The sequence below is a fragment of the Amblyomma maculatum genome, chromosome 1 (genome assembly GCF_055883805.1).
Source record: "Amblyomma maculatum isolate TAMU_Amacu chromosome 1, ASM5588380v1, whole genome shotgun sequence".
NCBI lineage: Eukaryota > Metazoa > Arthropoda > Arachnida > Ixodida > Ixodidae > Amblyomma > Amblyomma maculatum.
In genome coordinates this window covers 262,560,413-262,632,501 of record NC_139344.1, presented here as the reverse complement: position 1 = coordinate 262,632,501, position 72,089 = coordinate 262,560,413, and the positions used below count along the sequence as shown (strand labels likewise).

Genomic DNA, 72,089 nt, shown 5'->3' with positions numbered 1-72,089 from the left:
TCGTTCTCTGAACTCGGCCCATTTAGTAATGGGGTAGAGCTTTTCCCTTCTCCGACCGCTCAAGAGGGGTTAAGGAAAATGGGAAAATGATCCGAGAACAAAGAATCAGATACTCTGGCCCACGAGTAGTGGCAGAGAGAAGAAAAGAGCAAAGTCGGAGAGAAGAGCAAAGTCGATGAAAGAAGACCGTCCTGGCCAAATGAAGGTAAGGGAGCTGGGCTGTAGGAAGCGCAGACCAGCAGCATTGATTGCATCCAGGAGCTTTTTGCCCCGGATGGTGGTGGACTGGTCGCCCCATGCCCTGTGGTGAAAATTGAAGTCACCGCAGATAAGAACATTCTTAACGAGTCGGGAATGGAGGGCAATTAGGCAGGAGGGGTCCCAGGGAACTCCTGAAGGGAAATATACTGAAACGACAGTAGTGTCCGTGTCACTCACTCGAACGCGCACGGCACAGATCTCCAGTTTTCCTAGGTCGGGTTGGGCGACGTCCATCAGTGTGTGGGGTATATCACTCTTCACATAGATGGCTGTGCGGGGCCTATATTGTGGATGGGAAGGGTCCAGGAAGAGGGCGTCATTGTAGTCCTGGTTGGAACAGCATGAGCGGCCAGAGTACGCGGTGAATCCTGCAAGACGGAAGTTCTCCGTTGGGACCTGGGTTTCCTGTAAGGCAAAGACATCAAACTCCAGTGTATTCTGGAGGATTATATCTTTGAGGTCCGCGTGTCGTAATCGCAGGGAATTGGTATTCCACTGCAAGACGCGTGCCCTCCTGGGAAAGGGTTACGTCTGTTCCTACGCCTGGCCATGATGGCGAGCAGTAGGGCTCCGAGAGATGAGAGCAGCAGTTTCACTCAATCGACAAGCGCCAGAGTTGGGTGGAAGCTGAGTCATGAGCGCTTGAACAGCAAGTCGTAGCGCTTCGGTAACAGACGTGAGTGTGGCGCAGAAGTCCACTGGCACAGGTTGCTGAGGGGTCTCCCGAGCTGGTTGGCTGGGAGGCTTGGGGCTCCGTGACTGGAGGGCCTTTGAGTAGGAGCCGGACTGGGCAGCAGGGCGCTGAGAACCAGTGGGCTGAAGTGGGCGGAGCTCGTTGAGCACTTGCCTCTGGTCTTCTGGGGTTGTGGTCTTGCGGAGTGCCGTGGTCAGCTGCTGTTCGTGCCTCCACTTCGGACACGAGGAATCAGCAGCCCGATGGCGCCCTCCACAATGGAAACACTTGGGAGTGCGATAAGTGCACTCCCGAGTGAGGTGGGATCCGCCACAGGTGGCGCGGCGGTCAGGCCTAGTGCAAGCGGCGGCAACATGGTTGAAGGCTCCGCAACGGATGCACTGGAGGGGACGTGCCTTGAGTGGGCGGACAAAGAACTTCATCCCGTTGATGAAGACGTGGTCCGGTGGAGGAGCAGCAAAGCGGACGGAGACAGCACGGCCTCGTTGGCACACTCCGAGAATCTCGACGTCCGCCTCAATGCTCTCTGCGATGTCTTGTTCTCGAAACTCCCGATCGACGCCGTAGATGGTACCCACACAGTAATCCATGCTGGAGGCCTCGAACGCTCGAACGGGAATGGAGAGGAGGAAATCCAAGGGGAGGAGGTGGTCTCGGGCCTCCTGAGAAGAAACATCTGCAGAAATGATGTTTCGCATATGGTTCAGTCGGACCTCGATAACTCCTGGATGGCCATATAGGAAGACACTCATGTGTTCCTTGATCGTCTCCCTTAGAGAAGTGTTCTTGCCTCGAGGAGTGAAGAGGACCGTGGACGCACGAGTCACCTTAGAGCGCTTGGTGCGATGCGTAACGTAACGGTAGTCCAACCATCGGTATCCTTATAGTCATCAGGAGCCGCATGGTCAGAGTCAGTAGAGGGAGGGGTGTTGGCGTGGACCGAAGGAGTGTCCTCAGAAGGTGAACCCGAGGGCGGCAGGGGTGGGCATTTTGGAATCCTGATGTTCGGGGTCATCTGCTAAGGGGGCAAAAGAGTTGTGTAGTGGTACCTCACCTTGGGTATTGAGCAGGGTGCTCGCAGGATGGGAGGGGTACTCCTGCAGTGGCCCGGAGGGTCGAGACTGACGAAGACGGTTCGCAGTTGCGAGCACATCATCGACAGCCTTCAGCTGGGTTGCGAGGACTTCTCCTACTGGGAAGAAGATAGAAGATGCGTTGTTGCTCTTACCTGTTATGATGACTTCAAGGGCCTGGCGAGACTCCTCTGGATGGCCGGTGGAGAGCAACATGGAGGGTGCCCAGCTGGAGTCGGACGACTGGGCAACCGCAGAGGCATCCTCGGTGACCTTGCGCTGCTTGCGCTTGGCCTTTCCCTTGCACTGAGGCTTGGGAGGTGGGTTCGGTTCGGCAGCATCCTTAAGGAATCGCGCCGCTCGGAACCGGGTCACAGCGGGAGATGGGCTGCGGCTGCCAGGCGGGGGCTTAGGTGAAGAAGCCAGGGGCGGAGGAGACCCTGAGGCAGGAGGGGGAAGGGGTAGGGTTGCGACTGGATTCCACGATAGAAAGGGTTGTCAGCAACCAGAGGCTGTCATAAAAGGACTCGAGATTGCACAGGTGTATCGAGTCGAGTGCACTCTTGCAGTATAGTTTAGTTCTCGCGCATTCGAATGTGAACACTCATGTAACTATATTTTTGGATCAGCATCAGCACAAGTGATAGAATACAGCTTGTGCATATATAAAAATACAAAACGTTTGTACCAGTGTTTTAAAATGCAGTTGCTTTTGGATAGCCATGAGCAAACAATACAAAGGCTGTCAAATGTTGTCATTACACATACAGGCATGCATACCTCGACAAAATCCGGAGTGCTCACTCAGGCTCTCTTGCATAATTTTGGTCAATAACCTCCGGGCTCACTCAGACTCACACACGCTCGGGCTCACTGAACTCGTGAACTCAAACTCATTCGGACTCGCTGCGACTCGCGACTCGTCCAGAGCCAGCCACTTGTTGCAACTCTCCTGGGCTCACCCATTTCGACTGAACACTCACCTGCGAGTCCCTCACTTCTACTCATTACTGAGTCACGACTCGTTTGTGTGCACTCATTTCGGCTCACGATTCGTCCAGACTCATTATTTTGACTCGGGAGTCATTTGGACTCACTCACTGGGCTTAGCAATTTCTTTCGCCGAACTGGCCTTGACCAAGTCGATTATAGCTTTTGATAGGAGGCTTTGCTTTTTGTGCTTTGGATTGTGTTGTATCCCGCACAAGTTTCGGTTTCACTTCCATACACCAGTGCTATCATCATCAGCACTTTTCTCTCTCACTTCTCTCGAGCTCACACTCTCTGTCGTAAATAAAGAGTCTACCCTGAGCTGAGGTCCGCGCCTGTTCGTTCCCTCTGTCCGGATACCGGACATCACAGAATGGCAACGAGGACAGCATAGTTTTCCGTTCGGAAAACTCTACTTTCACCATCATGTCGGGCGGATCCTTCTCGGCACCCCCACCGTTCCTGCCTACGCCAGGCGAACCTGCAGTACCTTAGCAACAGTGGAAGCTGGTCTTCCTGAACTTCCTGGAAGCGGTGGGAGGTGACGAGCTACAGCCCAGCTTCGTAAGATACTTCTGAACTCTCTCAGAATAGAAGGCCAACGTGTGTACCACAGCCTCGCAGAAACAAGGAGCACCGCAGATCCTTGGGCAAGTGTCACGCCAAGTGCTGACGAGGACCCCTTCAATGCTGATGTCGCAAAGCTGGATGCTCACTTCGCAACAGCGACCAACGACCTGGTGGAACATCACCGGTTCCGTCAGCGCAAGCAACTACCCGGTGAGAATTTTCAAGCCTACGTAAACGGTTTGCGAGAACTTTCCGCTACGTGCAATTTCGGAACTGCAAATGACAGCATGATCCGTGATCAATTACTTGAGGAAACAGCTTCACAAAAGATACGAGAGCGCTTACTTTACGAAGGATCGTCTCTCACTCTTCAATGCGCAGTTGACATTGGAAAGCATCGCGCAAGCAGAAAGGCAATTAGAAGAATTCAACGTCAGCGCTTCTATGAACCGCGTTCGAGGAACAAAAACGGACTCATTCAACCCCTAGCATGGCACCTGCTGCAGTTGTGGTTCAACTTCGCATCTCTCAAATTTATCTTCATGCTCAGCAAAAGCCAGACACTGCTGCAACTGTGGAAAGATTGGACATTTTGCAAGCGTCTGCAGGTCAAAGAAAAAGAAAAGTGCTAAAGGAAGAGCGCCGTGACTGAAAGCAGAGACAGTCAACGCCAACAATCTTAAACGTCGATAAGGATGGCCCACCGAAAGAAATTCGTGCCACAGTTGCGAGTCTTGGACTAAACATCGTCGGTTCAACTTTGACCTGCCGCAGTGTCGCGCACGCAGACTCTCCCCACTCGCTCCCCGCCGAGCTGCAGGATCAATTTTCGCACCTCTTCACGACGGGCCTCGGACTCGTAAAGAACTTCGTGCACCACATCCAGCGTCGCTCGTCTAGCGTCGTCCGTGCCTCCGGTTTCTGCAAAACTGCGGCGCCTGCTCTTAATTCTACGAGAGCAAGTTTCAGAGGAGCTACGCCGTCTGCAGTCGCAGGGGGTGATAAAACCCGTGTCTGCGTCGGAATGGGTCTCCCCCATAGTCGTCGTGCGAAAGATGGCTCGCTTCGGTTGTGTGTGGACCTCCGCGAGGCTAACAAAGCTGTAATCGCCGACGCCTTTCCTCTCCCGCACACGGAAGAACTTCTGCATCAACTAGCAGGTGGGACGTGTTTTTCGAAGCTTGACTTGGCGTCTGCGTACCACCAAGTTGAACTTAGACCGGAGAGTCACGACCTAACAATTTTTATCATGCATGATGGGTTATTTCGATTCAAAAGAGTATGTTTTGATCTGGCCTCTGCTCCTGCGGCTTTCCAAATAATGATGCAGCTGTTGTTGAAAGACTGCAAGGGTGTGCTCTGTTACATTGACGACATAATCGTCTGGAGAAGGACACGCCAGGAGCATAATGAAAATTTGAAACAGGTATAAGTGCTTCAGAATTGAAGCTAAATGATAAATGTCTTTTCAGTGTTCCTGAGCTGCACTTTTTGGAACATATCGTTAGTGAGAGATTTGTGCCCAATGCCTTCCAAAGTAGATGCTGCTGTGAAAGCGCCTGCTCATCATGATCTCTCAACATTGCGTTCTTTCTCAACATAGTTTTGATCTCGTCAAAAGCTCCTTATCAGCTAATCCCGTCATACAGATGTTCAACCGAGAGTTAGATGTAATCGTCACCACAGATGCTCCGGAAAAGGGCTTGGGTGCTGTGCTTCAGCAAAGCGATGGTGAAGAAATGCACACCGTTGCATTTGCATCGAGAACCTTGACCGCGGCGGAACGAAGATATTCCTTGGGTGAACGAGAGGCTTTGGCATGTCTGTTTGCATGCGAGCATTGGCATGTCTATCATTGGGGAAGAAGATTTGTGTTGCGCACAAACCATCAAGCTTTGGTAACTTTGCTTTCGTCAGCTGGCGCAGGACGTCGGCCTCTTCGATTATCCAGATGGCCTGCTCGCTTACTGTACTACAACTTTTCGATCGAATATCAGAAAGGGTCTCAAAACGTCATTGCAGATGCACTTTCACGGCTGCTATTGAAAGTTCTTCAAATCAAACCGTAGACAAAGGAATAGTATCGGTCGTGTCTCGTGTCATCATCCCTGACAAAAGAGCACAGCTTGCTACTGCTGCAGACGAGCTATTGCAAAAAGTTTTGGGGTTTGTCACAAAAGAGTGGCCGCAGAAAAAGTCCGTGGCACCTGCTGTATTTCCTTACTTTGATGTGCGAGAGGAACTGTCTCAGGTGGATGGCTTGTTGCTCCGAGGAGAAAAAATTGTAATCGCCGATGTGCTGAAGGCTACGCTTGTCAGCTTAGCACACGAAAACCACCCTGGCATAGTAAGAACCAAGCAAAGGCTGCGTGACCTCTATTGTTGGTGGCCCCGAATGTACAAACAAGTTGAGGAAGTTATAAGTCACTGTCACATTTGTCAGACACTCGATAAGTCTGCTGAACCATCTTACGCGCCCTTGCAACCTGTGACATTCCCAGACAAACCATGGCGAAAGCTAACGATGGACATTGTAGGTCCTCTTGAATGGGCATTTTCCAACTGTCGATACATATAATAACCCTGATTGATTACCACTCGAAATGGCCTGAAGTTGCATTTGCACCGACAGTAACTGCTGTCGTGTTCCTGCCAGGAGTATTCAGCCGCGAGGGTTTCCCGGACGAAATTGTAACTGACAACGGACCGCAGTTCAAGTCTCAAATGTTCGAGGAATTCTTGCGCGAGAGGAGCATTATACATCGTTGCTCTTCAGTGTACTACCCTCAGGGAAACGGTGCAATAGAAAGATTCAACAGGGTGCTCAAAGATTGGATACAAATTGCGAGATTGGAAAAACGCCCGTTGAAAATTTCCTTGGTTGACTACCTCGGTATATATAGATCGACTCCGCACGCGACGACTGGCTTGTCACCTGCGAAGCTCCTAAACGGTCGTCAACCCAGAACACGGCTCAGTATTGCTGGAATGCCCTCTGGGAGCGGCGTACACTCTAATGCTGTATTGAAGCCAGTTCGCGAGAGGGTGCAAGCTAAGCAGTCGTATACCCAACAGTATACGGATAGAAGACGCGGTGCTAGGGCCCCAACATTTCGAAACGATGACCTCGTTCGAGTAAGGATTCCCAAGGCTGGAGGCAAGGCATCGCTTTCATGCATGGGTCCATTTAATGTAGTCAGAAATAGAGGCCGGAATTCATTTATCCTAAGTGACGGTCGCATCTGGAATGCATCTAAATTAGCTCGCGTACCAGAAAACAGCTCTGACTCTATACACCACCCTGGGCACTGCTTCCAGACTGCGAGCCAACTACTACTGGAGATCGCGCGGAACCAGCACCAGCTGAAACGACATCTGAACCGCAGTCTACTTCTTCAGAGGTTCAAGCAAGTTCAACTCCTCCGCAAAGCAACGACACAGGACAAACGCTGCGTCGAAGTGCAAGAGACCGTCGCCCACCTGACAGACTTCAATACTGGCTTTACTGTTTCTGCCCTTGTGCATACTGTGCTTTTATTTGTGTTTCGTGTGTTTTTAAGTGGGAGGTGATGTTGTATCCCGCACAAGTTTCGGTTTTTTAACTCCCACCTTCCTCCCTTCCCTTACGGAGCGGTTCAGGTGTCCACAGACACAAGTGTGACAGATACCGCGCCTTTCCCTTCCTGTGAACCAATTATTATTATTATTATTCCATACACCAGTGCTATCATCATCAGCACTTTTCTCTCTCACTTCTCTCGAGCTCACACGCTCACACTCTCTGTCGTAAAGAGTCTACCCTGAGCGGCGGTCTGCGCCTGTTCGTTCCCTCCGTCCTGATACCGGACACCACAGATTGGTCGGTTGTTTTTCATGTCGGTGAAGCGCGTGTGATTTTTACTTTGTTATGAAAACGTATACACCTTGTGTGCCAAATGCGCAAAGTGCGCCAGGATACGCATGGACGAAGGCGTTCCACAAAATTCTGAGGCCACCGCGCCTGCAAGTGCCCTTTGTCGCGGCAATAAATCTTCCTATTAGTTTCACCGCGCTAACACATTGAACGACAGAAAAGACAAACACCACCGAGCGCGAACTAACAACTGGTTTTAATGGATGAAACGGAAGTCATTTTATACACAAAACGTGATCGTCATCAAACAAACATAGCACCGAGGAAACATGAGGACACAATCATCGCAGGGAACAAAGGCATACAGCTAGACACACTCATCGCGATAATCTAAGCCAATCAACTTCTTTCGCAGACGACAGTGATACGTTGCTGATACACATATCGGCCCTGACGGATTTTATTTCAAACGCTTCTGTGATCTCTCTTTCGGTTTTATTATCAGAATGCGAAATAACAGCGGGTTTTTTTTTTTTTTTTTTTCAAATTGAGGCTTACATTTGCAGTGCTGGCAATGCGTAGCCAGCTTCCCTGGATGCGCGATTGATTTGCAATTGTTAGCATGCTCATTTAGCCTTTTGTTTATGCACCGACCCGTTTGGCCGACATACTTCAATCCGCATGAGAGGGGGATGGAATAAACCACGCCTGTATCGCATTCGACGTGTTTCCTCTCATAGTTGGTGGTGCAACGTAGTTTGGGTGTTTCATCGAGTCTGTTTATTTTTGCGCACAACCCTGATAGCTTTTTGGGTGCCGTGAACACCACAGGAACTTCGTGCCTGCCTGCAATCTTTTTTAGACCATGCGATACTCCGTGTACATACGGGATGACAATCGGACGCGTGATCTTCTTGGAACCTTCAGGGTCATTTTTTTCTTTATTTTTTGCGGTCAATGTTTTTAGGATTTTTTCTGAAATCGAGGCCAGGAGAATATCAGGGTACCCGCTATCTTTTAACCTTGCAACCTGTTGGATAATTCCTTGCTCTACCTTATGCACGCATGACTTCCTGATGCTCTGAATTATACATGTATTAGCGATGGACCGTTTGATTAATTTTGAGTGTCCGGTGAAACCAATATGAATAACCAACTAAGCCCAATTCTCGCCATTTTAGCAATAAATCTTCCCTCTCTGGGGGAATGAAGCACACACCGTCGTCACGAAAACACATGATCCGAGTCTGAATTCGCGTCTGGACTCATAACTCGGATCATGAGCGCAATGTGAGTCCGGATCTCACAACTAAGATGTTCGGCCATTTTTTTTTTTTTACCTACACTAGTGCAGCAAAACCATTGGAGGTATAGGAGATTTGATACACTAGTGTAGCATGTGTAAGTTAAAACAAATGGCCCTATCATCTGAACGCGAGTCTGGACTCACGACTCAGATCATGATCCGAATGTGAGCGTGAATGAGCTCGAGTGAGTTGGCCTGTGTGTGATTCCGCCGGCCTGTGCAGGCATATGCCTGTTACAAACAGTAAACTATGCAGTTATCTGTACTTGTATGCAAGATGTTTGTAGTCAAGAGAGATGCAGCTCATAGACAACAGTGCTTTGCACAGGACAGACACGACTATCCAGAACTTACTTTTTTCCCCTTGTACTACTCTAGGTGCTCATTCCAGAGAAGCTGCATTAATATTTGAATCTAAATAAAATGAGGTACAGGGTTCATATATAGTTCTTGAAATCCTGCCTTGATTTCTAAAATGCCGTTTTTTTTTTCTTAGGTTTTTTATACTAATACCGGCAGCTTTACGCTCGTAACAGTGGGGAGTAGTTTAAGCTGTAGCTAGGCTACAGTTGAAAGGTAATATAAGGCTCATCGCCAAATCTGCTTTGAAAGCATGAAATAAATTTCTGAAGTCGCGAAGAATTGTGTGTGTTGCTGTAAAGAAAGCTAGCGGCGTCTTTAAAATGACAATTGCGAAGGGCCTATGCACCCGTGCGGACAAAAGTAGCACGCTATTTGTTTCTAAAAATTTTCATGCGTTGCATAGTTAAAACTAGCAGTCGTGGCATGTGCGAACCGTTAGTAGACGCTCTAGAGCACTATATAGACGCCAGTACCCTTTTACATGAACAATTATTGTTGTTCTTTTATTTACAGTGCAGAATGCGTGATTTTAATTTGAACGAAAAAGCGTGCTCCGTTTACTTATGTCCGCACCTGTACATCTGTTTCAACTGCAATATGAGACACCGTTGCCAAGTATATCTGGTCGAACAAAAGAAACCTGAAGCGGTCAAGGCAACCAAAGAAAAAGCCTATTGAATATGAAATTGAGCAGTTATACGTATGCGCTCAGTTATACCGCACACAGCAGTTATACGTGCGAGCAGTTATACGAAATTGAATTATACGTGCGGGATTTTTGCCATGCGTGTGTTAAGTCTGGTTCGCACGCAAGCAAGCGAAAACGCTAGTAATATTTGTCGCGGCTGTTTGCAGCTGCCGCGGCGGCTCGCGCGGCGGGAGCGACGCAGTTCCAACACATTGGAAATTGTTCGCTCTTCGCTCTCTGAGTTCGCTCAATCGATTTCATGCGAACCGGCCTTTAGCGGACACTGATTGATAAGGAATAAAACTGGTTTATTTAGTAGGTCTCTGGAATTCAGTGGGAAATGTCGGTACATAACGAATAACACGCCTCTGCGTACGGCTGCGTTCGTTCGCCCTTGCCTCCACTCGTCGCCGGCGCTCATTTCCGTCTCTTCCTTCTGGGGGAGGAGGAAGAAAGCTGGCTGTATCCCGAGGAGGCTATATTTATATATAACCTCCTTTCCGTATCCCCTCTTCCATCCGTGCGCTGCGGATGCGGAAGGCATCGACGGTGTCTTTTTCGTCCGAGAGAAGTTGGTGGTCTTGAAGCGCCTACGGCCGCGGACGGAGGCCTCGCCTTCGTCCCCGCAGGCGTGAAGGTTGTGGGAGGGCCGTGGAGCTGCTGTTTTCCCATCGTCTGTGCGCTGTGTCCGCAGAACGAAGAAAGAAGGAACTCACACATTATGCCTAGAAGCTTACCGGTATCACTCGAGGAAATTGTATAACAGTTGCATCCTGCCGATACTCACCTATGGGGCTGAAACATAAGGGTTAACGAAAAGGGTTCTACTGAAGTTGAGGACAACGCAGAGGGTCATGGAGCGGAAAATGGTATTTGTAACGTTAAGAGGTAGGAAGCGTGCAGAGTGGGTCAGAGAAATAACTCAAGTTACTGATATTCTAGTCGAAATTAAGAAAAAGAAATGGGCATGCATGGGCAGCACATGTAGTTCGAAGAGAGGATAACCGATAGTCTCTAAGAGTAACCAATTGGATTCGAAAGGAAAGAAAGCGTAGCAGGGGGCGGCAGAAAATTAGGTGGGTGGATGAGATTAAGAAATTCGCAGGGGTCAAGTGGATGCAGCTAGCACTGGAGTTAATTGGAGGAAAATGGGAGAGGCCTTCGCTCTGCAGTGGGTATAGTCCGGCTGATGATGATGACGTCCGACGGATCCGACCGCTGTGTTTTGATGCTGCTTCTAAAGATACGTCGGACGGAATCTCTCCCTGGGTAAGTCAGTTTTCGAAGTTCGACATATCACGCGAGGCATTCGCATAGGTTCGGCACTACAGGTACAACGGTGTGTTTAGATCTAACTGCTAGAGAAAATCCAATTAAACTGTACAAGTGTGAGTCGCGCGGTGGTAGCTTTAGCCACTGTTTCCCGTGTTAACACACTGCTCGAAATGGTCGATTGACATAAGACTGACACAGTTCGTGCTGCTACGTAGTACGTGCTTGAAAAGCAGCATGCCTTTCGGTTGCACACTCCTTGGCACAAGTCGGTAAGCAGTTGCGTTGAACCGCAAATTTACTTCTGGCTACTTCCATGCAAACATCTGATTTTTTACCTTGTAGCGAAGTCCGGCGCCGCACATCTTCCGCTCGTAGGTGACGACGGCTTTGCGCGGGCAGTACTATCGGCTCACACCTCGGACCTACGTGGGTATGCGGGTGAACTCAATGTATGCGAAATTTAACGAGATGTAAAAGCTTCAGGCTGAGCACGTAATTGCAGTCCTCCACTAAATACCCCCAAAGAACATCGCTATTCGTACGGAAGCAGATCATTCGGGCTTCTGGCTTTCCGGTTGTACATTGGTGTGTTGCGGTGCTGAGCGTCTTCGCCAGGGGCCTGCTGGTCGATCATCGCCCCTGTACCAGCGTAGGGCTCCAGTAGATTCGGCATGCCATGTCTGTGAGGTAGAATCGAAAGGAGGTATTTATTGGGAAGCATCATATTCCCTTCGTCTGCATGCAAAGAAGAACGCATATCATTTCATACTGATATTCTAGCTGGGTGATTCCACGAGATAACAAACTTCCCAGTTATTTGGTATTTTTCTTTTCTTTGACTTGCATGTATACTGTGCGTGTGGTATTCAATAGATCAACAGTGACATCATTTTTGTCCTAACAACAATCATCACCATCATCATCATCAGCCTGACTATACCCACTTCAGGGCGAAGACATCTCCCATATTTCTCCAATTAACCCGGTTCTGTGCTAGCTGCATCCACTTGACCCCTGCGGACTTCTTAACTTCATCCGCCCACATAACTTTCTGCCGCCCCCTGCTACGCTTTCCTTCCCTTGGAATCCAGTTTGTTACCTTAAGCGACCATCGGTTATCCTCTCTTCGCACTACATGTCCTGCCCATGCCCAGTTCTTCTTGATTTCCACTAGAATGTCGGTAACTTGAGTTATTTCTCTGACCCACTCTGCACGCTTCCTATCTCTTAATGTTACCCCTACCATTTTTCGTTCCATAGCCATCTGGGTTGCCCTCAACTTAAGTTTAACTCTCTTGGTTAGCCTCCACGTTTCAGCCCCATAGGTGAGTACAGGTAAGATGCAACTGTTGTATACTTTCCTCTTGAGCGATACCGGTAAGCTGCTAGTCATAATCTGCGAGTGCTTGCCAAATGCGCTCCATCCCAATCTTATTCTTCTAGCAATATTTCCGGGTAAAAAAAAAAAAACATGAACGATGTCACGGCGCAGGCCACATTTTCGTGCGTAGCGCTTTGTCTCGTTTTCCCAATGACGTCCCAGTGGATTTATGCAAGTCGCTGAGAATATATTTTGCACGGTTATTGTACAGATGGTAAGGAGTCGTGGTCCATAGGGTCACGAAGAGTCGGACACGACTGAACGACAGAACTGAACTAAACTGAAGGAGTAAACTATGCTTGTTTCCGGAATTCTGAGCAAAGTTAGTGTTTTCTGCAAAACATTTTGAAAAACAGCTTTAATACGAAATTAGGCTATATTTTGGATGTATTTTTTTTTCTCTCAACTTGAACTCGCAACACTTTTAAATCGGTATAATAAGTACCCACGTAATAAACAACCGTACTGATTTTCATTGCTATCGAGTGAAGGCAAGAATAAAAAATATAAAAAATTTTGCATTTTAACTAGACGACGTATTTCAAAAATAAAATATAAAAAGCACCAGCACTGATTCTCAAATTTTTACAGAAAGTGCTCAGAGGGTATGGCGGAAAGAATATACAAGAAAACATGTTGCATTATTTTGTTTCTCATCAAGTTATGATAGCTCAAACTTTTCGCTTTTCAAGAGTCGACAAAAGAATCTAAACGACGGTCACTAGGCAGATATTACGCCGTCCGCTGCGTTAAATTTTGCCCCGAATGCCATGACAGACATGTTTGCTCTCTAGAGAGTATACTGCAATATTGTTATAGGGCAACATTTATCTTTGACAAGATGGGATGGTGCTGCTTTCGCCAAGTGAACAGCCTTCGACAAGTGTCGTTGGAATGCACACAGACAAAATTTTAGGTGCACTTCTCTGGCAGTCTTTACCGAATAAAAGCCTGGGACATCAAAATACTTTGAGCAGTTTAAAACGCCAATATTTCGAAAATGCCCACTACGTGCTCCGCGCACATTTGAGCAAACTTTGACAGTGTGCTGTTCTTACTCGGCATTCAATAAATAGTGACAACCATTGACGAGCTTAAGGACAAGTGTTTTAGGATCATCGCTAAGCGTCTGCTGTTGCAAAGGAGAACACATATAAATTATTACAACATATTTGCGCACCAGTCCGATTCCCATACGCACTGACAGAGCTCGGCATTACTTCAAATCAGAATTGTGTCTCGTGCCGCTTCTTCCTCTACATTTCCGCGTTGATATAGTCACACAAACTCGGCTCCCTTAAGGTATCGGCTTAGTGGGCAGACTGCACACCGTATCAGATCACATCGCCAGTGCATTCGGTCAATTCCTGTGACAGCAAGCGCCACCTATAAGTTTTATTGCGTGATGACTGGTCCAACCAGCCACTATCCGGAGCAAAGTACTTTTACAGGCGCTGTTTTCATGAGTATAATACAAATAAAGTGTCTCAAGGAAAAGCACTTGTCGTATTTCTATACAATTTTCACTCTTGCAAACATACAGGCAGCATACGCGTATGCTTTCAATGCAGACGATACCTTCATTCGCAGACGTCCGCCTATTTTAAAGGCGACGCATATCGATGCAGACGAGTGTGAGAAGAGAACCACCACAAATTTCTTGCGAGTCCATTATGCATGACCGCACAAAGGCGCTTTGAATGCTGTGTTTTTAAGCAGTCAAGTAAGTCCCATGCCTTCGCAATACAGTGGTGACAGAGTTGTTTGCGCGGACTGTCTTAACATACATAAACTGAAAATTCCATTCAAGAGGAATTTTCGCTCAGTGCAAGATATTAACACGAGTTCCTTACGAAAGATTTTAGCACCAGCTATGGGTCTAATCGGATAATGACCATCTGTGGCATAACTATTTTAAACGATTCAGAGAAATGCTGCCCACTGCTGAAGCAACGGAGGAATGCATTTCTGAAGGGGAAGAGTACTACTGGCATGGACAATTTTCTGATACCTATCTCTCATGGATCTGCGGCACAGAAAATGTTCTGCAAAGAACGCATAGTACAACATATGAAAAGGTTGCTTCCAAAGGAAACCCTGCTTTCAGTACACCCACTGCCAACAGAGTGGATGCGAAGCGTTAGAAGACGAGTGCGTAGATTGCACCGAACGGCTCAAAAACTTGAAACATAAGCCTACGATTCAACCTCGTCTTATCAGGAGCGTCTCCGCCTCTTGACTCTGTTGCCGATAAATCTCGAGCCGAGAAAGATCCAAGCAGCCTTTCTCAATTTGACCAAGTACAGGCTTCACAAGTCTCGAAAGTGGCGCGAAAAGCACGGGGTGTGGTGCGCTCCGGATCCGTACGAAAGACACCGATTGAGCCCAGGCAAAGTATAGGCTGCTGAGGACTGCTATAGGGGGTATTCACTGACGCGCTGTGCGCGGTGCATTGCGGGTAATTGTGGCGCAGTCGGCCATTTTTGTGTCCACCGAAAGAACAGGGCGAACGTACGTATCAAATGCTGTCGTTCCACAAGAAGTGGCATCCGTAGATATATGGGTTATTGCGCTCTCGTAGACTGCAATAGCCGTATGCAGAGTAAGCAGCAGAAGAAGCTGAAGAGCTGCGTGAAGGACGTCGGCCTTTTTAAAGTTCTGAAAGCACACACGAATGACTCCGGCCGAACGAAGACTCTCCGAGATACGACGTCAAGTATGGGTGGCACGGCTCCACCGCGCGGGTGTCACTGAAGATGGGAAATCTATGTCAACAATGGGCTGGACTGAAATCTTCCGGATGTGTCCTGGCATCCAGCTGTTGCCACGATCTGTGGACGACTGTTCTTCATGCATTTGCACGCCGTATTCCAGGTAAATGAGCAGCGCGCAACATACGTGACAATATGCTTCACCGTTTCCAGCCATGCACATGCAGTGCGCCGCCAACACCTTCCCGTCGCGTTTTGCGGCAATCTATAAGTCTTCAAAGGAAGGCTCGACAAACACTGATGGTGTCTGATTGCGTGTGAAATAAAGTTAATTGGCAGGGGCTTTCACAAGTAACGTGTGTTGTGCTTCTTTCAGTATAACAGCTGAATCCTTGTAGTTCAAATTTCGCGCAGAAATGGCATCTGCTAGTCGAAATTTTTTTCACGCCAAATTTGTTTTAGGGTACTTGCTTCATTCTATCAGAAGACGTCGGACGTTCGCATCGTTTGTGCCGGCTGCAAAGCAAAGCAGTCCACTGTCTCAGCGATGGCATCTGTGGCGCCATCTCATGCTGTTTACAAGAACGAGAACATACAGATTCGGCGAAGAAACGTAGACGGCAGACATGGCAGTAATTGAATTACAGTAATGAAATTACTGTTTTTAATTACTTTTTGCGGTAATTTGTAATGTAATGAATTACGTTTTCGTGTTGGTAAATTAGTAATGTACTGAATTACGTTTGGTGTAATTTCACAGCAACAGTAATTAATTCCTTTCGAAATTACTTTTACTAAAGTGCGCGACTACTCCTTCAATAGACAACTAAGTAGTGCCGCGAAAGCAGGAACAACGTGCGGCAAGCCGAAGTCAGCGTAACGGAGACAGCAAAGGAGACAGAGTTGAGCAGAACAGCTCGTCTGAGACCTCGTGTGTAGCAGGATCACTTAGTGCGGCTATCCCATGATAACCATTCTCCAAGCAGCAGGATACAAGGCGTCAAGGGAACGTCGAAGGGAGAGATGGTGCAAGAAGGCTGGAGTTGAAAACTAGTTGGGAGCGCGGCGCAGTGGCACTTCCTGTTGCGTCGGCTAGGGCACAGCGGTGCCTGGCTACACTAGTCACCGCGGGGCGAGGGAGGCTTGGGGTGGGTGGAGATAGCAAGAAGGGTCCATGGCGTGAGCCGCCGTGGCTTCAGCATTACTGAGCAGTGAGTACGAAGTGCCGACGTCGATTCTTGGGACTGCGGAAGCAATAAATAAGATAGCTTCTTCGGCCCCTTGAAATGGCGAATACAGCTCCGGGCCGGCAAGACGCTGGGTTCGCCGGTCATTTCACGACCGTCGGATCCTGCTCCTGCTTTTTTTTTTCTTTTTTTTTTTGCGGTTGTCTTGTTCTGGTAATGGCAAGTGCTTTAGGAAAGAGGGCAGGAATATGGAATAGATCTCTGGGAGGGAATTTGGCGGGAAGACAAAAGAATGTGTGTGCTTCGCGTCTGGAGAACAAGTTGTTTTGTTCACTAGCTTTACTTAGTTTTTGTATAGATGGCAACTAGAACGTAATTTAAAAGCAATTGAATTACTCAGTAGAAGTAATCGTAATGTAATTTCATTACTTTTCGGAAGCAATAATGAGTAATGTAATTTAATTCCTTGTGAAAAGTAATTTTGCCATGTATGGGACGGGCAGTGTTGTTTTTGTAAGGTTTGAAGAGCTTTATAAAAGTGCTTATCACCTATAACAAGCGAAACATATTTTGGTCAAAACTGCACTAAACTTGAAGAGTTTTGTTTGTTCATCGCAAAAAAAAAATATGAGCCCGCAAAGCAACAAGGTGGCGACACCGGGGTTGTCGATGTTAGAGTTACTAGTAACTCTAGTCGATGTAACAGCGGCTTATTTTGCTTCGTTGCCGCCACAGACGATGCAAACATCCGGCTTCTTCTGAACGAATCAGGCAAGCACCCCAAGCACGTTTGGTATACAGAATCGAAATGCCATTTCTATACGAAATTTGAGCTGCAAGAATTCATCAGTATCACTGGGAGAAGCATTTTATGGCACGCAAGTAATTGTGCAACGCGCGGGTTCGTCTGCTTCATGCAAAGGATCTTTAAAACAGCCTCTTGTAATGAGCTGTGTCCTTAGAGTGATCTCCCGGCTTTCAGTTGGTTTTTTTGTGACGAAGCCAACCCGGAGCACAGGGAACGCATGAATGTCGCACATATTTATGCATTTATGCGCAGGCGACCACAAGTCGACACTTACCGTGCAGTTTGCGCACATCGACTGCAAACGCGGGTCGGTGCCACACAGTTTCATTTTTTTTTTGTGCACCGGTCTCTGTCCGCATAGCACAGACGTTTCAGATAGTTCGAACTCTCACTCATGATTGCGATTTGGTTTTCATTACATCAGTGCTCTCATGAGGTTGAGTGGCAGAGAAAACGGACGCACAAGAGCAGCCGACCGCACCAACCAGAACAGGACGCAAAGATGGCGTCGGCTGCGCACTGACATCAGCTTTGGCGTCACGTGAATACCCCCTATACAAAAGGTCAGTACGGCTGCTCTCGACAGAGCCCGAGCAAAAAAGACGTTATATATGTCCTTGCTGGCGAAATCAAAGAATACATGCCCAAGGGTTTATGACACGTTCAGTCCGAGAAGCATAACAAGTATTCAAAAAAGCTGACACGGGACTTTCGAAGTTTTATTCCCTTCGGCCGCGGTGGGTTTTGCTTTTGCCTCAGCAAGAAGTGTGCTTGTGCGTTTACTGCGCCAATTATCTTCTATTTACCATTCTGCATTGCAAAGAATAACAGAGGATGCCTAACACTTGACGAATTGAAAGACATGTCTATGCAGCTCACCGTCGGAGAAATGCTGGTTGGGTGATTGTGACACGTGTCCGAAGAAAAACAGGCGACTTAACTGTACCAACATTAAGAGTACTTGAAGAAATCGATGTCACGTATGCCTCCTGAAAAAGACGGCACAGTCGAGTGCATTTGTGCGAGAGTTTTCTACGTGAATTAGCTATTCGATTCCACATGAATACATCAGTAAGACTCAAGCTCGAGCTATACATGACGCAAACCAATGTGAAAAGCGGGGATCTGTGGTGTTGCACTTTGACTTTACAGAAAACTGGGCTGTAGACGTACCCAACAAGGTACCTTGGACCAAAAAGCAGGTCTCTCTTTACCAGCTGTCACCACTTAAAAATGGTCAGTGACGACATGACGCATGCCGTAGCACATGTCTGCTTCGCACTAGGCAAATGTCATGACTGGCCCAACAACGAACATCTTCGAAATCATGTCACATACGTGAGCGACGGGGCTGCAAGCCATTTCAAGAACAAATATCAACTGTATGAATTGTGTTAAAAGGACTAAGTCTCCAAAAAGTGGCTGTTCTCTGCCACAGGAGATGGGGAAAATGCCTGCAACGGCGATGGCGGATTAGTGAAACACCAGGCAGACAGCCCCACTGTGATCAAATCTGCGTCTGAAATAGTCTCTAGCTTATCAGGAAGGCTGAAGAAAGTGCGACTGGTCCTTTCGCCTGCAGAAAAACGTAATGTTGTGAGCACAGAAAAGATGAGTGGAAAATCTTGCCACCTGTGACAGGAATACGGTGATGACACATGTTTTAGATGTGGCCCGAACGGTTGCAAACCACATGAAAGGAGTAAAATTATCTTTAAATGGTGGTTAGAGCGCCCGTCTCAGCTGCGGGAGGTGGTTAGTTCGAAACCCACCGGCCACCGGTAAAGATGGGTGCAAGCGTCCCCCGGCCTGGCGCTCGGCTTTTCTAGGGGTGCACGCTTGGGAGAAGCTCCGCAAACCCCGCTGCGCCCCTCCTCCGCGGTGGGCCCAAACCCACTTTCGAACCTCGCAGCCTGCAAAGGTGATTCAGTTTGTCTTGCAAAGGTACTTCCTTTGAGCCTCACCTGAAGTGCTCCCTTTGAGCCTCAGCTGCAGCAGTTTTGTTGTTTTTTTTTTTTGTTTTTAAGACTGCTGCAGCTGCAATGTATGAAGTGGATGACGCTCTCCCTGGTATACGTGTCAACTACGGGAACACTTGCAGGTAACCCAAGGAGATGCCGCCTCCCGTCCAGAAGGTGCAATCGCTCACTGTTTAGCTGCGCACAAAGCGCCAAGGGAGATACTCAAGGACAACCGCGGGTATTGCTGTTCAAATAGGAAGGAACGGTCCTCCAAGGCATCAAGGGTCCCAGCAGAAGCTTTCGAAAAACCAGAGACTCTTATCTTGTGCTCAAAGTTGTCGGTTCGTGCGCCGAATCATGCTCCAGATGAATAGAGCTAGAAGCATTGTGAAACATCGGCCTTGCTCTCTGCGAAGAGGGCCAACAGTGACGGTTTTCGTCCGCGAACAAGGTGAAATGTAATCAAGATGCGCTTTCTTCAGTGACGAGCGTAGCGAGCTCTGTTGGGCGTTGAAGCAGTCACAGGTCCTGGGAACCCGTCGCAAGCTGTGCCAGCAGCGTGACGCTCATTGAAGGCACTCGTGCTGAGTGGTGCGCGTTTGTGGAGCGAGGTTTTTTACTTTTTTTTCACCCTTTTTGTTGTCCGATATCGAGCTGAATTGTACCATTTACCGTATTTACTCGATTTTAAGCCCCCCCCCCCCCCTTTTTTTTTCCCGATCGCAATGCCGAAAGTGAGGGGGGAAGGGGCTTAGATCCGAAAATTCTGATACCTCCCCCCCCCCCCCCCCTTTTATTCCAGCGGCGATACTTTGAGAGACGGGCGCGAAATATAACATTTCATTTGGCGAACATCTTCGGCAAACGCGATTACAGTTGGCTTGAACTTAAAACTATGGCAGCTATCTTCAAATTCATTCCGAAATCCGTTACGCCATCGAAACCTACCAAGCTCCGCCGAATGGCTGCCGATTCCAGTCAGCCTGACAAGCTGATAGAATTATCGGGGTCGCTTTCGGCCGGCTTATTTTCATTCGCTAAAATTTGTGAAATTTCTCTCCACAATCACCAGACTCGCACACATGAAAGCAGTATTCAAGACTTTTTGACGTTAATGAAAAACCTGACAACTATGAACCGAAACTGCTGCGCACTAATAATACGATGCTAGATTATGAAATGCGGTTTCGTGCTTCTAACGCCGTGCTCTATGCTCACAGAATCGCTGTGCATTATTTACAACATAAAAGTACAACACGAAAATTTGGTGTCCCTACCCTTTTGCACCCCTGTTTACACAAAAAGCGCCTCATACCCCGTGCTAAGGAGCTCCTCCTGCCGCATAGGTGGACGCAGCATGCACAGACGGCTGCCGCATAACTCCTCCCTCTCCCCACTTTTCAAGTTTCCACTTCTCCCGAACCTCACCTCCGAAGAAAGTGAGGAAGCTGTGATAGCTGCAGCATTACGTATACAAAAGCGAATTATATTCTCACCGACCCTAAAACTGCCGTTCAAAATTTTGCCCGTGGCAGAGTCCACATCATGCCTTAGGGATTGCGCAAAACCGCCGCTCCAAGTGGAGATAATCTGGGTGCCTGCGCATTCCGGAAACCATAACGGGAAAGCCAACATTTAGCCTAGGTACAGGCAGCCTCCAACCTGGGGTTCACGAGGGAGCGCATGCATATACCAATTCAGCGAGCTGACCGAGGCGTATACAGAGATACTAGGCAGCCCTACTCTCCACCTCCCTCATTCCTAGAAAATAGACGTGACACACTTAGGAGAAGTCTCCCCTTGTATCCCCTCAATACTACAATCCCCTCTATCCTACCACGGCCTATGTCCTCTATCTAGAACTCCACGCCAACGCCCATCACATCTTAATCCTTTGCGCGGCAGACCCTCCACCGCGGAGCCTGGAACACATCAACTGGGGGGTCTGGATACCTTGCTGCCCTCAGCGGACACGGCTGACCAGGCCACCTTCACAAGCCTTGCAGCTTGCCTGGCAGCTTGACGCTTGCAAGCGTCATGGATCTTCGGGGCATGGACGTTTCAGTGCAGTGGGGCCTGCAGGAACCAAAGGATCTGCGTGTCTCAAACCTCTCAGCTTTAAAGTTTTGTTTACCTCGTCCAACTCGACCATGCCATCCGGCCCCGTGACATCGCACAACCCGTCGACCAATCACGGCCATGTCACCTGTCAACACATGCTATAGAAGCTTGCAAACGGCGGGTGCAAGTGTCCTGTTTTTTTTTTTTTTTGTTTGTTTTTGTTTTCCAACTTCCTTATACCACCAAGCCAGATGCATTCTCATAATTTTTCAAGGTTGTGAGGTCAACGCCGATGGACATTTTTTTTCGACATAGGGGTACTAACGCTCTCGTGTTAGAACAGCCAACTAGGGACAACACACTAAAAGGAGAGGCGTGGCACGACACTCATGTCACGTCTATGTTCTCACTGTGTTGTCCCTAGATGGCTGCGTTTTACACCACTGTCGTGACTCGTGACGGCCACGTTTAAGTCCTCTCGTGTCGCCGAAAATTAGGGGAACGCTCAAGGCCGATTCAAACGAGGGACGAAATCGGCGATTCCGTACGTGGACGGAGCACCACGCCGCCCGACGTCAACGACTCCGCCCCAGCGGACGAAGCGCCGGGCGGAGACAGCCTACGACGGCGCAGACGGAAACCGCCGGTACCGCACCCCACAACTCCACCACCGCAGATGAAACTGGCAGGCAACAGCATTCCAAACCAACTACCATGAATTCTGAGTGCAGTGTCTCGACGCGCATCGAGGCACCCTAGTTTTGATACTATACTAAAAAAGAAAATGACAATATCGCTGCCCACCGAGAAGTGAGACAGATACAAAATCCCGCTAGAAAATCAGCAGACCACCTCCACAATTTGAGAGGGGAAACATGCACGCCTGTTTTTGACTTCAGAAGGCTGCGCCGTCAGCGGCCGTCAGCGGTCCAGCCGGAGCCGGTGACATCGGGTCACGTGGCGCTCACCTGCTCATGGACTCCAGCGATTCCATCCGTCGTGCGAAATTGTCTTTAAGGTTTGCCTTAAGACTATGAAGTATTAGCGTCTTTAACACCGCCTTTTCATTCCACGAATTATCGCTATTGAGAGACTGGCAGCCCTTAAAGTGTTTAGTAAATTGGCTTATAGAAAAAGAAAGACAGTACCTGTCACACTTCTCCCTGGGCACCTAAACCGCGCCGCAAGAGAAGGAAGGTGAGAGCGAAAAAAAAAAGAGAAAGAGGTGCTGCAGTGGATGGAAGGCAACTGTAGCAATTCGACCTCCTGGCTATTAAGGTGCACAGACATCGCCCATCACACGGATGCATTTGCGTTTCCGCTCCATCGAAAGGCGGCATTAGTTGGTTTGGTTTTTGGGAAAAGGAAGGAGGGGTACCTGTCTCGAAGGACACCCACACACAATGAACGGCATACAATTCGTCGTCGATTCGAACCCATATATAGTTTAGTTGATCTGGTTTGGGGGGAAAGGAAGGCGGAGTACTTGTCCCAGTTATCGGTGGACACCTACACTTCCAATGAACTGCATACAATTGGAGGTATATACGGCGTCGGTTCGGGTCCATATCGCAAAGCCTCCTACTTGACCAGTATATGGATGCTAAATGTGAAGCGCAGTCGTATGACGCCACACTGAACGTTGCGCAAAGAACGGTTGCGTAACAATTTTGATATATATATATATATATATATATATATATATATATATATATATATATATATATATATATATATATATATATATATATATATATATATATATATATATATATATATATATATATATTGACGTGAGTATGTTCTTCGACACGTTTATCTCAATTGTGGGTTACGGCATTTTTCTGCCGAGCGTGCTGAATAGGCTATCGCGTAAAAGGTTGGTTGGTTGGTTGGTTGGTTTGTGGGGTTTAACGTCCCAAAGCGACTCAGGCTATGAGACTCCGTAGTGGAGGACTCCGGAAATTTCGACCACCTGGGGTTCTTTAACGTGCACTGACATCGCACAGCGCACGGGCGCCTTGCTTTTCGCCTCCATCGAAAAGCGGCCGCCGAGGCCGGGGATTCGATCCCGCGTCCTTGGGAACAGTAGTCGAGCGCCGTAACCACTGCGCAACCCCGGCGGTCTATAGGTTCCAACAATATGCGTCACATGCAGGACGCAGCGTACATGCATACCTGACTGCAAAGGCCTGTGACGGCAAGAAAAATACTAGACGCAACGCTGAATGAAGCCAACTGTTAGCAAGCACTCCAAAAGAGCGCCTGACATTACACCCTTACACCAACTGCACGCCGCAGGGCGTTTTTACGCGGTTGAAGAAGACAGCGAGGAAGGCAGCTTCAGCAGTCCGGTGGGTGCCAAGCATGCAACTTGGATTACTTGATTGCGCGCCCATAAGCAGTGACCAGCCACCAGGGATAGCACTTACGCCTCGCATGCAAACACGCCAGGGACATGAAGCTCTGCTCGCTCTTATTTGCTCGAAATGCGGTCGACCCCGTGTAGGCGACACTTCACCCATTGGCTGCCATCTCAAGCGCCCGGATATAATCTACCCTTTTACATCCCTTCGCCCTAGACAGCCCGGTGCAAGACACCATGCCACCAAGTTGCCAAACCTTGCTGTTTAGTTAGCTGGCGCTAAACAACAAATATAACGGAGCAAACATACTTTTCCTCGAACGCTGTTGCCTATAAACCAATTCGCTTCAACTAAGTGGAAATTTCGAGCAGTTCCATATAAGAAAACAACCAACCAATCAGCGCTTCACGCTCGCTTCGGCCAGAGCACTATGCTATTTAGCAGTCACGAGCCGCCGATTGTCGTCACAGCTCGACCAACTGTTTGAGCTATCATATCAATTGCACTGATAGATAATGGTTTGGTCTCGTTTACGGGATTTAATGTCCCAAAGCGATTCAGGTTATGAGAGACGCCGGAGAGAACTGAAATTTCGACCGCCTAGGGTTCTTTAACGTGCACTGACATCGCACAGTACACGGGCGCCTGGCTTTTCTCCTTTTCGCCGCGTTCGGGATTGGAAGACGCGTTGGCGAACTTATTGCACACCGAGAGCGGATAAAACATGATAACGAAGTTGGATATCCCACACAATGTCGTTGAACACGCAATGGCCGAAGACAAGGAACATCCCATGACGAATGTTCTCGGAGAAGCTACGCTATAAACTCCGTTTGAAGAAAAGCACAGTATCTGTCTCACATCTCGTCGGACACCCACAAGTACGGCGTACAATTCTAGGTACTTGCATATGTTGTCAGTACGCACGTGATTTCGGATCTAAATTGTGACCCAACCGTTCTTTATGCAGCATTCAAGCTGGTGTCGTATACCATTTCGCTTTCCATTTGGCATCCATCTTCTAGTCAAGTTGGAGGCTAGTGTTCGGTTTTGGAGGAAGGAATACCATGATTGCAGTAGATACGGCGCCTTCCTTCCCCCAAAAAACATCTTAAAATAAAAAATATAAAAGTATTCGCGAATAATTTATAGTCAATGTTATAGCCGCTGTCGTGTCTACATTTAAAACGAAGCTTCAGTGTCTCCCTAGTTTTTTTTTTTTTTTTTTTTTTTTTTTTTTTTTTTTTTTCTTACCACGTTACGAACGTTTTCGACAAAACCCGAGCCCAAACTAGGGTACGGTGACGGCTCTTCGACTGAACAAGCTGTATTTGATCTTTGATCATACCGTTTTCCCGAGTCCGACCGAAACGCGAGAAAAATTCACAAAGCCACACGCGGCGATCCGAGTGATCCGAGCGCGAAATCGCTTCCACATGTTCCGCGATACCGCTCGCGCGCCACGCAGAAAGGGAGTAAAGGGAAGAAAGGCGCGCTCTAGAGAGCGGATGGCAGCACACAAGACTCGCGAGAAGCAGAGTTTGTTTCCTCCTCGAGCGAAGTGCACGCACGGCCACGAAGAAAGCAGTTGGCCAGGCGGCGAACGGAAGCGCACTCCGGCGAGCTTCAAAGGGAGGTTGCGCCGAGCCAAGTACGGCCAATCCATTTAAGACGGCAGTGATTAAAGCGCGCCGCCCAAATGCGCAAGGCACGCTCTCGTCATCGCGTTACCCTCCATTACGGCCATTTAAAAGCGGGCGCAGTGCACCCCCTCGAGATCGGCGGCGGTCAATACAGTCATCTCGCGCCAAAAGAGAGCCTCGCTGGCTCCACATTCAGTGGCGCCCGCGCTCCCACCGGACCCCAGACCGAGCCATTTTCCGCTGAATGCGTTCTCATATTGCGGTCTCGTCCCTACTTTTCTTGACCCTGACTCGAGCAAACAAAAGCAAGAGGGGATTCCCGACGTCGCAGAATGAAAGCGCCCGGTGGGGGAAGCGGCCTGAAAAGAAGCCTCCGTCGAATACAACGAGGAAAAACATGGTACAGGCACAGAGCGCTCGCCCATGCGGGAAGAGGGAAACGGCACCCCACACCCGCAGCCCACCCGCCAGCCTTTGCGTCCGGGCTCCCCTGGGGCTCGCAAACCCTCCGCACCGGCGAGCATACCCCAACGGCGATAAGCAACTTCCGATGGCAATCTTTCGGGTTAGAAACGAGATTAAAAATCCGTATCATTAAAGAGCGCGCCGCTGGTCGAAAAAGCGCATCAGGGCACGCGTGATGGTCGCCCTCGCCGTCACGGGCGCTGCATGCAAAGGGCCAAGATTACGCTGATCAAAAAGCGGTGCGAAAAGTCAAACGCCCCAAGTGAGACAGCGCAAGAAATGGAAAAGGGGTTTGAAAATATAAAAAATAAGTAAACGCCAAAGCGAGATCGGCAGAACTCGCGAAATCTAGGTGCATGAAAAGGGAGCAAATGAAAACGCCGAGGGAGACGGCGAGAGAGATATCGAGCTACTACCAAATATAGGGAGTAAATGAGTTCTCCAATCGATTAAGCACACCACTACCGAGACTTTTTCGACCCTGCAGAATAGCTTGTATCGGTGCAGTAATTGCCACGAAACACGCCCATGTGCAATTCGGATTACTAGCGTAGTTCTGTTCTCTTGGGTTTTTCAGTGGTGATAGCGCCACTGAGGTCAGGTGCTGCCCTCTTGCGATGCTGAAAAGATACGACAAATAGCAAATCTTCAGAAAAATAACAGAGGGCGCTGCTCCACTCTGGATCGTGTTAACTGACGTCCACCCGTTGCCACAGCGAGCGCTCTCCCTCAAGACAGGCCGTGCCGTTGCAAAGGGCATGACCGTGACATCATCATTATCATCGTGCTCCGGGGTCAGTTTAGCGTTCGTTTCCAAAGAGCAGTTCGCAGTTTTACTGGACCATTCAGGATTTGTCCGATTCCGGAATTTCGTTGGTTGCTCTATTGCTGGCCGCAAATTGTATAAGTTTTCAGGAACAATTGTTAAGAACAAAGAGTTCGACAGCAAAAAATGAACAGATTGAGCACTCACATTTTCAACCAGGACAGGATCTAAATGAACTAGTATGGAAGAGAAATGAGGTATTAGCTAAAGATGTCCCACGGATTAGCTCAGATTAAAAAAAAATTAAATAAAAAAACCTTTGTGGAGCTAAATACTTGTAGTACAAAACCTTATGAGCTCATTGGAAATAAGCTTAATTGTTGTGAAAAGCACGCAGAGTTAAAGTGTGTAAAAAGGCTGGTTCAATATTCTTTGCGTATCTACTAGCATGCTACAGGTGAATACATTCAACTTTTTCCCCTAATAAGGAACTAATTTTCAGTTTTGAATTTTTAAGGTGCAGTTGCAGTAGACATGGCAAGATTGAGAAAAAAGTTTATAAAAGAAACTGAAAAAAGGACACTATCAGGAATGTCTTGACCTACAGTGTGATTCCAGGGGTACCACAAAGCAAACGAGGTCAATATAAAGTCATGAATACACAAGCCTCGCAATGTGATCTATGCAGAAAATCGGAATGAAGAAGGCACCCATTGTTCGAGTATTTCCTCAATGTTTAAGGGCAGCATGAGTCTTCCGAGTAAATTTCAGTAATAAAGCTTTGGGACAGCCTTGAAAGCATAGGATACAAGCAGATACAAATATGTACATAAAATGGATTGCTTGGCCATTTTGTGCCATTTCAAGGTACGTGACACCCCCCTTAACTTGCCCCATTAATTATGCTGTGCTGCCAGCTTGGGACTAAATGAAAAAAAAATAATAATAAATTTAGTAATGATATAGGGCGTCCACTTGTGTAATTCAATGGGACATGAATAATTGAGCATCTACAAAACAGACTTGTTCACACAGCAGGAATCCTCAAGAAATTACAATATATCGCACCTGTGAGGACTAAATATATTCAGTATTTCATGTTATTATCCGACAATAAATTTTGTAACGCAGCCTGGTGCAGTACCAGAGTAACTAAACAATAAAAATTCTGTACTGCAGCAAAAAAGGTATTAGAAAAAACAGCAAAAGTGTTCACCCTGTCACTTTCCAGCAACCTTATATTCTAGACATTATGAAAATTGCTTTTGCCTTCTCCACCTGTACAAGTCTCAAACTAAAAACCCAGCGTTGTTCCTTACAGAAACTAGACTTGACCAAAGAGATCACAAACACTGATGAGTTCGCATCGTCACATCAATTACGGGCTTTAAACGTCAAATTTTGCCTCGCCTTCTCTATTTAACCGATACAGATTATCCGATTCTTCGCGTTAGCCCTTCTCAAACAGAGATGTATTAACATCATTTGTGGCATTATCTGTACTCTTTGGTTCACATACTTTTGTGAACAAATGCATGTACTGCATGCAGTTTATATTTATGCAAGAATTTATTTTAACTAAGAGGAACATCACTCGCGGATTTTTAGCGCTCCAGGCGTTGGGGGCCTTCGCCCCGGCAGACGCGGTTTTTTGGGCACTGGCGCGGCGTCAGCCGCGCTTGATATTTTCCTGGGTCATACATTTACCTCATCCATACAATACTAAGGTGTCAAAATTTCCCACAGAGTTACCTAATTATTCTCCTGTTTAATGAGTTCCAGGCTAACATGATTTCCTGGCTCCTAAATTCTAATTTTCGACAAATTATAGTCGTATACTATATATTTAATGATCAGCTGCTCAAGTGTAACATACAGGCGAGTCAAACCTGGGGGTGTGACATGATGAGCTGGAGAGCAGTGGTGCTCGCCCACTGTGATGACTTCTTTGCACTGCCTGGCTTCAAGGGGGCAAAACAAAGAAAGGCAATGTGCTAACATACAAAGGAGGCCACTTCTGCGGAGACACGACATAAAGAGAACAAACACAGATTCGCAGAGCCTAAAGGCATGGGGGCAAAGCATCTGAGAACTACAACTACGTGCTTACACACTAGCTGGCCAGGTCTGGGGAACGCAGAGTGAAAAGCAAGAAAGCGGTTGCGGTGCCAGTCATCCATCCCGATGGCTTCTCCACAATTTAATGGTGTAAGGAGGCAAAGCATACGGGAACAAGGAAATGATCCCCGCTCTCCAGTGCTGTATGTCAACAGACCGGATGCATTGAAAAATCTCTATCTGCACTAAGGACAACACAAACTCAAGACAGAACTCTGCGAGAACTGAAAAATGGCCGGTTCATTTCTTATGCAAAAAATGCTTATCGATATTGTCATAAAATCAAGGCGTCGACAAACGCCTTTGTACCCCTTCTGATTCATTTTTTCAAAGTCAGGCGGTTTAGATCATACTCTTCCTAGTATGTTTTTTTCCCTTGCATTTCTTGAAAACATATTACCAGTCGAACCTCATTATAACGAAGTAGTACGGAGCGCAAAAAATTGTTCGTTATATCCGATATTCGTTGTAAAAGTGCGCGCTCAAATTCCTGTAAATAAGTTTGCTAATAAAATGAAACAAAATGTTCACTAATATGGACAATGAAAATGCACAATTTTTTAATTAAAACCTTAGCATCAGCATGAAATCTCGCTTTTCCTTGCGTGTTGGAGAGCAAAAATGAATACTAATTGTTGCCTCCGCGCACAATTTCCACGACGGAGCGAACGGTCTCTCGGGGAGCGTAGCGCGCGCCCACGTGTCGGACGCATTGGCAAAGGCACGGCAGGGGCTCAAGCCATGACGAGTGGTGGTGGCGGTAAAAACTTTATTTAGTGAAGGCAAAAAACAAATGCTCAGGGCTTTCTCGTTGCGTTTTTAGCAGTCAGCTTTTTCTTTATTCCGGTGCACTTTTTATATATAAGATGTACTGAGCACATGGGCGACAACGGAGAAACGTTTCAATTGCCAAACGTATTGTTTTGCGTCTGGGTGCGTCAGCATGCATCTCTACCAGAAACAGCAGCAAGAGTCACTCAGCATCGTCAAGCGACGAAGGAAGACAGATTTTTGAGAGCGTGTAGTATTTACCACGCAGGCAGGGCGCCGCGTTACGTTTGTTATGTCGCAATAACTCTTCCCTATTACCTCGATTAGAAGAGTTGTTCTGTAAAGCAAACAAATATTTGGGAGAAGTGGTCCCTCCGTTAAAGTTCCTGCTTTGAATTAGGTCAGCAAAGTGTGTCATTTTCTAATCTAGCGAAGGTTCCCTCCAATGCAAATGTCTTTGTTAATAAAGAACCGCCAGAACCGCCAGAACCGCCACAGCCTCAAACAGGACTGATAAAATCCAGGGAAAGCTTGATCGGCGCTCACGGATATAATTACAGTTGGTTGTCTGATTATCGATGTACGCGATTGAGGCATTTGCACCAAGCGACGTATTCATTAGCATGATATTCCCCTGCTTTAAAATTAAGATCAACTCGCTGTGTTGCTCGCAAGCTAGAGATACTAAACAAAACGCGAGGCGAATGTCTAAATTAATTTTTTAAGCAACAATTCTCAGTTGATGAGAGCGTTGAATTCCAGTTGGATCCAACTGGAATTCAACTGGCATCAACTGGGAATTGTTCCTCAGACCATTTAGACCAGTTACGATTTTCGCATGCACTGCTCTTTCCAGCTAGCTGTACTTGCATGCCAAGAAAGATTACCTAAAAAAAAAAAAAAAAAAAAAAAAAAAAAAAGTTAATGGAGACAGCTATTACCTATACAGGAGCGGCGGAAATTGTAAAGTAAGAAAACTCCTAAAACTAATTCGTACAGCAATTTCTTCAGTGTCAACTATATATAGGCTATAACAGCGAAGAGCGTAATGGATTTGATTATACTTTGTTAGGGGCTCGAGATGGTGTCAGAAACACAGCACAACTGTTACTTGAAGTTCTATGCTTTTGTGGGGTTGCATTTTCTTTCTTTTTTTTCTTTTTTTTGGTGCAAGCAGCATTATATGCAAACACGCAAAGTATCGATGCGTTCATGAACGAACGCATCGATACTTTGCGTGTTTGTATATAGTGCTGCGTGCTGCTTGCGCCAAAAAAAAAAAAAAAAAAGAAAAGGCGCATATAGAACTTCAAACAGTTGTGCTGTGTTTCTCACTCCTAACCATCTCCTAACCTTAACCATTCATACGTGTAAATCCCGGCCACGGCGGCCGTTTTTAGCTAGGTGCAAGGCGCCAGTGCACAGTGCGCTGTCAGTTCATGTTAAAGAACAACAGTAGGTCGAAATTACAGGGCGAAATTTCCTATACGGCCTGATCTCGAGTCGCCTTGAGGCGTTAAATTAAAAAAAAAAAAAATAAAGCAGAACACGGGATCAAGCCAAGTGCGTTCCCCTGCAACAACTTGCTGCGACTTTTCACGGGCGAAAATAGCTAAAAATAAAGAGCCGATTATTTGCAAGAGCCTCAAGTCATCACCGCCATTATACGGGCCGGCTCGCACGTCGGCGTGTAGTACGCCCCTTGTTATCCTTTTGGTTAGATTGATTGGCCACGTCTGCGATTAGTATTTTATATCCCTGTCATGTGCTAGCGTCACAGATTCATCCCATGTATTCTAAGCCAACTGTTGTGTTCCAAGTGCTGTGCTCGTCCGTTCTGTTGTGACTGGAGCAGTGCGCGCTAATGAACAGGCCCGCACCCCTCTTCGCGCTTCGCCGGGAGGACTCGCCGTCGGCCTGCGCTCAGCGGGACGCCCCCCACGGCGGGCTCCCTCGCCCTCCTATAGTTCTGGGAAGCATGCCCCATCCCCATCTCCGGCCTCCGTTCCCTCCGTACTTCGCCCAGCCAGTTCGGCCTACGCCTGGCCGACGCTGGTCGCACCCTCTTAACTAGTGAATAAACGAACAGTTTAAAAGTAGCGCGTACGTCTTTTCTACATCGACGACGCGCAAACACGACACCAACATAATCAAAACTTCCTCGCTCGCGGTGCGCGCTGCACGCGCACATGTAGCGCGGGCCGGCGAAAGCGGAGCGATCTGGATGGATGGATGGAATATAGGAGTGTCCCCTTTGAAACGGGGTGGTAGCAGTAGCTAACATGCTCATTTTTCTCAATTTATCTTAATTATTGATTTAGAATGGTTAACTAAACCATCATTCTATTTATTAAATTTTGCTCCTACATTACTAACATTATGTCACTTCTCTGCTTTTAAGCCACCAATCTTCCAGCCGTTTTTTGCTCGTTTCCACCGCCGGTTTATTCACCCGGCCACTGTTATCTCTAAACCCCAGAGCTTCTAAGAGGCAGCAGCAGCGCCACCGCTGCTGGCATGATCGCTTGCTTCAATCCGCGCCGGCCGTTGCTCTCACCTCACCGTAGTGATGATACAGAGTACTAGTAGTGATGACATGCCAATCCGATGCCTGTCAACCGTTGCATGGTCGGATTCGAGCTGCTGCGGAGGCGCTCGAGTCCGGCTATGACCGTTTATGACCTCCGAGATCACCGCGCGCGGTGATCTCAGAGGCTGCGGGCTCTTGGTGCTAGTTGTTGTTTCCGCCGCTAGATGACGCGGTAAGCGAACGCGCGGGTGATTTAAACGCGCTTTGGCGGCGGCGTTCAACTCTTCGGCCGTGGCCATTCATGACCTCCGAGATCCCCGCGCGCGGGGATGTGATCTCGGAGGCCATAAACTGTTGGTGGCAGTTTTTTTTTTCTTTTTTTTTTTGTCGCCATTAACGGACGCGGCACGCGAACGCGCGGGCGATTCGATTGGTTGAAAAATTGCGTTTCTTGAAGTGTGTCCTGCTCCTTTACGCATTTTTTGCCGTTAAAATGCAAAAAAACCTGCGTCATTATTACCGATATAGCGTCAAATTTTGAAAAATTTATTTTCTTATGCAGAAAGAACTCACATAGGAATAAACCAGATCAACCAAACTGACTTTAGTTCGTATTATCCGATAATTCGCTATATCAGTGTTCGTTATAGCAAGGTTCGACTGTAATGAGAATTTACTTACACAGAAGTGCTATGTTTAGATTCTGTCTAGCAGAATGGAGACTGTTTCGTATATATACCGGGTGTATCATGTAACTTTAACCAAATATTAAAAGACAGTAAATCCCAGTTGGGCGGAAGCAGAGGCATATTGTTATATCTCATGCAGAGCTCAACTGATATATATTATGAAAATTTTTAGTATTCACGTTCGGGCCAAATGCACTTCATTACGTTGTAGAGGGGGTTCAATAAGCGATCCAGTTTTTTCAAGCAATGTACACTTCTCATGGTGCTTTTTTTTCGGCATTTAAAGAAAGCTCACAAAATATAAAAAACGCCGCATGATTGCGCTCATGCGCTATAATATTGCAGCGCCCTCAACCATGCTTCGAGCGAACTAAGTATGTGTGCGGACCACGGCAAAGTGAGCAGTCGCTGCTTCTAGTATAGGCTTGACAGTGCGTCAGCACCTTGCATGGCCATGCGAAAGCGATGCGCTTCTGAGCCTGATAAATGATATCTGGGCCAGAGAGAGCAGGTTAAACTTTTATTCTCTCCTAGAATGACACAGCTTCGAATGGCAGTGGCTAATTGACCAAAATTGCGGGTTTCTTGCAGACACATTGGCTTCTAGTTGAAGTGCTCGAATAACGTGCCGTCAACTCCTATGCATTTCTGGCACCTCTCTGTCACATTGTCGGCCGCAACCCTCAGCATGCTTTCGGGTATCTGACACCAAACTTGTGTGATTTTTCGCCTAAAATGCTTTTGACCTTGTCGTCGTTGTACTGTAAATCGATCCTTGATCTAGCCCCATAAGAAAAAGTCCAAGGCGTCAGGTCAGGCAATCAAGCCAGCCATGCCACAAGCCTGTAGCGACCAATCCAGCTGTTTGGAAAAGCATTTCCAAAGTCAAGCCACTTTCTTGCTGGGCTGTTGCTATGAGGCAGAACCCCGTAGTGTTGAAACGTTTTGAAGTCTTGCTATGGGCAGGCCAGAGCATATAGTATCCACTGGTTCTTCCAGGATGTCCAACACATATCACTGACATATCAATGCACCATAAACACAGAGCCAATCAGGCTTCAATCATAAATTTCACACTAGACGGTGAAAGGCCACTCATACTGGTTGCAGGAATCACTGAGCCAAAAAGGGTTTGTAGCACTCCAATAGTGCACATTATGAATATTTACATGTGTGTTCCTGGATAAATTTTCTCTGTCAGTTCAAACTACTTCATTCACAAAACCAGCATTTAAATCTGCCTTGATCAGTAGCCAATTTTAAAAGTCCAATGAGTTTTGCAGATCTTTCTTGCAGCTGTTAGGACATGGTATGACCGGACACCTGCAGTCTTCATTATCCTCTATGCTGTCAATGCCAAAAAATATGCGAGGGCACTACATTAAAAGAACCAATTTATTCTGTTTCCCGGCCTGATTTTTGCAATTAGTGAACAAAAGCATCGCCCCAATTGGCTCTCGGTGGTCCAGATATCAATACCAGACTCAGCAGCACGTCGTTTCCGCGTATCGCCATGCAAGGTGCTGACGCAATATCAAGCCTATGCTGGAAGCAGCAGCCCTTCACTTCCCCACAGTACACAGGCACGCTTTGTTCGCTCAAAGCCCGGTTTAGAGCATTGCAATATTATAGCGCGAGTGAAGTCACATGGCTTTTTTTCATACTTCGCGGGCTCTCTTTAAATGCCAGAAAAAAGCATGATGAAGGGCATACATTGCTACAAGCCCCCCTCTACAATGCCGCCCCCCCCCCCTTCAAAAATTAAACTGCCCCCTCTAACAATGTGCATTCGGTCCCAAATTGAATACTAAATTTTGCATAGCTGCCCTTAGTTAATTATCTAATTAGGAAGAATTAAAAAATACTTTTATGAGCTCCACATGACATTTACCTATACCCTTTGTAGTACCAATGCGCCTATGTATTTCAGGAGAAGGGAGAAGTCACAAGCCACTGTTCTAGAGCTTTTATTCCTTTTCCTCAACCATGTAAATAAAGCAAGTGCCTAAAGATACCTGCCATAGTGGCTCAGTGGTTAAGTCGCTTGGCTACTAAACTGGAGAACCTGGGTTAAAACTCAACCATGGTGTCCGTGTTTCAATAGAGGCTAAACGCAAAGGCATCCATGTGCTGTGCGATGTCCCTAAACGTTAGAAGATCCCCAGTATTCCATAGAGATCCGTTTCAGCACTCCTTTCTTTCTTCTTTCACTCCCACTTTTCTCCCTTCCCTTACAGCACGGTTCAGACGCCCACAAATAAGCGTGGGCACCTGCAGAAGTGATGGCTTTCCTATAAAAATTGGAAGCTTTGGAGAGCAAGGTGTTTGACCTATGCTTAATTCTCCTTCCGTTGGGATCATATACAATAATTATGCCTGCGTCGGGTGTACAGGTGCCATCATAAGTAAATCAAAGATGCCCATCTCGAAAACAATTAACTTCTTTGAAACCAAAGCACAACTGTTGAGGTTGATTGGTGCACTGTATAATTTGCACTATCGCAATTAGGTCAACATACATATACACATATTTAGGGCAACAAATTTATACTTTCTTGCTAATATTGCCTTCCATTTACTTTTGACAGCCCCTGCACCTATTAGCAATTTTTTTTTAAAGCACAGGCACATGTTATGTCTTCTCTTTTCTAGCCCTGCAGTGTAAGCAAGCAGGCCTTCCACGGTGCAACCAGCAAGTTTTCTTGTTTTTATATCATCTGTTCTCGACTTCTAATGCGGCTGATGAATCTCGCATGTTGCAATCAAATGGCAATCACAATGCACTGTGATAAGCCAACCGCTAATTTCACTTTCCAGCACTAGTATTTCTACACACCGGCACAGCAGCTCAGCTTCAAAGCAGAAACTCAGCATTATATTCACAAAATGCACAATTCGTGCTTGGTGCCCGCACAGGTCCCAAGAAAAAACAATGACGCAATTATGCAGAAACTCTAAAAACTGCCAAGAAGAAACTAGCAAATAAGAAACTGTAATACTGTCGAACAGTTACCCACCAGAGGCTCACAGGATAACACATTAACCCTTTGACTGTTTTTGCCGTATGGGTACTGCGCTAAACGCATAGCATTTAAGAAAGTTTGACTCTGGGGGTGAATGTTTTTCAGAATATTCGACAGTCAAAGGGTTAAGAAAATAACAATTTTCATGGCCTGCAAAATTATTGTTGAACAGACTGGCTCAAATTAAGTCATCTTATACTGGCAGTACTTTATTCCCAAGATACTTAAGATAACGATCCTAGAGCGGTTGTGATTTCCAGATAGGTTTAGGTTTATGGGGTTTAACGTCTCAAAGCAACTCTGGCTGTGAGAGACGTCGTAGTGGAGGGGTCAGGAAATTTCGACCACCTGGGATTCTTAACGTGCACTGACACCTCACAGCATACGGGCGCCTAGCTTTTCGCCGCCATTGAAAAGCGGCCGCTGAGGCCAGGATGCAATCCCGCACCCCTGGGCACGTTATTCGAGCGCCCTAACCACTGTGCCAACCCAGCGTGGCTTGTGACTTCTAGAGACTTACAAAGCAAAAGGTTCTATAAATGTGAAACAGAGCGAAGAAACTCTAAGAAGTTGCATTAACAATAGAGAAGATATTAACAAACTTAAATTTATTGCAGCCACGCTTCACAGTCACAATCAACCAAGAATCAATAGACTGTACCCCAAGTTCTAAAACTGGCGCACTAGCACATGCACCGGGCTACAAAAAGGTTGCAAACTTCTAGGCATGGAAACTGCTCAGCCAGACATTTCCTTTACAAAGCGTGGCACAGCCGCTGTGAGAAACAGGAGGATTTTAAAACCTTTTACATGACAGTGCAAGCGGCAATTCATGACTTTCCACTAAGGTATGATCAACATGAAGCTGGTTTTTCCTAACAAGGCTCTCAATATAAACATAATCCCTTAAGACAGCTACTTTTTATGTTGGCAACTTGCCGGTCAAACAGCACTTGGAATGATGACAAGTCCAAACTGCACTAAAATCCCCTTCAGAGCAGGCTTCCCAGCTGCTATGAATGTGATTTTTGATTCACTCCTAAGCCCAACAGCAAAGAAGGTTGCAACCCAGGCTATATGTTGGTGTGGGACTAAGTATGGAAATCCAAGACCGTCAGGTTCGCTCGACCACACCAACCATCGCAGGGCGAATGGTGCGATCTTTGAGCTTGTAGCCAATTTTGGATACCACAGCTACAGTACCAGGCTCCTTGGTGGCGTCGTGGTGCACAAACACAGCCTGGTGCTCATTTGGGTCAAACTTCATTCCAATAGGATTGAGCTGTGTGAGTCCATGGCGCCGAAACACTGCCTGCATTTGTGCCTCAGTCATTTCAAGGCCAGTGTAAAGGTTCTGCAGATGAGGGTTGTCAGCGGTGACGGCTTCCTTAGGAACACTTGACAGAGCACTGCTCAGCACGTCGGCAACATCCAGCAGGTCCTTGCAGAACTTCTGGATGCCAAATACACGAGCCTCTTCGATCTGCTTCTGCATCCGCACACGCAGGTTCTCATTCTCTGCCAGCGAGCGCTTGTACTTGTCCTGCACCGCAGCAATGCCGATTCGCATCAACTATATAGCACTCACAAACCGCCGACAAGAATTTATATTCCTGTGGCAAAAAGTTACACGTCCATCAGTTAGGGACAAACCAACCCCACAACTGAAAGAAGAAAGCATCACAAGTCTATCATAGCCACAACCACTGTAATGAGGATTGATCTGCAATCACCCCAACAAGCCCAGTAATGCCCACTGCTGGACAAAGCCAACTTCCAATATTCAATTAACCTTGTAAGAACAGAGTTTACAGAGAACATTTAATGCAGAAGCCAAAGATTTTTCAAGGGTTGAAGAGGCAGCAGAAGTCAAGAGAAAATGTAAATTGCAAATTGTGAGGTTAACGTCCCAGAGCAGCACGTGGGCTACAAGGGAGGCCGTAGTGGAGAGAAACTTTTTATTGGGGAACCACAAAAAGTGGGGCACCATAGTGGACGAGTCCGCATTGATTTCAAATAAAATTTGTTCAAGTGACTGGACTGAGAGCTTCTTTTTGGCAAGAGCTTTTAACATTGCATACGCTATAATTTCTTTTTTTCTGCACTTATGAGACACTACATATCAATGAAAATTATCAAGTCACATTACAACCTTCTGAAATAGTTTGTGAGCTCAAGGAGCCTTTTGAAAAACCTTATGCTGTTCAGCTTTGTGTTTATTTCCGCAGGACCCTAAATTGCTTTCCTTTTCAAATCTTGCAATAATAGCTCTCAAAGGTGAGATGCCAATGCCAAAAGACACCAATGCTTTTCATGTGTCCACCTAAGTAGTCAGCTCTTCCACTGAAACGGAATAAAATGGAAACCTGAACACAAAGGCCTAGAAGGAAATGACATAGTGAGACCAAGCCTGAGCTCTCGCAAACTGGGTGAAACCATATCCCTACTCCCTCACCTCCTAGGAACATATACTGCGACAGGAAAGAAGGCCTTTCTTACCACCATACAAACAACTATCCTTCTTGAATGCCATTAGACAGGAGGATAATACAAACTAACACACTATTAATCCGGCGAAATACCTAGGTTACTGTCCTTGGAGTAGGGCAAGCCCCACGCTCTACCATACACCTTTTGGGAATGCCAGGAAAAACTAGACCAAGCTTTACAAGTTACACATCTAACATACAAGCAAAGGAGACAGCTGTGACCACCAACGTGAACAAACAAGCCTGGACCATCCATACAGTCCGCAAGTCAGCTACCACAAGCGATGCCCTGGACTAGTGTTATCTGTCGCCAAGCTTCTGAAAATTCCTTCTTTAAGCTAAATAAAAGCTGCTTCTCTCTGTCTCACTATCTCTCATACCCTGGCCCTCCCCTGTCTCCTGGTGTGCTGGCTTGAGTCCTACGTATCAGCTGGCCCTCGTTCATGAAGCCTCAGTTTATTATTACTACCCAGTGAACAAATAGTTGCATGCCATTAGAGTCTGCAGCAATGGAACCACTCCATGGATCCCTGCCTGCACCTATTCTTTCAAAATATTACCTATCACTCGCACACGCCCATGCCCCATGCTGCTACGTTTTTCTGTGCACCACTTTTCAAACAATGATGACTCGTAAAAGAATACATTTCACTTTTGCATTTTCGAGAAATAAAAAAAGCACTGCTATTTTAAAGAAGGTTAAGGGACCCTTTCCAGCCAACTTGCAGTTATATGTGAAATTATGAACAATGATGTAATGCAGATATTGCAAGAAATGAGGTGGAAGCATTACAAGAAATTGAACAGTAAAGCCTCTACCACAAAATCATCTAAACTGTCAGACCACCCACAAAAGAAGATCGGCGTGACATAATGGTGCCATTTCATTTTTTGTATTTCCCATCATGCTTCACTGGCTGTCGCAAAGCCATTCACCTGTTACCGCTGGTCTTAAGAAAACAATTAACAAAGAACATAGTACATGGTGTTGCTTTCAGACAATGGCTAAGTCCACGAAATAGAAAACAGGAATGCAAGTGGCTTGAGAATTGTTATGTTATACTGGGCCAAGTCCTAAAATACATCGTTTATGATCATTAACCTAAATGCCTGTGATATTTAACTCAATTTCATGACAACTTAACAAATACTAAAATTTAAAGACATATTACTTCTTGATACGATAGAAAGAAGAGAAGCAATCCAAAGGCGATGTAAGGTGTAGCCATTTACAATGATTTCTACGCACAAATGGCCCCACAGGGCAGCATCAACAATAGAGAACCTTTTTTTTTCGTCACTCTATTTGCTAGCAGTTCTAAGCATACACCTGGAACAGGTGCTTGATTTCAATGCGCAACTGACGTCCACCCGATTTAAATGGCTCTGCTTGGAGAGACATCCTTTTATGTCTCTGACCAAATTCCAAGCTGTAACTTGACTTGAGGCTGCTTGTGTGATTAATAATTTTGGCAGCTATCTGGCAGCTATCTTACCAGTACACAGCCGCAATAGACTGGAACTTTTAATTTTGAGTAGGACACATAACATATAGCAATTACTGAAAGCATGTCAATGAGTGCTGTATAATATAAATTCAGAATGGCATGAAAGTGCTACATATGCCAGTAAAGCTGTCAAAACATGAAAACAGTGATTTGCTCTAGCTATCCAGTGTATGTATCATTTGCAAACTGGTGTATGTCTAAAACTTCAAATACAGGAAACTAGAAGTAAAACACAGAAACACAAAGAATGTTAGTAACATCCTTTACACGTTTGCTTTCTATTCTTTTTTTGTCAGCAAACATATTCACTATGGCAAGTTTGGGCTGTGCCAGCTATCACCAAGCACATGCTGCTGCTTCTACCAAAACTGCTTTGCCCCTCTTGTTTGGTTTTCTATAACCATGCACCACTGGACATTTGAAGCCTAAGAAACTCCAGGAGATGGGCCTCCATTCGATCATTCAACAGTCGGCAGTTTGAACCAAGACTGTCACTCACATCTGACACCTCATCTGCCAGAACAATAACGAGTTTTTAAAAGCTATGCCACTTGCTACAGTCAGACCTTTTTGTTTAAAGAATATTTGCATCCTCACTCCAACACAGTGCTCCAGAAAATTTGCTATTATATCCAGTTTACGCTCAGCGCAAATCGAATGCAATGCTTATCAAAGATTTCCATGGCGAGGTTGCATGCAACAGGATTTTTAAATTGTGTTACATTTTCAGTAAGCTGCTGCTGCTGTGTAACCACTACTGAAATGCCTTTTGTGCTCTTGTCACTAGACTGCAGAACACTGTGACTATGGAGAATAGTCCTTTTCCACTTTTTCAAGTGAGTCAATTCCAACATTTGGATACAGTGAATAGCGTACCTGCTCCATGCAGGTCATGTAACCACTATTGCAACCACATACAAAGAATTTCTTTCCCACATTAGCACAAAATCATGCTTTTCTTGCAATTACCAAAATCATAAGACATTCAAGACAGCAGATCTAATCACATCTTTGCAGCCACAGACAAAAGGAAAGCATGAGACAGTCCCACATATCATTGCATACGCTGAGCTGCCATTCAACCAACCAAGGGTTGTTACTGACAGCACGTCATTATGAAACAGCACACTGTCAGCTACACACATCTCCCTGTGGTTGGAAATGGAGGGCTTGGGAAAGTAGGCCGTATGAAAGCTTCTACAGTCGACGCCCAGTAAACAACACTCAGTTAAACGAAAACTACAGATAAAAGGAATTAAGCAGGATTATTTGGATGGTCTTCCATGCCTGCAGTAATAAAACTTTCCAGTTAATCGAAACACTGCTTACTTGCTGTCTTTAGTGAAGTGGCACAAAAGCTAAATGTCTCGAATCCGCCCTAAAGTATTTGTGCTCACACGTTCCAATGACAGTCTCACAACAAAAAATTCTTTGTAGCCCACACTACTGTAGGCGCAAGCCAATCCAGTAGTCGTCCGTAGGCCACCTGATTGTTTCCGTAAATGCTGTTCCTCTGCGTTAGACCTGCATGTGAGCAGTATTTCAGTGTGATGGAGAGCACAAAGAAACGGCTGCACAATGCACTCTGATGTGATAAAAGTTGAACCTTGTGCAGGAACTTGAGCAAGGTGGCCTGTCTGAACAGAAATTGCTAAACTGAAGTTTGACATCCCAAAGTCAACAATGCTGTGGATCTTACATAACAAAGCCACCATTCAAGGAACTTCTTTATGTAAAGAATGGGACTTTTGCTTCAAGCTGAATGTGGATGAGGACAATGCCATATGAAGAACTAGATGAACTAGAAGAAGAATGCCATATGAGGAACTAGAGGTTGAAGCATGCACGCAGTGCCAATTTGCTGATAAGCGGTCCCCCTTTTAGAGCCATGCAAAAAAAGAGTAGAAAATTTCAGCGTTAGCGATGGATGAACGAGCTGATTTGAAAAATGATACAGCCTAGCCTTCCAGAGCTGTGCTGCAACAAACAGAGATGTTTGTACCAGCTGACAACAGGGACGGTTGCAAGAGATTTCAAGCAGACATAAGCCGCAAGATATCTTCCAACATCGACAACAAGGGCCTGCTTTTATATGGAACTTCCATCAAGGAATCTCACCTGTACATGTGGGAAATGCAGTAAGGAGTGCATTACTGTACGGAGGGAGGGGGGGGGGCACAAACATAGTGGTAGGAAAGTCGCAGCACCCACGTTACTTCAAGAGCATTTGAGACCTCTCTGTGACCTACCATGCCAAAAGAAAAGCATGCATGACGATTGCAATTTTCAAAAATTGGCTGAGGGAGGAAGACAGAGGGTTTACCAGGCAGGGCAGGAAGGTTGTCTTCATTGTGGACAACTGTCCTGCTTATGGCCAGAGTGGAAGAAGTAAAGTTAGTCTCAAAATCCTTGCCACCAACGCCACAGGCGCCACCCAACAGATGGATCAAGGAGTAATGCAGAATGTTAAGGGCCACTAACACTGCTAGCTTCTCCACTAAATGCAGCTGTATGCTGACAACAGGAAAGATTGCAGCATTTACTTTCTATCTGCTGCACACATTTTGACCCACCTTCAGGAACAAGTGCAGGCAATTACTGTGAAAAGGTGCTTCCATCATTCAGACTTTGAAGCACACGAACCAATATCTGATGAAGAGACAAGTATCAATTACGATGCTGAAGCCGACACTGTATTCAGCCAAGTAGCGCCCTCTGCCCCTTTCTCGCCACAGGACTATGAGACAGAGGATGCAAAAATATGACCACCTATTTCAAGGAAAGCCTCAAGGGGATGATTGCTAAAGTGCAAGCTAAGGATCCATCCTCTTCCAGTGATTAATGTGAGGACCCTGTGCCCAGCACAGCTAGAGATGCAGCTGTACCTTTGCAGCAATACTCTGAGCACAAAAAGTGTGCAGAATTTCATCCGAGCCTCTAAAACATGCACACTTACTTTGTAAACAAGCAAGTCAAGAATGTGAAGCAAATCATGATTCTTTTCGTGCACCCACATCAATAAGGGCTTGTGCAATTTAAATAAAGTTGTGCTGCATGAAATATAGTACTTTGTTTCAAATAAAACTTCTGATAAATGGAGCACTTTTTGAATTTCTTTCAAGTTCCGTCTACGAGGCTTCCACTGTACTTGCTCAGAATTAGATGACTAAATAATGAAAACAGGCACACATATCAAGGTTAAGGTCTTTAAATGCTGACTAAGGTCACTAATTTTCCATGTATGTGCCGCTGCTCCATAGAAATGTCAGCAGAATCGGTGGGGAAAGTGCCCCCCCCCCCCCCCCCTCCCCAAATATGTGCTGCCCTTAGAGGTGGACCTCTCATCAGGCCAGTCTCACTAAGTGGTCGTTCTCTCTCTTGCCACAGCACCTTTTCATCTACCACTATGCTTTCTAATAAGCTCCTAACATTCTATTCTATCACAATGAAATATGATAAAAAAGACAAATTCAGCTATCAAATGCATACCTCGGGAAGGCAGGGAGGAAATAATGGAAACGGTGACCAACACAATATGGCACACCTCATATGCCACAACTCCCATGGTACAAGCTTTTGCACATGAGGGTAAGTACATCTATCACAAATGTGCTTGCCCTGTGTGTTTTCCTGCTTCCAGGAGATACAAAGCCAGTAAAATAAAGCAATGGACTCTTTTTCAAAATCCCAGCTCATGCCAGCAACACCAAGAATAAACAAAAAACAGATGCATGCAAGGCATAATTTACACTATTACTGGCAGACGGTCAGATGTAACAATTATATGTGAGTACTTTACAGACTCGCTGTTACTGTACCGCCATTCAAAATGGTGTTACTAATTAGTGCTCGCAACATACCATTCACATCACACATACAATACTGCTTTCATTTCAAAAACAAAGTGTTGAACAGAACCAATAAGCACATATCACACATAATAAACATTGCATCAAGGTGATAGTACTTCAAACAAAGCAGTAATGCCCCCTGCCCTCCACAGAAAAAGAATGCAGCTGGTAAAAAGCAGCTACCAGCTGCTACCAGCTGCTACCAGCTGCTAACTTCTTTGGAATAGGTAAACTGCTACTCTGCTCAGTGCTGTTCTAGGAATGTTTTTTGAGAAGCAAAAAAGATGTGCATGCTGCCAGAGATGCTACACTTCTACAAAGCGCACTTGAGGCATTGGCAAAGACAGCACTAGACAAGCAAAAATCATTAAATAGTTTGATACAGCCCAAATTCATAAATTTCATCAGAAATGCAATGTGGTCCATGAAAGGATGGCAACTCAGGCCGTCCTAACTAGAGAAACGGAGAGAAAATTATCCAGATTTCAGTGACCTTTTGAAAGCAGTTGTACGATTCCGAAGACCACAAGAAAACGAGTGCCAGTCAGGTTGGCTTCCCCACACAACACAAGCCACGGCAAGTTCATTACCAAATAGGGTGGGTTTACTGCACCACAGCCGTGTCAAGTGGAAAGCATTTCATCAAAGCTAAAGTTATTCCCGTTTTCACCACCCCTATGACTACTAAAATGAGTGCAAGACGCTGACTTAAGGCAGCAACCGTTTTATATGCACGTATTTGCATGTGCTTGTGGCACCGATCATCAGCTTCTTGTTGCCAAATTTAAGCTTCAATTGAGGAAAACGCAGAAAACTAGAAGGCCTTTCAGGTATGATCTGGATCAAGTTCCATCAGAATATGCTGTGGAAGTGAGGAATCGATTTCAAGAATTAGATCTGGAAGACTGAGAGCCTGAAGAGATGTGGACTGATGTTCGTGATATAATACAAGAAGTTGGTACTAAGGTAATTCCAAAGCAAAAGAAATGCAAGAAAGCAAACTGGTTATCTGAAGAGGCTTTGCAAATAGCTGAGAAAAGGAGGATAGCAAAAGTTATGGGGGAAAGAGAAAGATACAAGGTTCTCAATGCGGATTTTCAAAAAATAGCAAGGAGAGATAAGAATGTCTTCCTGAACATACAGTGCCAAGCAGTTGAGGACAACAGCCAATTGAGGAACACAAGAGCTCTGTATAAGACAATCAAAGATATCAAAGGAAGCTTCTGTGCTAAGCTTGGCGCGATAAAGGACAAATGAGGCAGGGACCTCACTGAAGCCTCAGAGATAAAGAGGAGGTGGCAGGAATACACAGAAGAACTGTACAAGAAGGACCCGGATGTGCAAACCCAACATAAGACAGTTGTGATTACTGATCTCGAGCCGGGCATTCTGAAGAGTGAAGTTGAATGGGCCTTAGCCAGCCTTGCCTAGAACAAAGATAGCGGAATTGATGGCATTCCAGCTGAGTTGCTTCAAAACCTCAACCATGACGCTGTTGACGTTCTGTATACATTATGTCAGCAAATTTGGACAACCTTGCAGTGGCCACAGGATTGGAGGAGGTCAGTTTACATCCCCATTCCAAAGAAAGGCAGTGCCAAAGATTATTCCTGTTCCAACTACCGCACGATCGCGCTTATTTCGTATGCTAGCAAGGTGATGTTGAAAATCCTCCAAGGTAGGCTGCAGCAGTATGCGGATCGGGAGCTTCCGGACGTGCATGCTGGGTTTCACGAAAAACCCAGGTAGTCGAAATTTCCGGGCCCCTCCACTATGCCGTCTCTCATAGCCTGAGTTGCTTTGGGACACTAAATTCCATAAACCAAATCAAACTTCTAACCACATTTCCTCTTCCCTCTACACAGACCTCTACGAGAAAGAATGCGGCAGAGTATTAAACAGCTGGAATTCCTATTCACTCCAACTACATACACGGCACCAGAAAGTAGTTTCCCAGCAGTGAAAATTATAATCTGAGTTTTCAATAATTGAAAGCATGATTGTCTTGAACCCGATACGCATTGCCTATATACCACTACACACATGTTTTCGTCCAAATCTCCCCCAAGGCTTTGAGAAGTATAATTGATACGCAGCACAATAAAATGCTTTTTATGGGCCCACTACCAGCACAGCTTCCCCAAAGTTGCAAATTAAGTTTGAAGAGCAGTATTGGGCACGAGGGTGTACCATGGGAGGCGCCCGCGTGACAAACTAAGTGGGATAACGTGTACTGAACTGCTGCTGTGGCATGCTTTCCTGGGGTTTAGACGAGTGTTAATATTACATTCATTTGTTTATTATGCACCTCGGTCTGGGCTCATAAAAGCTTAATTGGAGGCATTACACAAACTCATTTGGCAATAAAGCACTTCACCGGGTCAGCGAGCTGTCGACTTTGCCAAGTTTTACCTACTGCGACGACGATGCGCACTGGCTGCAATATTGCTATGCTGTTATGGCAAACTCTGAAGCTGCCACACAATCAATCAAAGGTAAGCGGTTAATGAATCCTGGTAATGAGATTCCTCTGTAAGAGCAGTGGAGCTGTCAGGTGCCTTGATAGATGGCGGCACTGTTCTATTGCTCCCATGAACGTAGTGGAAAAGACGTAGTGGGAAAGTTGGACAGTCATGAAGACAGATTAATTTTTATATTAAGTACGACGAAATGCTTTCCATGCAGCGAATTCTTGCGCGCTGACATGCCTTCATTGGCATTGTGAATTCGGGCTGATTTCGCCACGAATAGTAGTTTTGTTGACACACACCTCAGTACATCAGAACGTGTAATGTAGCATCTCTCGTTTCTTCACTTACTCTTATTTGAGATTACTACAGTACTACAGAAACTGCTGCCCATGGCAGCAAAACTTTCTAGTTTACTTCAGTTATCCAATATGGCTGCTTGCGCGCGCTTGGCAGCACAGTTCGCCGATCGCTTTTGTGCTGGCCGCTGCTAGAGCGGTTATTCCTGTTTTTTGTTGCTTATTACTCACGCAGCACTTTCACATATTTTATTGAGTACCCACCTCATGCACTTATTGGTTTTTCTATTGTGGCAGCTCAGCCATGCGCTGGCATCAAAGTAGTATATCGCGCCTCACCTTGCGGCATGGCCGCCGTGGCGGCAGCGCGCTAGTGAGACAGCACTCGCAAAAAAAGAACCTGCATGAATAACATACTTGCTGTGTGCCAACCTAAAATGAAAATGCACTGCCGAATATATCGTGCCATCTTCCCTGACATGTGGAAATTTTTCATCGTTTCCCTGACATTTCACCGATTTTTCCCAGTGCATAAAATTTAGCTAACCATTCCCGGTCTTCCTGGTTGCTAGACACCCCGGGTGCATAGTTTTACCTTTTAAGAGTCTTTTGTGCAAGTAAAGTGAAAATAATTAGCTAATTTTATTTGCGAAAACCCACTAATGACTACAGGCAACCTGGGAGTAACATGATGGTGCTACATGAGTGTAGTACAGCCTCCTTGTCACGCTTTAACCCCCCCCCCCCCCCCCTCCAATCGACGAATTCTTTTTAGTTGACATTTTGTCTATCACTTCGCCAATTTCTGGTTACAATTAGCACAAAAATCTTAAAAATCAAGAATTAACACAAAAATAGCATCACCACCACTGGCATTCGTGTCAATGGTAAATTGATGGCTGTCAGGCTAAAAATGCGCTAAAGGAATGAAACTTTTTTTTTTTTTTTTTGTGAATAGCTAGCACCCTGCCCTGTTGAGAATTTCAACCAACCAATTCCCAGTAATAACTAGTGTTCGGTGATGGCAAGAGCGCAACATCAGACTGTACGAGTTTGACTCATCAATATAGATATTGGTACAATTGCCCCTTCATGGATCACTGCCTTGTCGTGGCGGAGGGGCTTGCGAAACTCGATGAAGTCGTGAGCTCTGCTGTGTAGGGCCACCCAAGATAGACAGGTCACGGCAGAGAGTTCTGACAAAATGTGATTCACTGGAGAAGGTAATGGCAACCCACTCCAGTATTTCCTGCCAAGAAAACCCTATGGCCAGTCACAATACCATTAATGATATGACGCCGGAAGATGAGCCCCCCAGGTTGGAAGGCGTCCCACATGTTACTGGGGATGAACAAAGGGCGATTCCTAGTAGCTCCAGGACGAATGAAGCGGCTGGGCTAAAGCCAAAAGGACGCTCAGTTGTGGATGTGTCGGGAAGCGACCGGAAAGTCCGATGTTGCAAGGAGATATATCACATAGCAACATGGAATGTAAGATCTATGACGCAAGGTAAACTGGATGTCGTCAAGCGAGAAATGAACCGATTGAACATTGATATCTTGGGTATCAGCGAGCTCAAGCGGACCGGAATGGGAGAATTTAACTCCGGCGACCATTATGTCTTTTATTGTGGGCACGAATCCAAGAGAAGGAATGGGGTCGCTCTCATAGTAAACAGAAGAATGGGTAAAGCAGGGCTAGGGTACAACCCCAAAAACGACCGAATGATTTCACTTCGGATCCAAGGTCACCCTCTCAACATAACAGTTATCCAAGTCTATGCACCGACCACTACTGCTGAAGAAGCTGACGTTGAGAGATTTTATGCGGACCTACAATGCCTTTTAGACCGCACCCCATCATCAGACGTCGTTTTTCTCGTAGGAGACTGGAATGCCAAGGTCGGGAGTGAAGAAATATCCGGAATTGTAGGCAAGTTCGGTCTTGGCGAGTCAAATGAAGCTGGACAGAGGCTAGCAGAGTTTTGTCAAGAAAACAACCTGACCATAGCGAATACTCGTTTTCAACAGCACAAGAGGCGCCTGTACACATGGACTTCACCGGACGGTCTGCACAGGAATCAGATCGATTATATTCTTTGCCGGCAGAGATGGAGAAGCGCTATACAAGCAGTAAAAACAAGGCCTGGGGCCGATTGTGGCACCGATCATCAGCTTCTTGTTGCCAAAATTAAGCTTCGATTGAGGAAAACTCAGAAAACTAGAAGGCCTTTCAGGTATGATCTGGATCAAATTCCATTAGAATATGCTGTGGAAGTGAGCAATCGATTTCAAGAATTAGATCTAGAAGACAGAGAGCCCGAAGAGATGTGGACTGATGTTCGTGATATAATACAAGAAGTTGCTACTAAGGTAGTTCCAAAGCAAAAGAAATGCAAGAAAGCAAACTGGTTATCTGAAGAGGCTTTGCAAATAGCTGAGGAAAGGAGGATGGCAAAAGCTATGGGGGAAAGAGAAAGATACAAGGTTCTCAATGCGGATTTTCAGAAAATAGCAAGGAGAGATAAGAATGCCTTCCTGAACATACAGTGCCAAGCAGTTGAGGACAACAGCCAATTAAGGAACACAAGAGCTCTGTACAAGACAATCAAAGATATCAAAGGAAGCTTCTGTGCTAAGATGGACGTGATAAAGGACAAACGAGGCAAGGACCTCACTGACGCCTCAGAGATAAAGAAGAGGTGGCAGGAATACACAGAAGAACTGTAGAAGAAGGACCCGAATGTGCAAACCCAACATAAGACGGTTGTGATTACTGATCTCGAGCCGGGCATCCTGAAGAGTGAAGTTGAATGGGCCTTAGCCAGTCTTGCTAAGAAGAAAGCCAGCGGAAGTGATGGCATTCCAGCTGAGTTGCTTCAAAACCTCAACCATGACGCTGTTAGCATTCTGCATACATTATGTCAGAAGATTTGGACAACTCTGCAGTGGCCACAGGATTGGAAGAGGTCAGTTTACATCCCCATTCCAAAGAAAGGCAGTGCCAAAGATTGTTCCAACTACCGCACGATCGCACTTATTTCGCATGCTAGCAAGGTGATGTTGAAAATCCTCCAAGGTAGGCTGCAGCAGTATGTGGATCGGGAGCTTCCGGACGTGCAAGCTGGGTTTCGCAAGGGCAGAGGAACTAGAGACCAAATTGCCAACCTCCGCTGGATCATGGAAAAAGCAAGAGAGTTCCAGAAACCCATCTACTTCTGCTTTATTGATTATGCGAAAGCGTTTGATTGCGTAGATCACAGCAGATTGTGGCAAGCTCTCCAAGAGATGGGAGTTCCAATTCACCTCATCTGTCTCCTCAGGAACCTGTATGAAGGACAAGAGGCCACAGTCAGAACTGGGCATAGTCTTACCGATTGGTTTCCGATTGAGAAAGGAGTGAGGCAAGGCTGCATACTGTCGCCCTGCCTATTTAACCTATATGCAGAGTGCATCATGAGGAAGGCCGGTCTGGACGAGTCTTCATATGGAGTGAAGATTGCTGGAAAACGTATCAACAACCTTAGATATGCGGATGATACCACTTTAATGGCAGAAAGTGAAGTGGAACTCAAGAGACTTCTGATGCGCGTACAAGAAGAGAGTGAGAAGTTTGGGCTTAAACTGAACATCAAAATACAAAGATCATGGCGTCTTGCCCTATCAAGTCCTGGAGCATCAATGGACAAGAAGTGGAAGCTGTGACAGATTTTCTCTTCTTGGGCTCCAAGATTACCTCGGAAGGAGACTGCAGCCATGAAATTAGGAGACGCCTGCTTCTGGGAAAGAGAGCAATGGTTAGCCTTGGCCGCCTAGTAAAGAGCAGAGACATTAGTCTGCCAACCAAGATCCGTATAACTCGTGCTATGGTCTTTCCAGTTGTGATGTATGGATGCGAGAGTTGGACTGTGAAAAAGGCTGACCGCCGAAGAATTGACGCGTTTGAATTGTGGTGCTGGCGAAGACTCTTGAGAGTTCCTTGGACTGCCAGAAGATCAAATCAGTCGATATTGTCGACCATAAACCCTGACTGCTCATTGGAGGGTCAAATTCTAAAGTTAAAACTCAGCTACTTTGGTCATCTGATGAGAAGAGAGGAGTCGCTGGAGAAAGATTTGATGTTGGGAAAGGTTGACGGTCGCCGGAGAAGGGGTAGGCAGCGAACGCGATGGTTAGATGGCATCCTCGAGGCACTGCAGATGAAGTTATGTGATGTTAGGAAGATAGTGAGAGACCGGAAAGCGTGGCGTGAAATGGTCCATAGGGTCACGAAGAGTCGGACACGACTGAACGACTGAACTGAACAATTGCCCATGACGAGTACAGCTTGAAGTTGGTGGCTATAGGGTTAAAATGCACTGATAGATAGTACACCAGGGACAACCATCCTACAATCCCACTAATGGCGCATTCGGTTGGGGGGACGAGAGCAGAGGCGTCAAGCATTGCAGAGCAGTACAGGAGCACGCCGAGCGAAGGTGTAACTGTACTCCTATGGGAACGCTATCTGCGTGTCGAGAGCAGAGTGCCACGACCATGTGACCACACTTCTCTTCCCAGCATCCTCCGCCTGCCCGCAGTGGCGGCCGTTGCAACTCGAGGAGAGGCCAACGCTCCGTATAGAACCACTTGTTTTGTATGCGTTTTGTATGCCTTTGTTCTCACAGCGCAGCGATCTGCCTCCTTTGGCCCTTTTGATGCCAGCAGCGACTCTCAAACATGCATACAGCCCCTGAGCAATGCTTTCCGCTTGCCGAGCGTCAAGGCTTTGAAGCCGCCATTTTGAGCGTCGCTGACTCGAGAGAGAGAGAAAAAAAAAGATAGCGCATATACGACGCTTTATGCCATGTGACTTCCTCTACTATCACTTTAGACGAGGGAGCAGCCGGAAGTGCACTCGGGTGCTCTCAGCGGAGGAAAAGCCCTCCTCCTCTACCATTGGAAGCCAGTGATTCTACTCCTGCTCAACCACTGAAGGGCGCCCGCTTGTCTGAGAGCACTTTCAAAGTGCTCTCAAGTGCGCCTGCTCTCCCACTCGAATTCGCCATAACAATGATTAGGATAGTACAGTGAGCATGGTGTGACCAGCCTTTTGGTAGAGCACCACAGACACTCCAAAAGTCATCCAGCACTAAAAGCATAAAAGCTCAGGCTTTGCACTTGACCTAAAACACTCCAACCCACATAAGCTCTCTACAGACCTTGTTGAAAATGGCCAAAGGGCGCTGCCATATTGGAGACTGGATTGCGCTCATAGCACAGGAAAAAGCTGTAAATTCTCCCCAGTGTGTTGCTCTTGATGGCCGCTAGCAGGCACCAATTGCACTCCGGGTAAACAAACTGCGGACTCATCAAGTTTTTCTCCAAACACATTGTGCAAGAGGAGGCATTGCTTTCAAGGCAGTAAAAGAGGGAGTGCACTCATAATAAGCTCCACGGCATAGCCGGCAATGGTGACACTTGGCTGCAGCAAACACTTTGCACGAATGCGGATTGGGCTGTCCCACACAGCTGTGACATCAAACACATGTCCATGTCCAGGTCATACCATTTGATAATACCGTAAATTACTGCAAAAGCGTCCCTCAAGAGATAAGTAAGTAAAATATGACAGGGGCCCTTCCTCGGTTCCAAACAAATATTCAAGATGGCGACTGAATAAGGTGGGTTGTGGTTTGTGGGATTTAATGTCCCAAAGCGACTAAGGCTATGAGAGATGCCGTAGAGGAGGACTCCGCAAATTTCGACCACCTGGGGTTCTTTAATGTGTACCGACATACAGCACACGGGCACCTTGCTTTCCGCCTCCATCGAAAATCAGCCGCCGATGCCGGGATTCGATCCTGCTTCCTTGGAAACAGTAGTCCAGTGCTGTAACCACTGCGCCACCCTGGCGGGGGCGACTGAATAAAACAGCGGCCTCTGAGAATATGCAATGCAATCTGCACTGCTTTATCGAAACTGATTTGCAAATACTACTTTATTGCAACCTTTTGACTATTTAGACACTGTCAAAACTATCGAAATATTCCTCAGAATCCAACCCAAAAACAAGGTCAACACATTCGTACCTCAGCATGTCGCAGTCTTCATGACCACTGCACCATTCTCACTGAGCCAATCATGCAACTCACCATCCTCAGCCCGTCAAGCGCGCATCGCTTTGCACTTCTAGCCTTATTCATGGACTTTTTGCAATCCAGTTCAAACTCGCGAGATGTCCAATAAGTTCTTGGCCCTCAGCCTATGCCACTGGATGACCTCTAGCTTCTTTTGTACGGTATGCAAGTGCATACTGCACAGAAAACTAACTGTACTCGACATTGACACTGAAAGACAAAAATTTCAGAAAAAAAAAACTTTTTCAGGACCTGCAGTGGGAAAAAGGAAGGTTAACTTTGTAGTGCACAGAAAAAGTGAGATTCGCCAAAAAAAGGGGAAAGGGGGCACTCACACAAGAGGGGGTGATTACGTGGCATTGTATGGTATGCTTTCAACAAACCAGCCATGACCCACAACATATTGACACAAAATGACAAAAGTTAGGTCTAATACTCCTGTGATGTAAAAGTTAAGTGTGAATGAGCAATGGTGCTGAAAAGGAGCAACCCTTCCAGTGTACAGGGTCATCCACTACATCCAGCACAGCTGCACATTCGAAGCAAACTAGCAGATGAAGAGAAGCCCCGTCACCAGGTCCACCCTCGCCTGCACCATCGCTTTGCTCTGATGCACGGCCCATGTGCTCGCACATTCACCTTAAAGCAGTAACCGCAAAAGGTGACAGCCCTTAGCGATCCGTCGCGCGACGCCGCCGCCAACGCCTGTCGTCGCATACCGCACGGAACGACTGGGCTCAGCGACAGAGAGGAGTGTTTTCAGCATTGCTCTGTTACCGCTGCCCAGTCATTCGGTCAAAGGGAGTGCCATTTACGCTACATCACATTTCTAACACTAAACAGCATGAAGTACGATAAAACACTGATGAAATTTCTTGTAACGCATCGCATTTTAAAGGGTCACAGTGCAGCGGTGCGCCGCTACACTGCAATGCCGACTTGCATTGCAAGCAGCGACTTTCTCCTGCTCCTTTTGAAAATTAACAATATCTAGACACACTAGCCTCTTTTTTTTTTTTTTTTTCTTTTACTACCCTTCCAAACTTTTACTGAATTGTCTCGATGCACTCATATATACACGGATCAGACGAAATGAGCGTGTGCAGGCACCGTGTTCTTCACCCAAACCGGACTAGGAAAACAAACTTCACACGCAAAAGCAAAAAAAAAAAAAAGCCAGAATGAAAGTTGAGCACCCCAAAGCCTTCTGCGATTGGCTGCCTCGCGAGCGACACGCGAAGTTTTCTAAAAATCCACAAACTGAGCGACAGTGACGAGCTGCAATGCTTTGGCAGCCCTCAGCCCATCGCACGAATTGTTGCCTCATGCGGTTAGCGCTTAAGAGTGGACGACCCTGTATGTACGCACTGCAGCAAGGTCATACTGGCAGGCAACCTTCCATCAAATAACCCTACCATCTCATCAAACATCGAGAGTTTTTCTTATTTTTGCACACATCCAGCTCTTATATTTTGCATGGCCACCGTTTCCAGACATAGACCAAAAACTTGATAATCCGAATTCAAAGGGGACTTAAAATTTGTTCAAAACAGAGTTCGAACTAAGTGGAAGTTGGTACGAAACACGTGTCTGATGCATGACATTATGTGCAGGGCCACTTTAGAGGCACAAGAGGGCATACAAAGGATTTTGAAATGTACGCAATCACGGAGCCTTGAGCTCGAACACTCACTTTGAACGGGCCTCCAAAATGCTACAATACCTTATCAGTACCACTCAGTCGCTGCATTCTAAATCCCAACCAGAAGGTTTGTTGAGGAGAGCAAGGCAACAAATACCATGACAGATGCTCTAAACTTGCTATGGTGGCGCCAGAGCTACATGCGTATAATGTGTGTCAGACGGCAAAAATACAGCCATTGAGAAGCAGCATGTGCCATGTAGAGACGATAGATGATGACGGAGGACGACACAGAGATGAGAAGCTACAAGTGCGCATGGTATTTGAAGCACCACTACAGATGCTTTAGAGCACAAGAGCATGAGCGCTGCCATATTTGGTTATGTGACCATTCTGCCAGCGCAGGCTTTCAGGCCTTCTGGTTTCGACGGCTATCAGCACACTGGCGCCCAGCTGCAAGGTGCTGTTCCCACTCTCGCTGGGGACAACGAGCTACAGTTGGCACAAAAACCTTATGTGAATGCGCATAGTAATAGAAAATGTTGAATTTGACCATCTAGTTAATTTACTGCATCCGTCTTGGCTCGAACGTCCCGAAAAACCCATTAGCCATCGAAGCGTTACCATATTTACTCGCATAATGATCGCACTCGCGTTATGATAGCACCCATAAATTTTGGGGCCAAAATTCGATTTTTTAAATTCCCTGCGTAATGATCACACCCCAAACTTGCCTCCGCCGCCATTTTTGTTTTCATGTCAGCGATACATGTAGGCCTACATGTATCGCTGACTAGAACACCAGGGTTGAAATTTTTGAAATTGTGTGCTGCATGTAATTCTAAGCACCGATATTCGCTTGTAAAGGAGAAATTAATGTTTACGAGCTCTCGCCTCGACTATGCTAGTACAGAGCACTCGCAACCCACATAAAACCTTCAAGGCGAAGGCAGGCAGTCAGTCTTGGGGAAGTCAATTTATAGCCGTTGGTGCCAGGGACTAAAGCCAGAAGTATCATTTGCACGCCGAGCAGTGCACCCCATTCCAGGAAAAAAAATAGTGCAATGTTCACTACAGAGGCAATATTTTGAGAAAGCAGCACAAGAAAATAGGTCTACCAGCAGACCCTAAAAGTCCTGGAGCATAACACAGAGTATCAAAAGTGGATCGCACGCCGTAATTTTGGTGGCCTGTCCCTAACAGAGAAATCCATTCCTAGCGGGAGACACGCCACATCATGCTGCCGCCGTCATTGCGGGATTTTCTTTACGTGGTAGAAAAAATACATGCGGCAGCGGGGGCACAAACACAGCATAGTCAGCGGCCGCAGTATCTGAATGCGCCAAGCAATCATTGCACACGGCAAGCCATTCCTTAAGTGCATCATCCGTGGCTTGTGCAGCGGCGTCATCTGGCGCCTCTTGCTATGATTAGAGCGCACCAAGCAGAAGTGAGCAGTTTGGAGACACTGCTAGTTTAGATACGGCGAGCATGCTCAATCAAAGGTCTCGAAACCAGGCAGCGTTTCCCCTAGATGGCGCTGATCCGCGTTTTTCTTTCGAAGCCGTGGTCCATTTTATTCTGTCCGCGACTGTACATGGTAGTGGCATATGGAGTTAACATACCAAAGTAACATGGGCGATTAGGATGCCGCAGTGGACGGCAGCGTATTAATTTCGTAAAGCTGGGGTTCATTAATGTGCTCCAACACCATACTGTATGTATGCGCATTGCGTTTTGCCTCCTTTGAAAAATGAACACCGTGTCCAGGACTGAACCTGAGCCCTCGGGCTTTCAGTTGAGCACCCTAACAACTGAGGCACTGCAGCAGGGGCCACTTCAAAGCACGGCAGTCTCTTCCGTTGGCAATGCTGATAAGCTCCTGCAAATGAGTGCCAAGTTATGCAGCTGGTGTCGGATGATTTCTGAAAGCTCGATCCATTACACGTTCTTTATGCGCGTTGCCTGAGAAATGACATGCTATCAGTTTTAAAACTACCACTGTGACTGTTTTCTCTGTTGCTTATTCATTATGCTGCCTCAGTTATAAAAATGCTGTAACAGTGCAAGCACGGTGCGGTTCCGCTCTGTAGCAGACAACTAAAAATATACTTTTAGCTTTTTTAGATGCCATGTAGCGAAAACCCTCAGCAATGACAAATAAAAAGGTGCCTAGAAATCATCCTGTTGTTTAGAACGATATAATAAAGGGGGCACCCCAGGTAATTTGTCACCTGACTGCTACACTCCAGAAGAGAAATAACTGCAGCCTTTTGGCAAACCAGAACAAAACAATAATTATTATTACTGTCTAGTATATTACACATGATCACAAAGAAGAAAATATGCAGCAAAACATTTGGTACCTGAGTCCTTGAGCTTTCAGTTGAGCACCCTAACAACTGAGGCACTGCAGCAGGGGCCACTTCAATAAACAGCAAAGCAAAAATGCCATGTGCTAAACAATCTCATTAATAAGCCTGGGCAGTCTAAATCAGTCTGAAGACCTTAACTACAGTATTCCACGGAGCCCCTGTGTCTCTTTTAGATGCTAACTCCACATCTCACTTGCACCTATTGTCCTGACGAAGAAATTTTAAGACATGCATGGTACAACAGCACCTCCCCAAACTATTCCCTCTAAAATGTTTCTCATAAATCCATCCCTCCCCACTATAAAATGAATATGAACATGTGATGCCCATGAAAGTTCAAACTTCTCACACTAAGGCCAGATAGCACATAGATATATTCACATATTCGCTGCATGTACAGGACCGTCCAAATTATGCACGAACATGGCTCAGTATGACCGCACTCCATAGAGCGTCAGCGCATCCGGTGCGGCGGCGCATCGAAGCGAAGTGGCGCAGGTCCACAGGGGTTCGGAGGCGGCGCTTCGTGTCGTCTGCTACAGTGCAAAACCGCACCATGCTTGCACTGTTACAGCGTTTTTATAACTGAGGCAGCATAATGAATAAGCAACAGAGAAAACAGTCACAGTGGTAGTTTTAAAATTGATAGCATGTCATTTCTCAGGCAACGCACATAAAGAATGTGTAATGGATCGAGTTTTCAGAAATCATCAGAGACCAGCTGCTTAACTTGGCACTCATTTGCATTGCCAACAGAAGAGACTGCCGTGCCCAAGCTAGGATGGTCTGCAAGTTGATAGCCTTCCACAGGATGGAATAACACGCTGCAGTGACTGAAGCATGACAATGCCATCTCTGTGCGTTTGGGCATTGCCAGCACACAGGTGCACTTCTCAATAAAGAAAACATGGTGCGCTTCCACACTTAGCAGGCAACACAAAGTACCGCCTCCAGATCCCTATGTAGCCACGCCAAATCTGCTGACGCTCCACGAAGGGCAGCCCAGCTAAGCCGTGTTCGCACATATTTTAGATGGGCTTGTACATAGCACCATCTAGACACTCCTGCTTGACATAATTGGTTGTTTCTCAAGGTAAAACTTATCTCATATGAATGATGAAAAGTGACATAACACGGCAGTGTTCCCCACGGGTCTTACCACGGATGGCTGGTTTACAAGTAGCCATACAACATTTCTAACTCTGGTGCTACTGTCATGCTTAAACTGCCAGCACAGCAGCAAGAGTTCCCATGTCTAAATTTGCGCTCACATGAGCAGGAACTTACATCAATGGTCTTAATTTGTTCAAGCAGCTTGCGGTTTTCTTCTTGGCAAGCAAGTAGACTAGGATCAGCTGCTGGCTTCTCTTCTTTGGGCTCAGCTTCTTGCTCATTTGGCGGTGCTGTGGTGGCCGTAGAAAAGAAAAGTCTGAAATGCAGCATCATAATTAGATCAGTGGGTGCAGACAGACAAATGAAATGCATTAAACTAAAAAGAGAAACTGGTGCCCAAGTTTTTGTAACACCGAAATCACAAAAAGAGAGCTCAATTTGGTCCACAGTCTAGCACCCAGTTACAAACTAGGACTTCCCTGAGAAACCTCCAAAATGCCCTTCTTAATGCTTACCCAACCCTTCTAGGTAGAGAAAATATCACTTTTTTCTTGCTTTTAGTGGTAAAATTTTTGTGAGCACCTGTACCTGCTTAAGGAAAATGCCACATACAGTAGGATGCCTTAAAAAATAACAAAGTCTGCAGCAGCCTGCAGGAACACAAAGGTAGTTCGTTGAAATGCAATTAAAGCTATTTTTAAGACAACAGCCTTTTAAGCACGTAGAGTGAAAATTTTTAACAGACTGGCGCGTAGCAACAAGCACAATATTTCATTCATAACGTCCGCACGCTGCTTCCTTATTTACTGACCATCCCTCTGCCAACCTTAGACGAGATAAATTAATCTGCGCAAAACTATGTAAGGGACGACAAACCGATTATCATGCTATTAGCAAGACAAGCATACAAATACATTTTCTCTGCACTGAACGCCGGCTAACAGGATTAATAAAGTCGACGCTGGTAACAAAAGCGACGAGCTCCAAACGAAAACTTTTGAAAGTATAGCACGAAAAACACCTGTACAACTCTGCATTATAACCATCGCCAAACACTGATGCTTCAAACATCTTATCTTCTATGATCGCAAAAAATTATGCACTACCTCCTCTCCTATTCGTGATCCACGTGATGATGAACTTAAGAACGTGACGGCCAACGCAGAGAATGAGCTAAATTAGCATACACACTAAGCGTTATATGATGTAATGATGTTACCTCCAGCCTTATCACACAACCAGCTCTATAATATTATTCCATTTGGCAAAGTGAACCGGCGTCGGACAGAGCAAGATTATGGCACGACACACGACATTGCATCAGTGAGCTCGCAAGCTAAGAATGAGCAACATTACCAGCTTGCTGACACTGCGCAAAACATCAGTACAAACAGCCATCCTGACACTTACCTCGACGAAAAGGGCGCGTACTGCTTTGGCGAAACATACGAGCTTAATCGAAATATCTGACGAAGCATGGGAGAACACATGGCTGCGGGAGGCGCCATTTTTCTGGACAGTGACGTCACATAATCCACTCCTAGTCGCGGAAGTCTCGGCTCTCGTTTCTCAGGCGTAGGGGGCCTCCTGGCCTCCTACATCGGTGAAAAATAAAGTTTGAATCAATCAATTAATTAATCTCAATGTTACTCAAAGTGCACAAGATTCATCGTTCGCTACTGCTGCGAACTCATCTGTCACAAAAACGAACCTTCAGAAAACGTCCTTGTTTCTGCATCCTAGATGGCGCGACCTGCTTTACCTTTGAGCCTTTCGCGGGCCGGTTGATGCCGGGGCTATCACGGCTATCACTCGAACCGACCGTGACCCCGGCGAATCAAATTTTAACCCTCTAATGCCCGGTGTATCATATATGATACACAAGATTTTAATTAAAGAAACACGGTTGGCTTCCGCAATGAACCTTCAGAAATCGATTCAAAAGTTCCCGCCATCTTTCGCCTACAATTTCCCGTTTTGCGTAGTGCAAATGCAGCACGCCAGGTGGCGCGAAATCGTCTTTGCAAGATGGCAGCGCCCGGCACTAGCGGTATAGTTATAGTGAACTAGAATACTTTCTAGTGGCGCGACCGCCTCCGCTGCAGAGGGCCACCAGCGGAAGAAAGGTGCGGCGGCGCTGCAATCGACCGCACTTGAAAGCGCGTCAGCTTTCAGGCGGCCGTCGCGCTTGTAGCAAGGCGTTGCTTGTAGGACAAAGAGTCCCCTGACGTTTTAGGCGAGTCAAGTTTACCACCACGAAGTGATGCAAAACTACTAAGGAACGAAAACGTTCGCTTCCGCTTTCTGTTCCTTCGAGCTTCGTTGTGCATATGAAAATATTCCGATGCTGTCGCTGGTGGACCTTATAGTTGTATAATTGTCTGGTCGGAGACAGCCGCGTCACATTTCGCGGTGGTATTTGTTGCAGTTTGTCATGCTTATTACTGACCCTGTTTTATCCATGAACGAGCAAAATGAAAAAAGAAAGTGTATTTGCAAACGCGCACTACGATTTCGCGGGCGGCTCAGCTACATAGCTGATTGCAATATACATTCCTCGCTTCGCTTATACGTTTTGTATGGTAAATTTCGTCTCACCGATGGTGCACTTCACATAATATACGTGCTTACATCCTAGCTTCCAAACGCCTTTAATGACGAAATAAAAAAAAATTCCCTGCCTATGGTCAAGCTACCGCTGGCCCCGAGACAAGAGCGCATGAAGGAGGAAGTTCGCCATAAGTGAAATGCAACGGCGGTTAATATTGTTTCCTACTAAAAGAAATGTGCTTTGACATGATTTTAAAATTGCTCTTGGAGACTCATAAGAGCTCCTCCCTCTGTACCTGCAGCCTCGGAACTAGCCGACATTTTAATTACGCCGAGAAGAGTCGTAACATTGTGTGTGTGTGTGTGTGTGTGTGTGTGTGTGTGTGTGTGTGTGTGTGTGTGTGTGTGTGTGTGTGTGTGTGTGTGTGTGTGTGTGTGTGTGTGTGTGTGTGTGTGTGTGTGTGTGTGTGTGTGTGTGTGTGTGTGTGTGTGTGTGTGTGTGTGTGTGTGTGTGTGTGTGTGTGTGTGTGTGTGTGTGTGTGTGTGTGTGTGTGTGTGTGTGTGTGTGTGTGCGCGCGCGCGCGCATGAGGGGGGTGGGGGTGACGCGCCTCAATACTGTCCGTTACACTGCATACTTGTTGTTAGTTTCTTAGGGAGATTTCATTATTTTTCATAGCGTTTAATATCTTCGTCTACGTTTCTGTATTGCAAGGAATTTGCACTGCACTTACTACCATTGCTTGGTACGCACAGGTGCTTGGCAGTTATGAACAACAATAAACAACAAAGTTGTCACAGAGCATAACAATGATTTTTACTGCACATGTACACTTTGCTGGGTGTGCTATGTGTACACATGTACACATAGCACACCCCGATAAAATCTAAAAACTCGTGCAGCGCCCACGATTTTGTTGGAAGTTTGAGTCCGCGGAGGTCGGCGACACTAACAACACCGTCTGCTTCGGCCGTGCCTTTGCATTCTTCGCTGCCCAGATCAGAGTCAGCAGCGTGGCCGTCCTCTTGATTACAGTGATCAGTGCGCCGAGATTTACTGCTGGTATCACATGGCAAGCCTAGCTGCCGTCTTTTCCTATGAGGCCTAGGAGTCGGAGTGGGCTTGCTCAAGTAGGCGGGCAAGTTAGGCAGAAGGGTCGGAACTGCGCCAGGTGCAAGCGTAGGAGTCCCCCTCGGAATTCTAACTTCCGTTCCATTTATCACGTGGACATAATCCCTCAAAATCAGATGAGCTTCAAAGTGCAATTCACACACAGCACCATCGGAGTCAAGCGGCTTGTCAAGCCTATGGAGGTTTCGCTGCCAAGCAAGCCTTTGCTGTTCGTCTTTTGGAGCCTTAAAAAGCGACACCTTACGCTTCTGCGCTGTTCTCGCGTAGCCAGTTGTGCAGCCTGGTGCGTAACAGTGATTTAACCGCCGCTTGGGAGGCATCGTCGCAGTTTGGGAGGCACGCACGCACGAAGCAACATTCCGTGACGCCAACAACACGCGCGCAACTGCAGGAGCAGAAGGCAGGCGCGCACTACGGTGGCTAGATGGGTAGGTGTGCCGACCGGCAGGGCACAAAGCGTAGTTCCGCGTGCCTCCGCTTCATGACGACGAAACTGGCGCTGCTGTTCTCCGCCCGGTGCTCACCGGCGGATCGTCTGCTACTTGTCGCAATCGCATCGCGCGTTTTGTTAACCTCATTTTTGTTTAAAAACATTACTTATTACTTGCATTATCAGTCAAAATAGTAGCTGAAACTGAGACTTTTGCGGTCTGGCATTAAAACAATAAACAGACGACACTAGCTACCTGTTTTCTCGTTTGTTTGCTGTCTGTCATCGTCCACATGCAAGCGCCGTAGCGGAGCAGGCGCTGCGCTTTTTGTGAGAAGTGATCGGAATGAAGACCAAAAAGGACACAACTTGTTTCGCACCCTTCTGCAAATCCGGCTACAAGTCATCGAGAAAAGGACTTAAAGTCTCGCTGTTTTCGGCGCCGCGGGATTCCGAACTGTTCAAAAGGTGGGAGCTAGCGCTCTTCATCGTGCCGACGAGGTTGAAGCCACACTCCGTTGTGTGTGAGCGGCATTTGACCAAGAGTGTATCGAACGGGATTACAAATATATGATAGAAGGCAACGTTGTTAGCCTCCCACGTTCTCACCGATTGACGAAAGATGCCGTGCCTTCTGCCCTGCCCGATGCTCCTGCTTACCTGTCAAGAAAGGTGACTGCGAAACGAAAGACGAAGAATGCACACGAAATGCTCAGAGCTTGCCAGCTTGACAACGACCACAGCAGCCTGGCGGTAGGAAAGTGATTCGAGGCTGATTTTCTATTTGGCAGGATACGTGGCGCGAAAGTTTCTTTCAAAGACTAAATGTGCCGATTGTGCCACTGTTTTGCTGGCATCGCCAGAATTAAGCTCCCCTTCCGCCTGTGGCCGCTCTCACAGCCCACGTAAGCATGGGGAACTTAATATTCCCATCTGATGCTTTGAACAGTCTCGTGACATCTCTCGAGGAGACCTTCAGTCACTGCCTCACAGTCACTGAACTGAGGCGAGAAAGTCTCGCAGACTTCGCCTCTTTTCTGCAGCTCAAACCTCCGCCTATGATCGGTTGTGAGGAGCATAAGAGTGAGATCACTAACAGCGTCGTCAAGTTTTACTCTATCATGCGCCTCCACTTCTTGGTCAAGAGCAAGAACCTGGCCCGTGAAAACGCGCGAAAAAAAAGAAAACACCTGAAATTGAGACGCGTGCTTTGAACGCATAGGCATCATTTTGGGGTGTGTTACTTCACTGACTCAAAAACACTAATGTGTGCATGTCATTTATTGCACTTTCAAAAGTTCAGCTAGAAGATACCGTTTTGCAATACAAGCTTATGCACTCGTTTTATTTTATTTATTCGCAAGGTCTGCTTACGCCCATGCACACGCATAAATCACAACTGAGCACTGTGTTAATACATATTCCGTTGCCTTGTGATGGCGTGGAACATTTAATTAAAAAAAAATTAAGAACGAGGAAGTGACATAACAGTGTTTGGAGTTGCTTGCCTGAAAAATCGGGAACGCAGCAAACACGCTGTACGTAAAAAAACAGCCTTAAACTCGGCTCCCCTGCCTTTGTAATATGTTTACATCCCTTCCCTATTCCCGTAAGACAGCTTGTTTACAATAAACTCATTTGCACTTGGAAAAAAGTGAAGCAAGTCGCTTTCTGTCATGCGTGGCGACGGCCGGAGGAAACGGTCATGAACCGGGCTTTCGCTGGTGGCGCCACTGCGGCGTCATGAAGAAAAGGCACGCGTTAACCCCGCCGGTCGGCACACCTACCCATCTAGACACCGTACGCGCACACTCGCTTCAAGTGCGGACGACGACAGCGCCGCCGCTACTTTCTTCTAAAGCAGGTACGCGGCGCACAATAGGATGGGCCTCCCCTCGAGCCACTGGAAAACCTTCTAGTACACTGTAGTATAGTGCCTAGAATATACTGGCTAGTGTGCCGTGCGGAGGGCTCTCTCAATGGGAGGAGGTGTCCGCGCCGGCGATGCCTTCCAACTTTGGCCGCCAGGGGCGCTGCTCATCGTAAAGGTGCCGTCGACGCTGTCGGCCGCCGGCGCGCCCTTGATTTGCCGCAGCTGCGCTGGCCGAGCCATCAGTGGGTTCTAGCGCTTTGGACGCGTCTACGCTGTTCTTTTGTTTTAGTCGTTCTGTTTCTTGCATTCATATGAGATAATTAAATTTGCAACGACTAATGATGCTAAAAATAAAGTATCAGGGCAGGGAAAAGACATGTTTCGTGTCGCTCTGTCGGAGTGGCTACCGCTCAGGACTAGGTTTCTATGTTCGGTGTGCCATCGGACCCTGCGCAGCTTGCGTAGTGGAAGCGGCTGATTAAAAGACAGGACCGCAAGTTGACTTCAACGTGTGTTGTCTGCGAAAAATATTTTGAGGAGAGCTACATCGAGAGAACGTTCAAAGTGACAGTAAACGGCATCGTCAACGAGCTCGCTAGAGATAGACCACGAATTAAACCCGAAACCGTACCAACGCTATTCGACCATTATCCGAACCATCTTCTGCCTAAGAAGACATCGAAAAGAAAGTTGAGGAACCTCTGTGACCAACCTGCCGCTAAACGACAAAAACGCAGTGCCGTAATGCCAGTGGTGCAGACGACAGCCATGCACGCACCATCAAGGATGTTTGACAATGCTTCCAAGGAGCTGGCGGCAGAAGAGCCGAGCGAGAACTCATGCCCGCAGCAGCAGACGTGCAGCTTTGAGTCTCGGGATCCGTTTGACTCAATTTACATACCTGCAACTTGGACCAAATTAACCGAAGCACCTGCTGGATCTGTAGCCTACGCGCGTTATCGAGCCTAAAAAAAAAAAAAAAGAAAAAAAAACCTTTGTCATTTTGTACATAGAAAAAGTGATAACTTTTGGAAGCCTGAACGCAGTTCTGTGGATACTACAGTGTATATTCTCGGAAAAGAAAAAAAAAAGCGCGTACAACAATATCTAAAGCTGAAGATAGAGCTATATAGGTAGAGTGCACTGGAGGGTCTTTGTTCCGAATGTGGCCTGCAACCAGCTGATTCAGGAAGCACATATCATTCATGGGAATATATTTTGCAGAAAAAGTGTCGCTTGACCGTCAACTCTGAAGGGGTTAGCTGCGCTTAATGCAAATACCAGCGGAGGCTTACACAAGATGCGCAGAAAGAAGGAAAAAGCATGCAACTAGCCAAATAAATGCTGCAACATTTCTCGCGCTCTGATAAGAGCTAAGAGAAAACTGGCATGGAGCGTAGAACAAGTGGCTCTATTGAAAGCGCAAAATGAGGAGCTAATAAGTGAGTCTGTGGTTAAAGCTTTTCTTTTTTTTTTTTTTTTAATCCCGCGCGTGACCTAGACAATTGTGACCGTACAACAACCGCTCGGCTGCTGAAACCGCGAAGCCGAAACTGGTGAAGAAAGTAAAATTAATTATAAATTACTTAGCGGTGGTAAGCGAGAAACCACGTGGAGAATTATACAGGAATATCTAGCGCATCATTAGCAAGTGAAAAAAAAAAAAAACCACCAAAAATTGGTATCAGACTACTTTAAAATTATTGCGGTGTCATATGTGCGGCCTTTCTCCAAAACCTTTAGCGGTGCATTTCTATATTTTTACTTGTTTATTGTTGCTGCGCCTTTTTGCTCAAATTTTACTATATTGTAGACTTTGTAAAAAAAAAAGAATCAGTGATACAATCACCACTTTTGTTTCTTGCCTTTCCTTCTGTTACAAAAGAAAGCACACCGCATAATAATCATTAATGTATGAAGAAACAATTAAGTGACTTCCTAATAAAACAAATGAATAAAGAGTAAGAGCAAAAACTGAAGTCAGATTCAGACTGCTTGTGTTTATTGTCGCATGCGATCTTTGAAAACATGCGCGCGTGCAATATATGTTACGAAAAAGCAAGATCGCCCTTCTTTTCTGTAGCATATATGTGACGCTATAAAACGTCACTAACCTGATATATATCACCTTAGCAATAAGAATGACTGAATTGCAGAAACGTCGACGTAACCTATCCGAAAGCATGAGGCCCGTATACGTATTGACGTTCGTAGCACTTGACTGCGGCATCGCGATATACCATGGACCATAAGAAAAGACCGAAGAGTAAATAAAATTCAAAGTTAGATTAATGAACAGTGTAAAATATTAAGGGTATTTTCGGATACCTGTGTCACACGGACAATAACAGTCGTCGTCGACCCGTTCCGGGTTAGATCGCGATTGAGAATATAGTTCCCATAATTCGGGACAACCACCTGGGCTGACTGAGCGCTCACTCAGAAGGAAGATGCATACGATACCTTACATCCGCAATCGCGATGCGTGGATCGCAATCGAGTGGCTCTAGATCAAATAAAATCGTCATCGGAATATTTCATAGCAATATATTGAATCCGGCCCGGACTCGATCGTTTAATCAAAGATTAACAAACTATATTGCAACCAACATGTCAACTTTAGGTGGTTTTCTCAAATTTCTTCTCTCGCTGGATATCAGGAAGTCAATATGTGTTCTGCTTAAGACCTTATCCGGTTCAGCTGAATAAATAAAACAGATATATAGCATGACATGGACCAGACAGTATTTGTTAAACGGTTCCTCGAGCGCTATTTGAGCGTATGATTTTCTCCGCACAGTACTAGGACGGTATGAATGTCTTCCACCAAGACTGTTTTTAGACACAAAGTGCGCTTAAACCGTCAAGAGACAGGTTTCGCAGTGGAAAGCGCAGCGCGCTATCCGGACCTATATGCCGCCTATGCTGCCGAGGCCGCGAACGCGGAGCGATAGCACCTTAGTAACACCTTAGCTATAGGGAACCAAAGCTGGAGTTTGCTCCGCGACGCCAGCGCTCGGTTTCTAGCGGAGCGGAGAGGAACTACAAAACCTACGCGCATTCGCGCCCGCGCTGCGCGCCGATGTCTGCTGAGTCTGCGCAGCCTGCTCGCTCGGGAGCGCGTGCTACGTTCAGCCGCGCGTGCACGCGGAGCGGGAGAAGGAGAGTGAGGACAAGGGGGGTTGGCGGCGCGCCTTCGCGCGCAAAGCCGGCGCTCTTTGCCAGTGGGATTTCTTAATTTTGCTTTTTTCTGTGCCCCGGCTGACATAGAGGCTGGCTGGAGGCATGTTTTTTATCGGTGCTTTCGAAAGTAAGAAATCATGATTAATTGATCGAAGGACATTGTTTTCAAAGAGCACTTGTTGGCAAGCTCAGACACACACACAAAAAAAAAAATGAACGCGAATTCGCTAGTTGAAGGCGGGAGGCAAACGACAGGTATCTTGAAGGACTTGAGGCGGCACCTCTTGATGCCTCTATCCATGTTCACAGAATGAAGGGTCCAGCCTTCTGGTTGAGAATAACCGATAGGCTTGTACACAGCGACGAGTGCTCCTTCCTTTCCCTTTGTGACTGGTCACTTGAAAGGGGCCTATTCAGCTCTTTGGGGACAAACGTTTTAGGCAGTGCTGCCGGCGCCGTGGGGCCTGTTTTCGGCGCGTTTAGGATGCGTTCCCTACAAAGGCACAAAGCATGCCGTCTTACCCTTTGGTTCCTGCCGACACCGGCCAGGGGAAGTTCCCTGCTGCGGCGCTGCCGTTCGAAATCAATGACCTATCTACCTTTAACGATGAGAAGTTCCTAACGACTTGGGTCATTCCCCAGAAGCCGAGGCATGCCATTTTTGCGGCAGTTTCCTCTCCACGAGACGAACAGCGAGGAAATGTCTGACGACTTTCCATGCAGACGGGGACATCTCTCCACGGAAACCTTTGTCTTCTTAATTCCACTGTTACGCTGCGCAATTCCTAGTTCAGTTATCTCCTATAGCGAACGCGCAGTTTTGAGCTCCGAAGCAGGATCGCGTATGAGGATAGGATCTGTTTCTTGAGGCCGACTCGGTTCCACGATGGCTGCTTCGGCACCGCCAGTTAGAGAAGTACGACACACGAAAGGTACTAGATGTCCCCCCCCCCCCCCCCCCGCCAAAAAAAAAAAAGAAAAAGAAAGGCCCACAACCATCCGGTTACCGTTTCCACACAAGCTTCGAGAAAAAAAGTGCGCCGTCATTTTTTTTTTTTTCATTCTAGTTCTTTTCTTTCTTTCTTCTTCCCCCCTCCTTGTTATAGCGCGACGGTGGCCACAATGCGGTCGGAGGAGGAGAGAAACAACCGAGCGCGCGCGCGCGCGCAAACACGTGCTAGAAAGCAGCGCGGAGCAGACGACAACATGCTTTTCTATGCGGCGGCTAGCAGACGACGCGGCCGGGCTGCGCGTAGATTTTGAAGGGGTCTCCATGGAGGGCGCTGACGCACAGAGCGGCGCAGCGCCCCCTGGCCCAGGTTTTCTCCCCTATTGGTAGCGCCGCCCCGCGGTGGTGGCGGGAAGGCATCACCGCGGCGGACAGACACGCCAGCGCGCGCCCTCGGCACACTAGCCAGTATATTCTAGGCACTATAGGCAGCCTGCAGTGGCCAGGCGGCGCTAGTGGAGCGTATAATTTGAAAGTAGCGACACTCTCCTCCGCGCCGCGCTTTCCTCCTCGATTCTCCTCGCGCGGCGGCGGCGAGCGCTGCGCACGACACGCTTTTTCCCCCTGACGCCCGCCAGCCGGCCGCAGCAGTGAGTGAAGCGCGAGCTTTTGGGCCAGGTCTGCGCTCCAGGAGTGCACAAAATTTTTGAAAAATTGCGAGAAAAGCATTGAGAATGCCGATAGTAAAGTTCATGAATTGATTGGTTTCTTCTTAGAACTGTTTGAATGGGGAATACTGATAAACAAAGTTTTCAGGCGAGTTCTGTGCTACAGACACTTTTTAAGTCTCATGATAAGGTTTTACTTTGTGCACTTAATCTAGTACTGCCTCTGACTTTGTGTTTGTTTTTTTTTAGAGCGTGAAATTTGTCACCGCGGTAAAACTTCAGAAAACGATCCAGGCTGGTGCTTTGAACTTCAAGATTAGAGAAGGTTAAAGCAGGACTTAGTCTATTTCGCTACTGTCAAGCTATCTCTCTAAGCATAGTATATGTCACGTGATCAACCATGAGATTGGATTATTGGTTAATTGTACATGTATTTCAATCAATTACTGGGCCAAATTAATTGATATTTAGTAAATTGCAATTAAAATCTAAATTTTAGCTGCAACACAGAACCGTATACCGTTGGAAAGCTTACGCCAAGTGTAATGGCACTGTGCTAGTTAGCGATCCGCGATAATCTGCGTTCATTAGTTAATTTTGTATAAAATCAAATTTTGAGCTGTTCCTTGCTGCTTCGAGGCAAGGAACAGGTTTGCCACGGCAGTCTTGATATGATGCTGATGGAGGAATTAAATAATTTTATGAGTACGTGGCCCCTCACTGACTTCGCGTGTGGTTAAAAGACAGCAGGGTACACTGGGAGAAGCGGTGGGCCCTATTGCCGATACACTGAAGTTCTGGGGCAAGCATGCTGTGGTCTCATGCGCTGTGTAAAAGAGCTTGATTTCATTGAACGCAACAATCAAATAAAAAAATTACAAGGTGCACATAGGTCTTCTACGTGCGGAAATGAGAAAGCGTATAACTGCCAATTCATTAAATATCGCTATCCTATCTATCACTATATCTACTAATGCCAGAGACCTATCGTAACTGTCACTATCCGCAACGAACACTATCACCTCACTATCCGGGCCTATTACTATAATTTACTATTATTATCCGTAACAGTCACCATCATTACCTATCACTATTCATAACCATCACTATTTAATCTGATGCCGTCCCATGACCCATTGATATACTTCAATTTTCATTGACTTACGTTGTCAGTCATATCTCTGTTATCTCATAATATCTGACGAGACAACTATACATTGACTTTTAATTCTTATACTTTCTTGTTTTCTCATAAATGGAGGTGGGAAAAGAGCAAGCCACAGAAATAACTGACTACTATCAGCGCGAGGTTCATGTCTCTGTCGAGGAGGCTTCCTTTACTTCAGGACAGGTCAGTGAGAGAAAATTGATGGAACTGCGTTTGGTCTGTTTTTTTTTTTTTCGAGTTCGTGTAATATTGGCGGCTCAAACTGGTCTTCAGTGAAATGTAGCTAGAACATAGAGCGATGAGATAATTACTCAGGCTAGGTGAAAAAAAAAAATCTTGCATACAATTGAAATGAGTAATATGTTACAGTGTTAAGAATTGTTGCTCGCAAAATGTTCCCCTATTTTTACATAATAACTATAATCATCATTGATTGTTTAAGTTTCGTAAATACAGAAAATTGATGTAATGATTCCGGCTGATTTGACATCGATGGGATAACTTTTCTCGCAATAAATGAATACGCGGAATCGCGCTTTTAGAGCTCCGGCTTTCAAAGCGAAGGTAACCTGCCAACGCCTAGTAGTCATGGTCAAAGTGAAGCGTGTGTGATCATATGAACACCTCCTGCACATTGGCCGTATCCCTGATAAAACGAACGCATATTTTTTAACCCACGCGTGCGTCGAAGCATGGCAAGACACATTCAAGAATTGAAAAAAAAAAAAATGCCATACGACCTAACTAATGCAGATTACCCGCAATACCTCGGGTTTACTTGCCAAATAGTTTTTCAGGGCCAGCATTCATTGCTCCCGAGTAACCGACGCACACTACAAGTAAAAGCTGGAAAGGCTAGCTTCTCTACAAGCCCGAATTTTGATTTTTAGTGAAGGAGGCCAGGGATCCTAGCATAATCGCGACAAATGCAATCGAGAGACTGTAATTTTCCAGTTATTTCTGACAGCAAAAAGCAGATTATAGCGCCCTGTTTCTGACTGTACAGAAGTCGAAGCGTTTTAAATGATGGAGCCTTGGAGCCTCGCAGAATATTCAGCATGCTGCAGAGGACAACCTTATTTTTATACAATGAACATGCTGCCGCCGCAAAAATATTGAGCAGCAAGCAGGAATAAAAAACGCAGCGTCAGGTGACGCGTTATTACGGGGAGTGAGAAAGGCACTCGACGTCGCAAACAACTCTGTTGTTTCTAGGAATAAACGTCTTTCGACTAATCTTGTGAATCCATTGACTCGTGCGCAAGCCGTCACGCTTGCCTTGAGATATCATGAATACCGCATAACCATCTTCAGGTCGCTTGCTGCAGTTGTACGCGCAACAGCACGGCATAGAGCTTGCACGCTGCAATAAAAGCACAGCGCGCAATATTCGCTCGCAGAGACTAGGGGAAAAATGGCGCGAAGGAAAAAGAAAACACAAGGAAAACGTCGGACGCGCGTCGGTTTCCAATGGCAACGGCAGGGAGACCAATCGTCGCTCAGGATATCGGGCGGAGAGCCGGCCTTCAGCGAAGGGGCGCGCAAGGGGCGAGGAGGAGGCGAGGAGGTAGCGCGGCGGCGGCAAAGTTCAATCGTTGGCGTAACTTTCAAAGTATCAAGGGGTTTTAGTGGAGCGCAGCGTTCAGCGCCGCCAACGGCGGCGCCGAGTAATCTGAGTAGGCCGGCGCGGTCGGGCTGCGTTCGCGTTGTACGGCTGGAAGCATCTCGGCTCTCATTTTCTGCGGTTTTAAGGCAATCGAATGTCTTCAGAGCTACTTCCGAAAACCAATACTGACGAAAGGACACCGCCTGTTCGAGAATGCTCATGTTTAAAACGTGAACGGTGTCGACGTCACCGTGCCGCTCGCGACGGAACACCCGCGCGCACAAATTTGAATTTCGCGTGAGTAGACGGAATTTTTTTTTAACGAAATTTATTCTCTCAGGGCATCAGTCGGATATGTGATGACGAATTACGAAATAATTAAATGAATGAAAAATGTTGTAAACGTAGCTTTTCATTTACCTATTGCGTTCACACCTCATACCCAAACATTGAAAGTGCAGAGAGAACCTGAGGAGAGATTGATCGCCGTTTTTTCTTTTTTTGTTCTTGCTGTTTGATTACAGCAGCATAATAATTTCCTCACGGTTTTGCTTTATAGTTTAATACCATGACGAACACTTTTGTTCGTGGTGCACTTTTCAACAGTGCCGCGGAAGTTACAGGAGGCATGGTGCGGTACCCGCTACGGATGTGGCGATTGCAAGCACTGTGCGGTTGTAGCGTGCGTCATCAACGAAAACTGTGCGTGCCGGGGGCGGGGAGTAGGGGGTCTCCTACACCGTTGGAAAAATAAAGCTCTTAACAACAACAACAACTGGCATGCATTTTGTACCTCCGTACCTCAATCTTGGGGAAAGCCGGCGGGTAATGCTGGCACTCAACGGCAAAGCTTTCGTAGAGGAGGGTCGTTAAGAGTTAGAATTTTTTACTGTTGCTACTAATGATGAAATAGTCTATCGTCTGGGACAAGAGACTCTTGAGTAGTTTGAGCAGTCGGTGAAAGAAATATTTGGCGCGGAACGATAGAACGAAGTTCCATTCTCAGCGTACACAGTATCACGGGCCTCTACGCTCCGCCACTTCGACTTTTTCAGCACCTTAAGAACTAATTTACAGATAAATATGCTTATTGGAATCTGTAATTGGAAGTTTTTA

General features: G+C 46.5%; 1 protein-coding gene across 1 annotated transcript; it reads right to left on the bottom strand.

The window, feature by feature from the left end:
* Positions 1–36,139: 36,139 nt before the first annotated feature.
* Roe1 (grpE protein homolog, mitochondrial Roe1) lies at positions 36,140–58,977 on the bottom strand. The gene is made up of 3 exons (XM_084591082.1): positions 58,827–58,977; positions 57,591–57,732; positions 36,140–37,096 (listed from the first exon to the last, which is right to left on the bottom strand). Exons 1-3 carry the CDS (start codon positions 58,922–58,924, stop codon positions 36,668–36,670), a joined length of 669 nt encoding a protein of 222 aa, XP_084447208.1. The 5' UTR covers positions 58,925–58,977; the 3' UTR covers positions 36,140–36,667.
* Between the last annotated feature and the right edge of the window lie 13,112 nt (positions 58,978–72,089).

Coding starts and splice junctions, on each gene's coding strand:
- Roe1 (XM_084591082.1), bottom strand. CDS start 58,924: ATGGCGCCTCCCGCAGCCATGTGTTCTCCCATGCTTCGTCAGATATTT. Junction 57,733..58,826: donor TACGCGCCCTTTTCGTCGAG/GTAAGTGTCAGG, acceptor GCTGCATTTCAG/ACTTTTCTTTTCTACGGCCA. Junction 37,097..57,590: donor AACAAATTAAGACCATTGAT/GTAAGTTCCTGC, acceptor GCTGCGGTGCAG/GACAAGTACAAGCGCTCGCT.